Below are 70,597 nucleotides of genomic sequence, written 5' to 3' on the forward strand. Positions count from 1 at the left end.
ACGTAGTTATACCAGCCTCAATGGACTAAGACATGAATGGACATGAGTTTTGGGGGACGCTATCCAAACCACTACAGTCTGCCCTCTGGTCCTCTCGAGCAAAACACATTCATTCCACAGGTGGTGGGTATTATGAGGTCACAGATTGCATGGAGCACTGGGTGTGGTGAAAAAATAATGAATACTGTTTTTCTGAAAATAAATAAATTAATTTAATTAAAAAAAAACAAAACACATTCATTCCGTCCCAACATTCCCAAGTCTTTTTATTTATTTATTTTTAAAGATTTTATTTATTTATTTGTCAGAGAGAGAGAGGAGCGAGAGTGAGCACAAGCAAACAGAGTGGTAGGCAGAGGCAGAGGGAGAAGCAGGCTCCCGGCTGAGCAAGGAGCCCGATGTGGGACTTGATCCCAGGACGCTGGGATCATGACCTGAGCCGGAGACAGCCGCTTAACCAGCTGAGCCACCCAGGCGTCCCCCAACATTCCCAAGTCTTAACCCATTTCAACATGGACTAGATCTCATCAAAATATCATCCACTCAGAAAGTTTCAAATGTGATCATCTAAATCAGATATGGGTGAGATGGTGGGTGTGATACCTCTGGGGCAAATTAGCCCTGCCTCTATGGACCAGTGGAACTGGTTGTCTTCTAAAATACAAGGGTAGGACAGACAGAAGATAGACATTCCCACTTGGAAAGGGAGGAAGTGGAAGGAGGAAAAGGACCAGTGGTTTAAAGCAAGCCTAAAACCCAGCAGGGCAAATTCCATGAGATTTCAAGGCCTGAGAATGATCCCCTGTGCCTCAGGGCACCATCATCCAGGCCCAGAGTGGGCACCCTGCCTTCAGAGTCGTTCTTCCTTCTTCTTGGAGGATACCAGGTATTCACAGCCCAATGCCTCTCCCTATCAGCCTGTTTCCTGACTGTGGATTTCAGATTTCCTTCAATGCATTCCATCCCCTATCCTTTCGGCCCAGGTTGGCAGTGTTTCTGTTGGATGAAATTCTCAGAAACTTTACATGCAACACAATGCGTAGGAGGGGAGGGGCTCCAGGCCTCCATTCCTCATTGCCTTTTACCCTAAGCAGCAAGGAGATGCCAGGCCACATTTTTCACCCTTGAAAAATCTCCTCAGCTAGGGGCACCTGGGCGGCTCAGTTAAGCATCTGACTCGATTTGGGCTCTGGTCATGATCTCAGGGTCCTGGGATCAAGCCCTGAGTTGGGCTCCTGCTCAGCGGGGGCTCTGAGATTCTGGCTCTCCTTTTCCCTCTGGCCCTCCCCCCTGTTCATATACTCACTTTCTCTCTCTCTCTAAGATAAATAAATACATCTTAAAAAAACAAAAACAAAAACAAAAAACCAGAATGTGGTATATCCACAGCATGGAACATCATTCCGTCTTAAAAAAGAATGGAATTCTGACCCATGCCACAACAAGGACGAAACCTGAAAGCATATACTAAGTGAAATAACCCAGACACACAAGGACAAACTTAGAACAGTCAAATTCATAGAGACAGAAAGTAGAATGGTGGTTTCAGGGTATGCAGGGAAGAAGGAATGGAGATTTATTGTTTAATTTATACAGACTTTCAGTTTGGGATGAAAGAGGTGATGGTGGCAATGATAATGTGAACGTACTTAATGTCACTGGATTGTACATTTAAAAACGGTTAAAATGCTAAATTTTATCTTGTGTGTATTTTACTGCAATGAAATGAAAAAAATGTTTGCTTGGAGGAATGACCTTGCTTGTGTTTTAGGACATTCTCATTCCAGATGCCTAGAATATCAATCATCAACTTCTAGTTCCTCCAAGTCCTCACAAAAATAAGAACAACAGAATTCCCTTACTGAATAAATATACGTTGGGCGTTATGCTCAGCATTTTGTGGGCATTATTTTATTTAATCTGCACAGCCACCTTGTAGGAGATATTGGAATCCCAACTTTATTTATTTTTATTATTTATTTTATTTTATTTTAAGATTTTATCTATTTATCTGACAGAGAGAAATCACAAGTACACTGAGAGGCAGGCAGAGAGAGAGAGAGAAGGAAGCAGGCTCCCCGCTGAGCAGAGAGCCTGATGCGGGATCCGATCCCAGGACCCTGAGATCATGACCCCAGCCAAAGGCAGCGGCTTAACCCACTGAGCCACCCAGGCGCCCCGGAATCCCAACTTTACAGATGAGGACATTGAGGCTCAAAGCTGGCAAGTAACTTGTGCAAGGTCCCCAGCTGATACATGGTTTGACCCTAAATTTTCTGCAAAGCCCAAGCTATTTATCACTTTGCTGTGCTTCCTTGAAAGCCTCTCTCAAACCTGAGTCCCATGCTTTTGAAGATCAGGACAGAAGGTGGCCTCTGGTACAGTGTCCCCAAGCTTCTCCTAAAAAGGATACTGGCCAAGACTGTAGTGCCTTCTACTGTGCCTGAAAGAAAGTACTTTACATATAGTAACTCTAATCCTACGACAGGCATCAGAGGTGGGTGCTATTTATTTAACTTCGTTTTACTGAAGAGGAAATGAGGCACAAGAAGGTTAACTAGCCTAAGTCACAAAACTGGGTAACATCCCAACAAAGTAGACTCCAGGGTCCCCATTTAAAAAAAAACTTTTATTTATCTGAGGGTGGGGGGAGGGCAGGAGAGGGAGAGAGAGAATCTCAAGCAGACACCACACCCAGTGAGAAGCCCAACCCAGGGCTCGCGATCCCATGACCCTGAGATCGTGACCTGAGCTGAAATCAAGAATCCCACCCTTAACTGACTGAGCCACTCAGTCACCCCGAATCATTGACCTTTGAACCAGCCCCCACTGGATCTGTTGATGCCCCTGGAGGGCAAGGTGACCAACTCTTGCTCTCCTCTGAATGGGACCTTATTCCCTTGTTCCACCTTTGTCTCATGACTGAAATGTCTGTGGGATGAAGGCCTAAATGAGCAAATAAGGGCTCCAGCTCCTTTCAGCTGAAGCTCTCCGCTTTGTCCAGAGGTCCTTCCTCACACCTCTGCCAGTTTATCTGACTTCATCTGTAACTTACAGATGAAGTAACTCACTTCAGACCGAAGTGTTTGGGTTCTCCAAGGTTGCTTCCATTGATACCCACAGATCTTGTGCTTTCAGTTGTCTGCTTTGGTGAATTATTAGACTTTGTACTGACAGCACTTGTAAGCACAGACTTATGCATAGTGGACAAGATAAATGAATGAGGAGACAATTATCATAAGACCCCAGGGCCTTCCTTATAATCTCCTGGTGGATTATTTTCTATTACCTCAAGTCCTCCTGTGCCAGAAACCTCACTCAGCTTTATCAGCCTGGATCCAGCTCTCATCCTGAATCTTTGGGCGGTAAATGCTGTTATCACTTTTGGCTGGAGGTCTGAGCTGGGTTTGGGCTGCCAGCATCCCTCAGCTTGCTGACCTCGGTCCCCAGTAGAATGGAATGAGTCAGAGCCCAAAAAAGGCCAGGGGAGTCTTCGATGTATTGGAGGGCATCCACCTGCCCATCCACTCAGCCACCTGCCTATGTTTTTATGGAGAATCTAGTGTCAGGCGCTGTGAGGTATCCTTATTGGGAGTTACAGCACGCACAGATCTTGGAGCTGCTGAATATTCATGAGGGCAGAAGAAAGTCCAATGTTAGAGGGGAGAAATAGTAAGTCATGAATATTAATAAAGGCAGGCCACATGCTGCAAGGAAGGCTCTGAATGCTAACGAGTAGATGACGTCGGGCCCGGCGCGTGCCAGCGGGCGGGTGCCCGAGCGCGGGCGCGCCCCCGAGGGCCCGGACACGAGCGCGGGGAGGGGGCGGAGGGGGCGGGGTGGAGGAGGGGAGCGGAGCCGGGCGCCGGCCGAGCTGCGGGGGGAGCGCTCGCTGGTTCGCCGCTGCCGCCGCCGCCGCCGCCGCCGCGCTGTGCTCCCGCCGCTCCCCGCGGCCCGTGGATGGGGGTGTCCCGCTGAGCCCCGCGATATCCGCCTCCCTCCGCCAGGACCCGCACAGGTGCCGTCGCGGGGGGCGACCTTAGCCCGACTGACCCACTGCCGAGGGTGGGGGTTGGACGGACGGGGGTGGTGAAGGAGAGGCCCCGCGACTGGGACTTCTCCGCCAGCAGGTTCGGGGACGCCGCAGCCCCGCGCCCCCATCCTGTCCCATCCTGGAATTGGAACGGAAGAGCCCCGAGGCCGGGGAGCTGTGGGATGATGGGCACTTCAAGCATCATCAGATCAGAGCCTGGGCCCCCCAGCCAAGCCTGGCGTGCGAGTGTGTGTGTGTGTGTGTGTGTGTGTGTGTGTGAGAGAGAGAGAGAGAGAGAGAGAGAGAGATTGAGAGAGAAGGGAGGCGCGGCGCGGGCTGGGGGCTGGGGGAACCGGGAACGCTGCCCGATGGTGTGGGGCAGTGGGACTGTACCTGCTCCCTGGACCGTTATCCGGCCCGGCTACTCTTAAAACGCCCCCGAGTCATCTATGCCCCTAAGAGCCTGACCCCGCACCCGCCCGTGCCCCTCCCTGGGGTGTCGAGCCCGTCCCCAGGACCATGCATTCCTGCAGTGTCAGAACCGCTGGCAGCTGCCGCAGACGCTGCGGGAGCGATTGTTTTACTACGGAACAGGTCGGAGAAAGGACGAGGGTGGTGGTGGTTGGGGGGAGCGCTGCCCTCCGGTGGGCTCAGGGCCTCTGGGGCTCAGGGGCGCGAGGCTTGACAGAGCCTCAGGACGGGCGTGTTATCCCAGCCCTCTCTTCTTTTTTGCCTGTTCCTTCCCTTGTCGCGGCTGGACACCCGCGGAGCTCTCTGCCACTCCCGTGTCCTGCTCTTGTTTGGCCAAAGGGCCGTGGAGTCTGTGTGCGGCCTGCGCGGGCTGAGCCCAGCTTTCTTGGAGCGCCAGCCATTGTGCTGTTTGGAGAAGCCTTTCTTTACCCCAACAGACCCGGGCGGGGTTGGGAGGAGGGGGGATGTGAAATGAGGGTGAATGGAGCAGCAGGAGGAGGAGGGGGGGGAGCGGAACGCAAAGGGGTTGCTGACTTCTATGCAACAAAATACATTCGTTGTGGGAAGCTGTCATTGTCCTGTGTCCTGGCTGGTTTTGCTGAGTAGCAGTGGGACAGCCTTGGTGAATCAGTGCAGGGCAGATTTTAGGGATGAGGTGGGTAAGGGGCTAGAAATAACTGATCTATGGGGTAGGTAACAGGAAGAAGGGGGGAGATGGACTGGGGCCTCTGTGGAGGTGCAGGGGCCCAGCTGGGGAGAGGCAATGGTGAATTCTCTGCTCCTGCTTCTCTCTGTTCAGCTCAGCAAAGCTGGGAGTGAAAATTTGTGACTGCAGCCCCAAGCTGCATCATTATGCTGCAAGGGGAGAGGCTTCTGTGTTTCCTACTGGGTCTCTGTGACAGTTGGAACCGTCTTTTCTTTTCCAAATTACACCATCTATCGGGAGCCAAAATAAATGGAGTAGATTATAGGACATAATCAAAGTCTAGTCCTGCAGGCTGTTATTGGATAGAGTGAAAAAGACAAGGTGACCCTTCCGCGGTTCCCTTTTCCTGCCATTCTTCCTGCCTTTAAAAAAAAAAAAATCATTTGGGAAGTGTAGAGACAGGGGATAAGCTCTGAATTGCATTAACCCTAGCTTTTCAGGGAGGAGGCCTCTGAGATGAGCTGGGAGTGAAGACAGAGGAGAGCTGGTCAGGATGCAAGAGTAGGACATTTCAGTGGGAGTGCAAAGGCACCTCACCAAGGGAGAAGAGCAAGAGAAAGTGAGCTAAAGGAAGGACAGAAGGGGCACAGGTTCCAGAAGGGTGGCCAGTGCCCTCCCAGAGGCCCCTCCTTGAGCCAGGCTCTCATGGCCTCTGCCTTAGTCTGGGGTCTTTCTACCAAAACCAGGCTCGGTTTGGGTGTTGAGTGACTTCCAAATTCTAGTGCAGGCTTTCAGTATTTGTTTCATCCCCACATCCCCGGGTGGTCATTCACGCAGAGCTTCTTGGCTCATGGGCGTGAATCGATGGACAGAAATCAGGCTATGACCATGTTTCAAAACTCTAGGGCTGTGCTATCCCGTTCTTGTTTTATAATCATCTAGGTGAATCCATTTCCTCCAGAGGCTGCCTGGGCTGAGGATAGGTGCTTTCAGCATAATCCTCCTGTTGCCAACACCCCAAACTCAGTCTCTGTCTTAGATTCTGGTTGGATCGTTCTCTTGTTGCTGGTTAATAGTATGGACGGTGCCGTTTCAAACTAGCCCCCCCTCCCCGCCCCGTTGGTATCACTCTTTCCTGCTCCCCCTTCTCTCTTAGAGAAGAGTACAAATTTAAAGGAAATGTACATATCTGGAACATAAGGCCGTTAGCTTTCATGTCTCCCTGAAATGGGGCCCATGTTCCAAGAACCTTTGACCAAAATAAATAAAAAAAGAGGTGATAAAATTTATTCAGCCATGGTTCTCCCATTTGATCAACATTTGGAGCATTGCACATAGACTGTCACGGCAGGGGGAATTTTTATTTTATTTTACTTTTTTAATATTTTACTTGAAACATCCTCCCCTTACCTTTCCATGAAATCGAGTTATCCTTATTTTCCTAAAATCGTTGACATCTTTTGGACACCACATAAGCCATGCATTGTGCTTAGCACTTATGCCATGCATTGTGGCATAATTCAAAGATTATCTTCATTACTCTACAATGTAACATTCAATTTAAAAACTATTTTATTTATTTATTTTTAAAATATTTATTTATTTATTTGAGAGAGAAAGAGAGCATGAGCAGGGGGGAGGAGCAGAGGGAGAGGGAGAGAGAGAATCTTTTTTTTTTTTTTTTAAAGATTTTATTTATTTATTTGACAGACAGAGATCACAAGTAGGCAGAGAGGCAGGCAGAGAGAGAGGAGGAAGCAGGCTCCCCGCTGAGTAGAGAGTGCGATGGGGGCTCGATCCCAGGGTCCTGGGATCATGACCTGAGCTGAAGGCAGATGCTTAATGACTGTGCCAGCCAGGTGCCTCCAAATCCCTCATCTGTAAAGCCTTTCCTTGCTTCCTATTGTACTCTGTGACCTTTTCTCAACTTACTTTGGCACTCAGGGATTCTCAGTCTTTTTTGTGCTATTGGCTCCTTTGGCAATGTAGAGAAACCTATGGGATTCTCATCCAAATATGTTTTTAAATGCATAAAAGATAGTTATATTCAAAGAGCCCTTTTAGGGGTCTGTAGACTCTAGATGAAGAACCCTTGACTGTGAATTAGTTGCATATTGCTTTATAGTTCTGTTATCCAATATGGTAGCCACAAGCCACCTGTGGCTTGTCCAAATGGAAAATGTACAGTGAACACACGCTGGATGTCAAAGACTGAGTACGAAAAAGGAGTGGAAACTGTCTCATTAATATTTTAAAATATAGATTACATTTTGAAATACAACCTTTGGGATATATTGGCTCAAATAAAATACATTATTAAATATTTTGTTAAAATTAAGATTGTTAATTAATAAGTTATTGAAATTAACTTCCAAAGCTATTAGCTTTACACCAACACCTTCATCTCCTAACAGATGAGAAAATCAGGACCCATGAAGCTTGTCACTTAGCCATGCATTGGCAGGTCTCTTTGGCTCTTGAGCATATGTTCTTTCCAAGATACCATACTGCTTTTATGTCTCTTTATTTTTATGTCTTATCATGTTGCCTTTGCAAACCATAAATACTTAGAATGTGTTTTGTTGAGATGTGATGGTAACTGGCTTAATCCCAGTACAATCCCAGTAAGAGCTGGCTCGTTCCTGGCCTGGCATGACCTTTGCCTCACTCATTTAGAGTTTAAGTTTTATAGACAGAGACACACAACGGCACTTACAGGGCAAAACCCATGGTTTTTGTTATCTGTTCGGTTCTCCTCAGGTGGTGTTTCCAATTTCAGCATCTCATTGGACCAGTAATCACACAGACAGGAGAGAAGAGTTTGGTTGCCTTTCCACATTATGGGGAAGGAAGTGGAGTAGGGAGGGAAGGGTATGAGAGACAGTAATGCTGTACTGCTTGAAATTGAAAATGAGAAGCGGTACGTGGGAGACAAATGATCATTTCTCGTTGAGTGCACGTTGATTGATTGCCTAGCTGCACAGCGGTGTGTGCTAGAAGCCATACGGGATGTCCAGAGATGTTTTTGCCCTTGAGGGATTGAAATTAAAATTGGGGAAGGACTTGGATATCCACATGGTTGGATATATCGTGGTCGAAGGCAGTGTATGAGGAGGAACAAGAGCTGTGGAAAAGAAAGCAGGCCTGAGTGTGCAGCCTTTCAGCAGGGTGTGCCCGAGATGGAAATGGAGGTTGGCCTTGGAGCACATGGGCAGTTAGCTGGGTCACTCTCTTTCAGGATAACCAATCATTTGATCTGTTCCTTTAACTCCAGACAGAAGCTCTGTGTCTTAGAAGAGCTCAGGTGCTTGTTTGAAAGTCTCTATTGGTCTATGATTTATTGATGAGGGTAGTAATATCCAGGTCCATGAATTCCTATCCAAAACCCTTAGGGCCAGGCATTTTGAAAGCAGAAATAGAGTGCATATTCTGCATATCATCTCCTGGGGATTGGGGCAGCAATCGCCATAATTAAAAACATTAATACTTCTGCAGCAAAACACATTAAATGGAATAAATTAAAACCATAAGCAACTTTAAATTCATGTAGATCAGCTTTAGTTGCCAAGTGAGGTCAGGTCAGGTTCTGCCACCAAATAAGTTATCAAAGACTTCTGGTTCTCAGAGCACGTGGTGAAGAATGTGGTCCTATGGTAATAATAATAATAATAATAATAATAATATTAAATGGAGAACATATGGAACAACAATGATGTTTATTATCTTCCAGATACAGTTCTAAGCACTTACCTGGGTTTACTCCCTTAATCTATCAGACAATCCCTTGCGGTTGATTATTTCTTGAGAAAAAAACAAAAGGAAGCCCAGAGAATTAAGCAGCTTGTCCAGCTACAACTTGTCAGGGTCAGAACAGGATGCAAACCTAGGCAGTCTGGTCCGGGCCTGCGTCTTAACCACTCTGCTTTGTGTTTTGGAGCAGGGAACTGGAAGCAGGCAGGTCTCCAAAGTTTTCTCCACTTAGGTTACTCACATGGATGGCTCTATTTGAACATCTCCCGTGTATAACAGTGAACAGCCACGATGGATGCCTGGCAAGCGGAATCTTCTTTCTCAGAGGGATCTAGAGCCAGGGATGACTTGGTTATGGCTCCCCAGCAGAGCTGTCACAAAAGCCCAGCCCAGCCCAGCTCATGTTACCTTGTTTATTTCTCCTAGATCAACTGAGAGTTGCTGTTGTCCTCTTGCTGGGCAAGAATGGAGGCCCCGCTGGTGAGTCTGGATGAAGAGTTCGAGGACCTTCGGCCCTGCTGCTCAGACAACCAGGAGGAGAAACCTCAGTGTTTCTACGGCTCATCTCCCCACCATCTAGAGGACCCCTCCCTCTCTGAGCTGGAGAATTTTTCTTCTGAAATAATCAGCTTCAAGTCCATGGAGGACCTTGTGAATGAATTTGATGAGAAGCTCAATGTCTGCTTTCGGAACTACAACGCCAAGACAGAGACCCTGGCTCCCGTGAAGAACCAGTTCCAGATCCAGGAGGAGGAGGAGACCTTGCAGGACGAGGAGTAAGAAGTCTTAATTGCCCTCTGTTGCTTCCGACATGAGCCCCGTAGACTGGGGCTCCTTGACATGGACCTGGTTTCTGTCCATGGGTTCGTGTCACTTATACTTGCCTCTAGTGGGGCAGGGCCCCGGGAATTGCGGACATTACACTATTATGTCCCTGTACGGTGACCTGTAGAGCTTTCTTACAATGGAAAACTTAAAGGAATGAAAGATTTTTAGAAAATAGGTTTTCTTTAATACAAAATGGAATTTTAGGAGCATGATCCATTTTAGAGCCTATCTTCAGTTTTCTTTCTTTTTTTTTTCCCTTTCCAAAAATTTATTTTGCACAAGCCTTCTATGACTCTCTTTTTCCTCATTAAAGCACACATTTTACTTTGCTTGCATGTGGAGCTGTTTCCCTTATTATTTCTAGTAGCTTTAATTACATAAACTAGAATTCTTAACCCTTAGAAGGCTTACTTTCTGGTGAAAACGAAGAAGTAAACAATGGTAAAGTCTTTGCTATAATAGCATTCTTCAGACTGACAAATTTAGGGATCCATTTAGTAATTTCTAGAAGCACATGTTGTAGGATTTTTGCCTTCGGTGCCTGCTGTTCTTGGTCACACCGCTTTGAAGAATGAAGAGGCAGACGGGGCAGAGTTGAGGGCAGCAAAGCAAGGTTTATTGAGTGATGGTACAAAGCTCCCAAAGAAGGAGGGGACCCGAGAGGGTTGCCCTTTTTTTATTTAAAGATTTTATTTATTTATTTGAGAGACAGAGGAACACAAGCAGTGGGGAGGGGCAGAGGGAGAGGGAAAAGCAGACTCCCCGCTGAGCAGGGAACCTGATGTGGGGCTTGATCCCAGGACCCCCGAAATCCTGAACTGAGCCAAAGGCAGACACTTAACCAACTGAGCCACCCAGGTACCTCTTCAGTTTTCTTTATATCAGTAGTAATCCGCCCAGATATTAGAAATAAGGACCAGAAGAAAAATTAATTAACAATGACAGATTCCTGGGGCCCCTGGGTGACTGAGTGGGTTAAGCCTCTGTCTTCAGCTCAGGTCATGATCTCAGGGTCCTGGGATTGAACCCCAAATAGGGCTCTCTGCTCAGCAGGGAGCCACCCCCTACCCCTGCCTCTCTGCCTACTTGTCATCTCTCTCTGTCAAATAAATAAATAAAAATCTTAAAAGCAAAACAAAACAAAACAGTGACAGATTCCAACAAATTGCTTTGAGAAACAGCAGAATTATGAAAATCACCTGTTTATAAACCCTTCTCAGGACTGGAAAATCATCTACAAGTGTTAAAATATGTCCAAACCAGAAACCATACTAACTGAGAGCCCAGGCAATTACTTTGGGCACAATAAAGGTGACAATTAGGTGATGTGGCTTTTGAGTATACAGAGTCCCTGGGTCACTTACTAGCCACTCATGGGGTCTTAACTGTAGTCAAGAAAAGGGCTTTGAGAAAAGTGCTGTATGAGGAGTGACAAGAAAAAGACGAAGGGGATAATTTGGCACATAAATTAAAGAAGGATGTTTTAGGCACTTAGTAAAAATAGGCCTGAATTCCCTATAGAGATAAAATAAGTACCAATTGTTCTTAAGGGATCACACAGGTAGTTGTAATGGGACTTTGGAGCAACCGGGTTTTGGTTTCTCTTTTTATGAACTTGAGCCGGGGGAGGGGAACTGTTGCCCATAAATAAGTGGGATAAAATGGCGTGTCCTAGGCAAGGGAGCCTGACCAGTGTGGGAGATAGTTGCTGACTTGATGACCCTGTGAGTGTACTGGGACTCTGTGTCTGTCTGTCTCACTCACTATTATACCCCCATGTCTAATGCAGGGCTTGGTGTGTTGTAAGTAATCCAGGAATATTTTTTTAATGAAATACTGAATATTAAATGAATTGGGTGAGCAATAATGGCCATCCTCGTAGGTAAAGGTAGTGCATTTCCAGATCCACACCATTTTCTTTTCTCCTTTTTAATTAATGTTGGCCTGAAGTCATGATCAGAGAGAACATTTTACTCTGGTGACCAGTACTGTAACTGTGAGCTCTGTGTTTAAATTCAGTTTTAAGTTTGAAACTGACTCTTCTTAAATGCCGAGCCTGTTATAATTTGTTAACTCATGTAAGTCGAAAAAGAATGGCTCTGGGGCTTTATTATACAGAATATTTTTTTTTTCACTGCCTGGTGCAATGAACTAGAAATACAAAGACTGTGAGTTATAATTTTCTTACTCCTGCTAACTCACTGTGTGACCTTGGGCTAGTCACTTAACTCTAGTCGACTGCGTGGGTCCTCATCTCTGAAACCTCCAGAGCTCAATCTTGATGAAGCGGGGCTAAGAACTCGGAAAGACCCTAATTCCTTAACTCACCCACAATGACATTTTAAGATGCATCCCATTCCTTTTGCTTCCAACAAATCATTTCTTCCCAATCTAACGAACCCTGCCTCCCCCGCTCCCTGCTGCCTCATTAAGGACGAAGGCCCAGTGAACTGGTTCTTGCTCTCTTCTAGCACATTAGCAGAGGCCACTCAATGTTAATTACCATCACATGGGGTTATTGGTCCGCTCTCCCTGATTTTTCTGTCTTGCCTGCCTCATTGACTGCTTCAGCTAAAAGACCGAATGTTGAATAGTTCCTTAGAGATAAGGTACAATTTGGGGATAGCGTAGAGGGAGGAAGCCGGGAAGAGAGAAATTAACACTGTGCTTTCTAAGCAGTCCATGTATCTAAGCCTTTCCAACTTAAAATAAAAATCAGAGTTAAATTGCACATTTTGCCTAGAGATACCTATCCGGACACTATAAAATTATAAACTATAAAATTATGATGGAGAAAGGAAAAAGATAATTTAACATCTAATTTGTTTATGATTCTCCTGAGCATAGCTTGTGAACTTGCCTAGTTTTGGTAGTGGAATGGGTGTTTCATCCACAAACAGACTACAAGTGTTTTAGCTGGGTTAGAGTTAAATAATAGAAACATAAAACAAAAGCTGTGTCGTTCTTAGTCAAGCTAACCTCCTTAAAGATAGCACAAGTCATAAAGCCAATGCAGTAATTCCCTTTAAAGTTTGGATTTCTTTAAAAAAAAAGAAAAAAGTTTGGATTTCTTTCCTTCCCGTGTGGAACCATTTGGCCAATAGGGAGTTGGCTGAGATGTCAAGTTAACTCTGATTCGTCAGGCCGTGGAAGTTTTAGGCACTACACGAGTCAAATTTGAATAGTTATTTCCTGGCTGTAAGTTTAGAAACTTCCAGAATCTATTCTTTGCCGTGTGTGATCATCGTTTCCTTTGTCATGAGAGATTGAACTGGGAGGCTAGAGACCTCAGCCCACTGCCTGCCTCACTGGGGTTGTGATCAGTCCTCTTACTGGCACCCAGGATACTGAGGGTCCAGACATGTGGGAACAATCAGTTTCCTGCTCTTCAGATAGAATTGTTGGGTTAAAGCTGTTAAAAATAAAGTCCACGTGGGGTCATGCCTGTCTGGCTCCGTCCGGAAGAGCATGCGACTCTTGACCTTGGGGTTGTGAGTTCGAACCCCGTGTTGGGTGTAGAGATGCCTTAAATAAGTAAAAACTTAAAACCAAGTAAAGTCCACACAGTAAATAAATAATACCATGTAGTCGACTATACTTGAGGGTGAAGACCAGTAAATACCGAATACGCAGGACAGGTAAAGCTGATGGGTAACTGATTTTTAGGAACTTTATTTGTCTTCTCAGAAGTTCAGTTTCCCCAGAGGGCAGTGGTAGTATTGATTCTATTTAAGTCCTCGAAAGAATTTAAAAGTTGTTCAAAGCCAGTATGTGCATATAATAATTCCTAAGTATTAACTGTGAAACAAGCATTAATATACTCACAGCAACACATACCCAAGCGAGGCTGTTGGCCTGGCTGGACAAGAAACACTGGGGGGAGGGAGGAGCCAGCCTCAAGGGTATTAAGGGAAAGGTTATCAAGTCGGAATTCTAATAAGCCCTTTAAGCCTAGCTGCCTGCTGCATTGTCCAGAATAGGTACAAAGAGGTGTGTGTGGGTGTGTGCGTGCGTGTGCGTGTGTGTGGGGGGGGCAGGACTCATGTAGCCTTGACGGCCATATTGCCAGTAGACCCAGATCTCTGTTATCCGTGTCTTGTCCTGCTCAGTCCCTCACACTCTGCCTGTGTCCATTTCCGAATCCCCAGCCCTGTGTGGTGAAAGATGGTTTAGTCAGTCCACAGGCACCTCGCTAAGCCCGGGCCATAAACCATGCACACGAAGAGCAGCATAACGACGGGAATTAAGGCAACCTGTTTTTTTTTTTTTTAAAGATTTTATTTGTTTATTTGACAGACAGAGATCACAAGTAGGCAGAGAGGCAGGCAGAGAGAGAGAGAGGGAAGCAGGCTCCCTGCTGAGCAGAGAGCCCAATGCGGGACTCGATCCCAGGACCCTGAGATCATGACCTGAGCCGGAGGCAGCGGCTTAACCCACTGAGCCACCCAGGCGCCCAAGGCAACATGTTTAATCTTGGCTGTTTGAGAACAGATCTAGGAGGTAACATTGGGAGTCTCCCTTTCCCAAGATAAGAGTCGGAAGCAGGGTGCTTCTCTGGGAAGTAGAAGTTCACAGTCCTCCTCAGGGTGCCTGTAAAAGGGAATGTGTTCATTCCCAAGGCCCCTGCTTGTGGGGAAATAGGTAGCCTCTCTGGGGGAGAAAGCCCTTCCCCTTCTCTTCCTCAGAGAAAGCTTTGTGTTTCCCTCCCACCACTGGCTCTTTGCTCCCTCTCCTGCTCCCGTGGCTGCTGCCAGTGTTTCTGCCCTTGCCTTCTATGTAACCTTTGCTGAGGAAGGAGAGCTAGACAGGAAGCCGTCATGCCCCTGCTGCCCCTGCCATCGCTCCTTTTGGAGACGGATGAAAGCACCCTGTCCAAGGAAAATGGAGTTCGCGATCTTTCACTCAGAGCCACTTTCTAAACTAGCTCGTGAGTGGGAACTTGGTATATTATTCTGATCCCTGTGCCAGTGCCAGTAAAATTATAAAGAACTGGAATAGTTACGTGGTTAGGCATATAAGCTCTGTAGCTCTATTGCCCGGTTTCAAATCCCACCTCTGTCTTTACTGGCTGTGTGACTCTAGACAAGTTAACGGACTTCTCTTTTTCAGTTTCAGTTTTTATTCCCCCCTCCTTAAGATCTGCCTTATAGAGTTGTGAGGAAGAAATGAATCCATCCACACAAAGGTTTAGGAGAGTACCTGGCTTATAGTCCGTGCCCATTAAGGGTTGGCCGTTATTATTGTGACTTGGGCACTGACTACGCGTAGGGGTGTGGCGTATGTGAGCAATTACAGAGATAAGAGTCACTCTGTCTTAAAGGTTGTTTATGAGCCCCAAAGGGTAAAGAGTGCTTTAGAAAAGAAGAAGAAAATTTGGACAGAACAGGAAAGAATGAGGATGGCTTGAAATCCCAAGGAGATCAGGGTGTGGGGAATCATCCCTAAAAATCTAGAATTGGAAGATGAAATCCACAATATGTCAGTGAAGGCTCACATGAGGAAAGCTGCCACACCCTCCATGATATGACAGAATCCCTGCTTGTTGTTTTAAGAATGCAGGCAGTTTCAAGGTCATTGGCAAGTGTGTGGTTCATTAAAGTTCCCAGCTTCTATCCAGCCTAGAAGAGGCACAAAAGCCTCCTGCCTATTTTGGGCTTTGCTGAATATCATTTTTCCAGGCGCTTGCTGCAGGGAGAACTCGAAGGTCAGTGCCCACATGCTTGTTGTCGATTCTCCGCAGCAGAGAAGGTAACACAGCCATGTTAAGGGGGAGTCCCCCGCTGGCCTTCCCGGTGTGGGGCTTGGAGTTTTGTCCTGGAGACAGCAAATTGTGTTTGCCTCCTGGCTTTAGAATGCTACTGAGACTTGCGTTAGCATTAGGCTGGATTAATGAAGCTCTAATGGTGCCTGATGGAGATTGGATTATCACCCATGTTTAAGAAGCAGACGCTGAAATCCTGCTGAATGGATGTCTAATGAACACTTGATGAGTCCTCTTAAAGTGCTTTCTTGTAATTGTAGGAAAATAACAGAATAAGCGGATCACCCGCGCACGGCTCTGAAACTGTTTTCTTGAGTTCCTTCAATGTGCCTCATGACCAGTTGTATACCTTGTGCACTAGGAAAGTTTCTTTGCTTCTAGCCCATAAATCATGTATCATTCTGGATTTTACGTATGTTAAGAGCACTCACCTGTTCACATTTCAAATGTCTGTGCTCCTGTCCGTCCTGCACTTGCCTTTTCAGCCTGGATTTTGTCATGTTTTGAATTTGATCCATATGTATACTTAGTTGCTTATTTTTAAATGGCTATTTCTTTATTTTAGTCGATCTAAATAAAATGTACCTTCTTAGACCTTGTTTTCGTAGGTATCACTCATGTTTGGCATGTGTAAGCACCTGAGGAAGATTGCATAGAGCCCCCCTTTATCATTAGCTAATGTTAGCCAATGCCACTGGCTGCCGTGGATGACATAATTTTAGGAGCTTGGTTTAATGATTTTTGTTAATCTCTCGGTGTTGACTCATTTGTTTATTATTTTTATTTTTTAAGATTTTATTTATTTATTTGACAGAGAGGGACACAGCAAGAGAGGGAACACAAGCGGGGGGAGTGGGAGAGGGAGAAGCAGGCTTCCTGCTGAGCAGGGAGCCTGCATGGGGGCTTGATGCCAGGACCCTGAGATCAGGACCTGAGCTGAAGGCAGACACTTAACGACTGAGCCACCCACGGGCCCCTCATTTGTTTATTTTCCTGTGTGTGAGAATTTGTGACTTTAGGTAATTTCCCCTAACCCCCTCTCTTTCACTGCGCCCCGCCCAAGAAATCTTTCTGAAATAAGTGAATTAAATGGCATGAGTTGTAGGAAAGGGTTTCTTATAATGTACATATTGGAATTTTTAAAAGTAATGTAATAAAAGGAGCCCCATCTTCTCTCACAAAAACCAATTGTTAGAGGTGTATTGATTGATTCCTTTCCTACATTTGCCTTAGAATGTCCATGACGGAGACTTACATTGCTAGAGCACGGGGTCGTGCCACCCGTGGGCTCGCTAGAGCATTCTGGGTAATAAGTAAGCATGAACAGGGCATTAACCCCTTAGCTACGTTAGATGTCAAGGAGTTCATTCTTGACCATTTAGTTGATTTGCATTCAATAAAGTTGAAATGCATCTGAACTTTATGATGGCCCTGATCTTAATGAGATTCAGCCAGAAAATCTGCCCTGATGTCCATCTGTGTGTCTATCATCTGTGTATCTATCAATCTATCAATCTATCATGATCTTCCTCTTTCTCTCTGTCTTCTTCACCCATAGGAAAGGAAGGGAATCATGGGCATTTCTTAGCTTCATGACATATGAACTATTTGGTGGAGGGGCAGATTTATTTTCAGGGACAATTTATTTTTTGCCAGAGTTGGCTTGATTGTACTCTACCATGTGTATCTCAATGGTGAGAAAGCCCTCTTCTTTTAAGCAAACACCTTTCATGCTGAAGCCCCTGGCCGGCGTCCATTCTCTTGGCTCTTTCTCTCCTGGTAGTGCCTCTAATTCCGTTTTTTTAAGCTGCTTTGCTCTTGCATGCTTGAAGGCAGATGACCTCAGCCTGGCACACACAGAAGCCTCTCTCCTCCCCTGGCCCAGCTCTTCCTTCCTCCAGGCAAGGCCAGGCCACAGATGTGTGCTAATGAGAGCTTCTCTTTGTTTACAGGGTTTGGGATGCTCTGACAGACAATTACATCCCTTCGCTCTCAGAAGACTGGAGGGACCCAAACATGGAGGCTCTGAATGGCAACAGCTCTGACACGGAGGTACCTCTCTGGGGCCCCTTGCTGAATAAAGCTCGAGAAGATGTAGATTAGATTCCAGCTAGGAAAACATTCAGTAATTCAACAGTCTTCCCCATTAGGTCACGAAGCCCAGCAGGAGCTCCCAAACATTGCTGGGAAGGCAGGAGTTGCAGAGGAGGTAGAGAATAAGAGGAGGGGACCTCTGGTGTGTACGAGGTGATTCGAACGGCTGTCGGTGAAAAGTGTCAAAGCAAGTTGCTGTGGTTGATCTGTGTCCTGCACCGTGCAAAATAAGGGGGTCTGAAGTAAGAGGAGGAGAGTGACTATGACATTTCCCTTGTGTGCAAATATGAATGGTTTAAAAAAATATATCAGGTTTTCCTATCTAAAATGAACAGTTCAGTCCCACCAAAACCAAGGTGGCAAATATTGATACACTTGTGGCAAGGTCAAAGCCTGGCTAACGATCAGAGCTGGGCCCTAGACTTTAGGGAGGTGGTCACTCCGTGGGGAGTGGCCAGTGAGACATTTCTAGACTCAACCAAGAAGATGTTTAAGCAGCTGAACCTGAGTCACATTCGTGCTTACTGATGCCAAAGAAGAAAGTAGCCTCAAGGTTTCTGAATAAAGAGAATATACTTATTTTGAGTTGATTTGCACGGGCTATGACAAGTGACATTTCAGAAGATCCAAATGGCCCTTCCTAGCTGAATCTATGTGTAGAAAAAAAAAATCATTTAATGGCTCCATCCTTCCTAAAAGCTGATTTCTGCCTTGCTTCGTTTTCTAGTTTTAGCTGTAAATGAAATTTAATGATTTCTTACCAGGAAGGGCTGTCACAGCCATGTGGGCTCAGCAAATGAGGGAAGGGGAGGTGGATCTCATCTTCCTAGGTCCTCCAGAATTGAGTTCAAGGGAAGGAATGAGAGATGCATTTTCCTTACCGGGCGATATTTCTGCAGATCATTGCCCCAAAGAGCACAGCAAAGAGATCAACAGGGGCTGATTTATTGAAAAGGTGGCTGTCCATCCTTAGCTCTTTTAATAATTAGCAATCCCAAACTCTCAAAACCTCAGGGTTTCATGGATGGGGCAGTTAAGGTGGTGACTTTGACACTAGGATATTCGCAACAATCCTACTCAGTGTGGATAGAGGTCCCAAGTCGCCTTTTGGCTCCCGGCTGCTTGTTTTCTCTTGCGATGCTAATACGCATCCTTGCTCCAGTGCAAAGGACAAGGGGACGACCATGGAATAAATCTCGTTACTGAAATGAAATCAGGTCAATCATGGTGCAAAAGACAGATTTTGCTTTCTTATCTCTTTTGCCACCTTTTCAACCCCTTCTGTGGACTAAGCCAGAGGATGTGTAAGATAGCCTGCCCTTCAGAAGGTTTCTAATTTATCCTCATTTGCAGATTTCCCTCAAGAGGGTTAATATTTCAAGGCAAATTGAACGACCCTGAGAAGGATGATCTTGAGTTCGACTCCTTGTGAAATTTCTTCCATCCAACCCATGGGAAAATGACAGGGTAGCCAAAGTGGATGGATTAAGGCTGTTTTATTTCATCTCCTTTATTATCGGGATTCATTACAGTAGAAGCTCTTTTAACTGACCTCAGTTTAAATGATTTGCTAGATTAACCAGCGCTCTGTAGTCCTGTAAGAGAGCGGCCGACCCAGTGTCCTTGTCTTGCTGAATGCACACAGCTGGTAGGCTGCTTCGAGCAAGCTCTCATAGCTCTTCTTCCACTTAAGTGGTTCATGGCCAGGAATCAGTTGTGTTTGCTCCCAAACCTCTTTATGCTTGTCCTTGGGACTCCAAGTAATGTAATCAAACATTACAGAAACTGTTGGATTATGACAGCAAAGAGAGTCATGTTTTGCTTTTTAAAAATCAAAGTAACACATGTACAGTCTTTTTTTTTAAGAAAAAATATTTTATTTATTTATTTGAGATAGAGTGAGAGCGAAAGCGAGAGAGCATGAGCCCGGATGGGGTGGTGGTGAAGGGCGTGGTGGGTAGAGGCAGAAGGAGAAGCAGACTCTCCGTTGAGCAAGGAACCTGACGTTGGACACGATCCCAGGTCCCTGAGATCATGACCTGTACTGAAGGCAGACGCTTAACTGACTGAGCCACCCGGATACCCCATATATATACATAGTCTTAAAAATCAAATAATACTTTAAAAATATTATAAGACTAGGGGCGCCTGTGTGGCTCAGTGGGTTGGGGCCTCTGTCTTTGGCTCCATGGTCTTGGGGTCCTGGGATAGGGCCCTGCATCAGGCTCTCTGCTCGGCGGGGAGCCTGCTTCCTCCTCTTGCCCTGCCTGCCTCTCTGTCTACTTGTAATCTCTGTCTATCAAATAAATAAATAAAATCTTAAAAAACTATATTATAAGACCTAAAGCCCCCTCTGACCCCCAGCTGTTCCTGACTTGTCTTTCCCTAGGCCATAGGAGCCACCACTTTTATTTCTTTTGGCATAGACCTCAAATTTTCTTTTCTTTTTTTTTTTTTTAAAGATTTTATTTATGGGGCGCCTGGGTGGCTCAGTGGGTTAAGCCGCTGCCTTTGGCTCAGGTCATGATCTCAGGGTCCTGGGATCGAGTCCCGCATGGGGCTCTCTGCTTGGCAGGGAGCCTGCTTCCTCCTCTCTCTCTCTGCCTGCCTCTCCAACTACTTGTGATTTCTCTCTGTCAAATAAATAAATAAAATCTTAAAAAAAAAAAGATTTTATTTATTTCACAGAGAGAGAGAGAGATTACAGGTAGGCAGAGACGCAGGCAGAGAGAGAGAGGGAAGCAGACTCCCTGCTGAGCAGAGAGCCCGATGCTGGGCTCCATCCCAGGACCCTGAGATCATGACCTGAGCAAAGGCAGAGGCTTAACCCACCGAGCCACCCAGATGGCCCAGACCTCAAATTTTCTAAGTAACACATTTATATTGCTGCTTGCTTAATGATTAAAAGCAACAGTTTGAGCTGTTATTTTTTAACTTTATACTATGGAAGATAAGATTTAATGCTTTCATACCTCCTCAAACATTCACACTTAGCGTTCCACCTTCCAACAGAGGGTTGTCACCGATTTATAGTGAAATCAATACTAAATATATAAGCTATCATAACTATGTAAATACTATTTTTTTACTGAATCATGTAGTGTTGTATAAGAATATTTCTTCTCTTATAAAACCTTTTTCTTAGCCTGGAGTAAAGAATTATTTTGTTTTTTTTTATTTGCTTGATTTTCTGTATATTTATCTATCAACAGTCCAACCCAGAACTCTTGAGTGAATTTAAAATCTCACAATATGATTGAAAAAAAAAAAATCAGACATTCAGGGGTGCCTGGGTGGCTAGTTGGTTGGACATCTGCCTTCAGCTCAGGTGGTGATCTGAGAGTCCTGGGGTCAAGGGGCATAGAGGCTCCCTGCTCAGCGGGGAGCCTGCTTCTCCCTCTGCCTCTGCCCCCGCCCTTCCTTGTGCTCTCTGTCAAATAAATAAATAATTAATTAATTAAAAAAAAAAACCCAGGGTGCCTGGGTGGCTCAGTGGGTTGGGCGGCTGCCTTCGGCTCAGGTCATGATCTCAGGGTCCTGGGATGGAGTCCTGCATCGGGCTCTCTGCTCAGCAGGGAGCCTGCTTCCTCCTCTCTCTCTCTCTGCCTGTGTCTCTGCCTACTTGTGATCTCTCTCTGTCAAATAAATAAATAAAATCTTTAATAAATAAATAAATAAATAAATAAACCCAGACATTCTATCAATTCTTTTCTTTTCTTTTTTTTTTTTGGTCTTGAAAATGTCCAAATGAGTATCTCTATCTTTCTACTATCAACTAGTCTGGTTGTATTCTAGATCTGGTACACAGCTGTTCTTGTGGAACTTCCCTTCACTTTCATCTGGGGGAGACTTCTTGCCTCTCTCTCCTGTCCTTTGACTGATGAATTTTCTTTTACTCTTTCTAGGTATATTCCCTTTTTTTTTTTTTTAAAGTTTTTATTTATTTATTTGACAGAGAGAAATCACAAGTAGATGGAGAGGCAGGCAGAGAGAGAGAGAGAGGGAAGCAGGCTCCCTGCTGAGCAGAGAGCCTGATGCGGGACTAGATCCCAGGACCCTAAGATCATGACCTGAGCCGAAGGCAGCGGCTTAACCCACTGAGCCACCCAGGCTCCCCATATTCCCTTGTTTTGGTGGGGAAAAAAATTCACTATATTCTTGAGAAAGGGTACAGAGGAATCTATTTTTTAGAATATACTAGAATATCTTTCTTCTCCTGCCATAGACTAGATTGAGAGTTTGATTTAATAGTTATTTTAGGTTGCAAACATTTTTTTTACCTGGAATTCTGAAGGCATTGTTCTCTTATCTTCCAGCTTTCCCTTGCTGTTGAGAAGAACTCAAATCCATTCTGATTCTCCTTTTATATGTGACTCTTTTATGGTTCTTTCTGAAAGCGTTTAGGATATTCTTTTGCCTTTCTTTTTTTTTTTTTTTTTAAAGATTTTATTTATTTGACAGACAGAGATCACAAATAGGCAGAGAGGCAGGCAGAGAGAGGGAGAGGAGGAAGCAGGCTCCCTGCAGAGCAGAGAGCTCGATGCGGCACTCGATCCCAGGACTCTGGGATCATGACCTGAGCGGAAGGCAGAGTCTTTAACCCACTGAGCCACCCAGGCGCCCCTCTTTTTCCTTTCTCATTTGAAATTTTCCATTTATGTGCCTTACAGTGAGGTCCCCCTCTCCACGATTCAGTCTGCGTTATATATAGTGCGCGTTTCACCCTGGAAACTCATGACTAAATTGTGGTATGTTTTCTTGTGTTATTTCTCTGAAGATGAATTATTTCTGTTTTCTGCCTCTATGGTGATGATTACATACGTAGTTCTCTCCTTTATTATGTAAATGTGATCAATGACATGAATTGATTCTCAAATATTAAGTCAGCCTTGCATTCTTGAGATAAACCCAACTTGGTCATGGTGTATCATTCTTTGCTTTTCTTTCATTGTGTGGTTTTCTTTTTTTCTCATAGTTTTACTGAAGGATGATTGGAATACAATAAATGGCATATATTAAAGTATTCAATTTGATAAGTGTTGACATATGTATACATCTGTGAAATTATCACCACAATCAAGATATCAAGAATATCCATTAACTACTCCCCTTCATCCCCCAATCTCCAGGCAACCCATTTCTATCACTATAAATTAGTTTGTGTTTTCTAGAATTTTGTATAAATGGAGTCATGCAGCACATACTCTTTTTTTTTTTTTGCAGGGGGAGGGGTCTGGCTTTTAAAAACTCAGTATAATCATTTAGATATTCATCTATTTTGTTGTTTAAATCAACAGTTCATCCCTTTTTATTGCCAAGGGCTGTTCCATTATAGAGATATAAAATAATTGGCTTACTCATTCACCTGTTGGTGGACATTTGGGTTGTTTTTTGAATATTGTAAATTCAGCGATTGTGAATATTCTTGCCTAAGTCTGCTTGTAGTCGTATGTCTCTGTTTCTCTGGGATAGAAAACCTGTGAGTGGAATGTTAGGGTTATAGGGTAAATGTATGTTTCACTTAAGAATCTGTCAAACGCTTTTCCAGTTTGAGAGCTCCAGTTAGTCCACATCCTTGCCACCCTTGTTAGAGGCAGCCTTTTACATTTAGACATTGGAGTAGGCATATAGAGTAACTTATTTGGGTTAAATTTGCACTACTGAGCATCCTTTCATGTCCTTATTTGTAATCTGTCTTATTCAGTGAAGCGTGTGTCCAAGTCCTTTGCCCACTTTCTTAATGGGTTATGAGTGATCTTGTTAAGTTGTTATTATTCCTTATATTAAAAGGTAAAATGAGACATACTAATTTTTTTTTTTAATATTTTATTTGTTTATTTGACACAGAGAGAATGAGAACAAGTAGGGGGAGCAGTAGGTAGAGGGAGAAGCAGGCTCTCCGCTGAGCAGGGAGCCTGATGTGGGGCTCCATCTGAGGACCCTGGGAACATGACCTGAGCCGAAGGCAGACGCTTAACAACTGAGCCACCCAGGCACCCCAAGGCATACTAAATTTTTAAGAATTAATGTAAGTAAGATCAAATAGGACAGCACAGGCCCAAAGCGGTTAGGAGTTCTCCACCAACAGGAACTATAGATAAGCTGGAAGCAAAGGAAGGAAAGTATTCAGTTTGCTATAGCTTAAATGGCTCTATTATTTGGGAAAGCCTAGTTGGCTGTTTGAGATTGGTTGCTCTTTGATTTGAATTCTTAACCTTGAGGCATTAAAGGTTTAGGTTTTGATTGGCTTGGAAATCTACTAAGGCATTAAAACCACCTCAGTCTAATGGCCTCCTTGTTTAATTAATTTAACACACGCATTCTAGACGCAGTCCTTTGTCTGATATGTTTTATGCACATATATTTTTTTAATATTTTATTTATTTATTTGACAGAGAGAGATCCCAAGTGAGCAGAGAGGCAGGCAGAGAGTGTGGGGGGTGGGAAGCAGGCTCCCTGCTGAACAAAGAGCCCAATGAAGGGCTCCATCCCAGGACCCTGAGATCATGACCTGAGCTGAAGTCAGCGGCTTAACCCACTGAGCCACCCAGGTTCCCTGTTTTATGCACATCATTTTGTCTATGGACTGCCTTTTAACTTTCTTAAGCTATTTTGAAGGTCAAATGTTTTTTAAATGTGATGAAGCCCTATTGATTTTTTTTGTAGTTTGTGCTTAATGTGCAGTATTTTAGTAGTCATTGGGATTTTTCTGGTAAGTCTTCTAGAAGCTGCATAGTTTCAGCTCGTCTGTGGCTTATGATTCATTTCAAGTTAATTTCTATATGTGGTGTGAGGTAAGGGTTAAAGTTCATGTGTGTATGAGTGTGTGTGTGTGTGTGTGTGTGTGTGTGTATGTGTATGGCTGTCCAGTTGTTCTGGTACTACTAATTGGAAATATTATTCTTTCCCTATTAAATTGTCTTGGCACCTTTATCAATCGACCATGTATGTGTGGATCTATTTCTGAATTCTTCATTCTTTTTCATCAGTGGGTGTCTATCTCTATGCCGATACCATGCTATCTTCATTACTATAGTTTTGTAATAAGTCTCAGCATAAAATAGTACAGCTTCTGACCCTTGAACAACACAGGTTTGAACTGTGTGAGTCCACTTACTTGTGAAATTTTTTTTTGGGAAAAACAATAGTGTATTGTAAATGTATTTTTTTCTTCATTATGATTTTCTTCATAACATTTTCTTCTCTCAAGCTTACTTTATTGTAAAAATGCAGTATAGAATACATATAAAATACCAAATATGCATTAATCAACTGTCTATATTATCAGTAAGGCTTCTGTCAACTTAACTAGTAGCTAAGTTTTGGGGAGTCAGAAGTTACATGTGAATTTTTGACAGTGCAGGGCATCCAGACTCCTAAACCCTGCATTGTTCAAGGGTCAACTGTATGTCTTTCAACTTTGTTCTTTTTTTTTTTTTTTTGAAGTTGTTTTGGCTATTTTTGGTCCTTTGTATTTCCATATAAATTTTGGAATCAGCTAATTAATTTCTCTAAGTTGCTGGAAATTCAACTGTGACTGCTAAATCCATATATTGATTTATATATGTAGATCAATTTATTATCTTAATGTGGTGAATTACACAAACTGATTTTCAAATATTAAGCAAACCTTTCATTTTTTTTAAAAGATTTTATTTATTTATTTGTCAGATCACAAGTAGGAGAGAGGGAGGCAGAGAGAGAGGGGGGAAGCAGGCTCCCCACTGAGCAGAGAGCTCGAAACAGGACTGGATCCCAGGATGCTGGACCTGAGCTGAAGGCAGAGGCTTTAATCCACTGAGCCACCCAGGCGTCCCCCCAACCTTTCATTCTTAAGATAAACCCCAATTAGTCATGATATAGTATCCATTTTATATAATGTGGGATTTGATTTGCTAGCATTTTATTAAAGCTTTTCGCTTCTCCGTTCACTAGGAATTTTTTTCTGTAATTTTCTTGTAATGTCTTGACTTGAATTGGGAATTTTCCTTTCTCTAGTTTCTGAGAATTTGTCTTAGATTGGTATTATTTCTCCCTTACATGTTTGGTAGACTACACCAGCGAAACCATCTGGACCAGAGGTTTTCTTTGTGGAAGGTTTTTGATGACACATTCAATTTCTTTAATGAACATAGGGGTGTTCGGATTTTCTGTTTCTTCCTCCAGCTGATTTTGGTAAATAGTGTTTTTCAGGGAGTTTTTTCATTTAATCTGAGTAATTGACCACAAAGTTGTTTATTATACACTTTTATTATTTTAATGTAAGTAAGATCTATAGATCTTACTGTAGTACAGTGATATTCTCCTTTTTATTTCTGATCTGCTAATTTGTGTTTTCTTTCTCCTTCTTTCCCTCTCCTTCCCCTCTTCTCTCTTTAGTCTAGCTATGGGTTTATCACTTTTTTTGGGGGGGGAGTTATCACTTTTATTAATCTCTCCACAAAATCACTCTTGTTTTCTCTTTTACCTCTGTTGCTTTTTTGTTTTCTAGTTTGTTGATTTCTTTCCTTAACTTTATTATTTCCTTCCTTATACTTACTAGGGTTTTACTAAGCCACTTTAGGTGGGAGCTTAGATCAGATTTTATTTATTTATTTATTAGAAGATTTTATTTACTTTTTTGACAGAGAGAGATCATAAGCTGGCAGAGAGGCAGGCAGAGAGAGGGGAAAGCCAGCTCCTTGCTGAGCAGAGAGCTGGATGATGCAGAGCTTGATCCCAGGACTCTGAGATCATGACCTGAGCTGAAGGCAGAGGCTTTAACCCACTGAGACACCCAGGCTCCCCCAGATTTTAAACTTTAGCAATAATTGTCTTAGTCTACCCAGGCTCCCATAACAAATTGCCACAGACAGGGTGGCTTATAAACAACAGAAATTTCTTTCTCACAGTTAAAGAGGCTGGAATGCAAGATCAGTGTGCCAGCGTGATTACATTCTAGTAAAGGCCTCCTTCTGGCTTGCAGACTGCCAATTTCTGTGTGTGTTCTTAACATGGTACAAGGGATTTCAGGAGCTCTGTGGACTCTTTTATAAGGTACCAATCCCATTCATGAGGGCTCTACACTCATGACCTAAGCAAATCCCCAAGGCCCCACCTCTTAATGCCATCACATCGGGCATTAAGATACCAACAAACGAATTTTGGGAGGATGCAAACATTTAGACCAGCAATAACATAAGAATTTTAAAATAATAAAACTTCCTTTAAGTGTTGCTTTACCTGAATCCCACAGTTTTGAGATGGTGTGTTTTTACTAACCTCATTTTGAAATATTTTCTAATTTTTCTTGTGATTTCTTTCTTCTTTGACCTATAGATTATTTAGATGAATGTTACTTACTTTCAGAGTGTTTAGGGATTTTATAGTTATAATTTTGTATTGGTTTCTGGTTTAATCTTGTCAGAGAACACAATCTGTACAAATTCAGTCTTTTAAAATATATTGGAGTTGCTATATAGCCCAGCATATGTTGTATCTTAGAATGCACTATGTGCCATTGAAAAAAATGTATATTCTGTAATTATTGGTTGTAATGGTTAATAAAGCTCAACTAGATTAAGTTAGTTTATAGTTTTATTGAATTCTTCTAGCTCTTAACTGATTATCTTGTCTGTTTATCCATGAGAATTTATTTTTTTGTTTTATGTTTTATTTGAGATATAATTGGTATACAATGTTAAATTAGTTCTTTTTTCAGGTGCACAACATAATGAGTTGAAAATTCTATACGTTACACAATGCTTAACCATGATAAGTGTAGTTACCATCTGTTGCCATACAATGTTATTACAGTATTATCGACTATATTCTCTTTGCTATACTTTTGATCTCCATTGTTGATTGATTGATTGATTTTAAGTAAGCTCTACATCCAACATGGGGCTTGAACTCATGACCCTGAGATCAAGAGTCACATGTTCTACCAAATGAACTAGCCAGGTGCCCCTTGATTTATTTATCTTATAACTGGAAGTTTGTACCTCTTAACCCTCTTAAGCTATTTTGCCTCTGCCTCTCCCCACCACCCTTTCCTCTGGAAATTACCAGTTTGTTCTCTGTATTTATGAGTATTTCCGTTTTTGCTTGTTTTGTCTTTTAGATTACACTTATAGGTGAAATCATAACATTTGCCTTTCTCTGTCTGGCTTATTTCACTTAGCATGATACCCTCCACGTTGTCCATCCACGTTGTCACAAATGGCAAAAATCTCATTCTTTTTAGTGGTTGAGTAAAATTCCATTATGTATAGATGTATATGTCACGTTTTCTTTATCCATTCATCATCCATCAAAGGACACTTGGGCTGCTTTCATAGCTTGACTATTGTAAATAATGCTGACATCAATGTAGGGGTGTATATATTTTTTGAATTAATGTTTTCATTTTCTTTGGGTAAATACCCGGTAGTGTAATTACTAGATTGTATCATGTTTCTATCAATCCTTTTACTTTTCACCTGTGTCTTCATGTTTAAAGTATGCCTTTTATAGATTGCATACAGTTGAGTCTTTTGTATTTAGTCTGACAATGATGATCTATGCTTTTTGGTCTATTGAATTTAGTTCATTTGCATAGTATGTTCATTAGCATTTAAAATAACTTTAATAATTTATGTTTAGTGGTATGATCTTGCATTTCTATTTGTCCTATCTGGGTTTTTTGTTGTTGTTGTTCCTCTGTTCCACCTTCCTTGCTTTTTGGGGGTTAATCAAAATTTTTTTGGTATTCCATTTTCTTTCTTCCATTGGATTTTATTTTTTAATATTTATTTATTTTTAAAAAGATTTTATGTATTTATTTGACAGAGAGAGAACAAGCACAAGCAGGAGGAGCAGCAGGGCAGAAGGAGAGGGAGAAACAGGCTCCCCAAAGAGCAGGGAGCCAGTTGCAGGGCTCAATCCCAGCACTCTGGGATTGTGACCTGAGCTGAAGGGGACACTTAACTGACTGAACCATCCAGGCACTCCCTCTTCCATTGGATTTTAGCTATACCTCTTTGTGTGCTTTGTTTTTTGTTTTGTTTTTGTTTTTTTACTGACTGCTCTAAAGATTACACCCTGCACTATTAATTTATCATAGTCTATTTAGGATTCATATTATGCTACTTTACATAAAATGTGAAACACTCTCAACAGTTTAAGGATACTCCTGTCATCCTCTGTGCTATTCTTGTCATATATTTTACTTTAATCCACATTACATACCCCACAACACAAGTTACAATTTTTGCTTTAGACAGTTAGTTGTCTTTTAAAGAGATTAGGAGAAGGAAAAACAATTTTTTTCTATTTACCATTTCTGGTGTTATTTATTTCTTCCTGTAAGTCAGATTTTTAATCATTTCTTTTCAGGTAAAAAACTTTCTATTTCTATATAGATTACTATATAATCTTATAATGTTAGTTCACAGGTGACAGATTCTCAGCTTTCATTTATTTCATGTTTTCCCTTCTTTCAGTGAACACAGCCTTGCACTGTCTGTGCCCAGTGCCTCAAAACAATAGGCTCTTAGATTTTGTCCAGATTTATATTTGTGTGTGGCAGGGTAAGTCCAGTACTAGCTACTCTTTTGTGGCTGAAAGAGGCCATCTCATCTGTTTTTGTGTTTTGGAATTCCTTTTATTCAAGTGTACTTAAACTGATCTTTTGCTTTTTCTCCCCTCCCATTCTCTATCTACTTATTTTCTTTTACTCTCTAGATGATTTTCTCGGCCTTAACTTCAACTCTTCTACTGAAAATATAAATTTTGCTACCATAATTTTAATTTCTAATAGCTTTATCTTGTTGTTTTTTAGAATCAATTCTACTAAACAGGCCATGTTTCAAGGAGGCAGTGTTTCTTGGTATCCCTCTTCCTAATGACAGGAAGGAGTTTCTTCTGCCCTCTGTATTACTTTTGATTTACCTTTCCTATGTATTTGCTTTCGTCCCTGTTTTTCATGTTGGGGATTGTCTGAAAATATTTGACAATCTTTAGGCATATTTAAAAGTGAGGCTAAACTCACAGAGTTCTGCCTGTGGGGGAAGGGCTTGTCTCCTACTGGCCCCCACTTTAGTGCTCAGTAGTGACCTGGTCACTGGTCATTTTGTTTGGAGACCCCAGATATTGGCATGTACGTCTTTTTTCTTGCGCAGTGTAACAGAAATGTAGTGACCACTAAGTGGAGTCCTCCAGTGTTTTGCTTGAGGAGGATAAGCCTGGCTGCTAGCATTCTTGGAGCCTAATCAGGGCAAGAGGCTGAGGGTCTCTGGTGAGTAGGTAGACTTCCACTTAATCCCTCTGTTTTGGGCACCATCCCTCACCCCAGCTTTCAGGTGACCTGGTGTCTCTTATGTACATGTTCCCTTAGTTCAACCTTTCCAAAGTGAAATCTCCACTTCTTTTGGTGGTGGTGGTGGAGGGTGGTAGTTGCCTTTTCTTCATGGGAGAGGAGAAGAGACTTGGGGTCTTACTGCTCCTATGAAGAATCCTGGCAGATCCTTCCTCTTGTAGCCCCACCTCCCAGTGCCCCCCCCCCCCCAGTCTCCAATTCCTGAGACTTTGAGCATTTTTGGGTGAAAGCACATACTTTGGGAAGCTTTCTCCCACAGGGCTTAACCCTTTAGCCTACTAGCTCAGCATCTGCCCTCTGGCATCTCATTCACTGTTGTCTTTCCTCAGTTTGTTTTGTCCCTGTAGGATATTCTCTTTTGGTCCTTTTGCTCTCACTTCAGTAGGGTTTCAGAAGGAAGAGGAGATAAATGTATGTGCTCAATCCCCTACGTGTCTTCCTTCTGTTACTAAAAAAAATAGAGGGCACCTGGGTGGCTCAGTCTGTTAAGCATCTGCCTTTGGCTCAGGCCATGATCCCAGGGTCCTGGGCTGGAGCTCCACATCGGGCTCCCTGCTCAGCAGGGGGTCTGCTTCTCCCTCTCCCTGCATACTCTCCCTCTGTCTCTCTCTTTCTTGTTCTTGCTTTCTCTCAGATAAACAAATAAAATCTTAAAAAAAAAAAAATGGGAATGAGGGCCCACTTAAAAGATGGTGTACTGATAAAGTGGATGATAGAAGAAAGACAATGTGGAACTTCTATTCAGAGACCCATCATGGAGAAAAAGGCATTGAGCTTACATTAAGAGCTTGGGGAAGGGCGCCTGGGTGGCTCAGTGGGTTAAGCCGCTGCCTTCGGCTCAGGTCATGATCTCGGGGTCCTGGGATCGAGTCCCACATTGGGCTCTCTGCTCAGCAGGGAGCCTGCTTCCTCCTCTCTCTCTCTGCCTGCCTCTCTGCCTACTTGTAATCTCTCTCTGTCAAATAAATAAATAAAATCTTAAAAAAAAAGAGCTTGGGGAAAAACAAGTATATTCTTATATTTTTAGGTCAAAATAATATGCTCGAGTTATGTAATATTATTATTATTTACAACTCTCCACACTTACTGGATTTTTCAGTTTATCAATATTCTGTTCCTGGCTTATATAAAAGATAGTCTCTTTTATCCCTGTAACTGTGATTAAGAGCAGGTGGTGGTTGTCTTGGACAAGAAGAAGTAAAGTCTGGACAGTGAGTCCAGCCCTTCTGTTTTCCAGGTAACTGAGCAACTAAGTTGTGTGTGGAGTTGGACTGACTATAGGAGGTGATCGTGAGACCATTCTTCTTGCTTTCAATATTTGTTCATTAATTCTTTCCAGAAACGTCTGTTGTCTACATGCTGTTTGCTATGCTCTGTCTGGTGCGTCGCACTGTGGGGATTCAGAGACACTGACTTAACCTCACACAGATGTTTCCCGGTTGTTCACAAGCATGAAGGGATGTAGTTGTCCTTTCCTTGGGCTGGGTGCCTGCTGTGGATTTTTTTTTTTTTTTTTAACTTGTTGAGTGAAGGTGAAAATGGATCTTTATTTTCTTAATTTTGGTCAAGAGGAACCACCTATGTGGAACAACTATGATAAGGGGAGGGAAATACAAGGCAGTGGAGACTCCCTTTCTTGTGAATAGAATCTTCTGGATTGCTCTGATGAGAGCCCACGGCTAACAATCGCTATTGAACACAAGGACTCAGCATCATTTTAGTTTTCACGCAGACTTTGTGCGGCAAGATTTAGTGGCAGTTAGGGCCCAGGGAAGATTCCCTCATTTACTGTCAAGCTTTAAGCTACCACATCACAGCCCTAAGGGCACACCCTTTACAGAAAGCAGAAGGACGAAACAGCTTGCCAGGGAGGAAGATGGCCAGAACTTTTCTGCCTCTAGGTCTTCTCTCCTCCGTTCTGGAAAGAAGTCTCTTGGAAGAATGATATTTCTTGGAAGAGTCATAGTTCACTTCTACAGTGTGGAACCAATGTGAGTTTAGTCTACAGAGAAATTCAGCCCCAGATGACCTGGCCTGTGGGTTGTTTGTGGCTTTAGCCTTCCCATTGTCACCTGAGAGGCTAAAGGAACTCCCTGTGGCGATTTCTAGGTCTCTGTCATATATTAAGAATAAGAGTAGGGGCGCCTGGGTGGCTCAGTGGGTTAAGCATCTGCCTTTGGCTCAGGTCATGATCCCAGGGTCCTGGGATAGAGCCCCGCATCGGGTTCCCTGCCCAGGGGGGGAGCCTGTTTCCCCCTCTCCCTCTACCTGTTGCTCTGCATGCTTGTGCTCTCTGTTGAACAAGTAAAATCTGAACAAAAATTTTTTTAATTAAAAAAAGAACAAGTATACATACACTCTTCCGCCTGCATAAGTGTGTGTGTGTAAATCAAATAATCCTATCTAAATATATAAATGCCATCATCTTTCAAAATTCTTTCTCTTATCCTCTGTTAATCCCCATCCAGCTTTATACTCTCTGCACAAGATACTGTCACGATAAGGAAGGGCAGGTTGGCAGGTCGGGATCCTCTCAGGGGCATTTATAAGAGGAGAGGGCTGGCTGAGAAGTGACAGAGGGGTCAGGGAGGAACAGAGTCCTCGAGATCTGGGAGGAAATGTGGGAGGAGCCCTGGAGAAGTGCCAAGGGATGAGAACCGAGGGAGAGGGAGGAGGAAAGGCCAGATACAGGTTGGGTGTGGTGAAAGCAGAGGCAGGGAATTGCCCACACTGGGGAGAGGGAAGGAGCTGGGGCTTCCTTTAAGTACTTTGTGTTTGCTTCTCTTTCTGTTTTACTTCTTAGTGGCACACTTCGGAGGTCTGAGGAAGCGTGGGGGTAGGTGCAGCTCCCACAATCTTAGAACTCAGGGAAACTTGTCAGTGATTATAGGTCGTTTTGGGGTCTTTTTTTCACCCAAGCCTGACAAGTCAGACCTGTAGGCTTTGTGCCAGAGACGGGGAGAGGAGAGACAGCTGTAAGAGGGATCCACGCACCTCCGTTCAGGTTCGGTAACATTTAAAAATGACAAGACCTTTAGAATAAACTTATTGTCACCCCACCCCCACCCCCGCCAAAAAAATTCTGGTTATAGACTAACACTCGCTTATAAAAAAGAATCCAAACAGAAAATGAGGAACCCTGTTTCTCCATGGCTGAGCGTGACTTCCAGCACAGGCCTTTCTGGCCCTGAGAAAGTTTGCCCTAGCCGTGTAGTCGTGAACAAACTGAGGTTCCAGGGGCTTCGGTTGGCAGAGTGGGGAGTGCGGAAGCCAGGCGACTACCACAGGTGGTACACCTGGCAGAGAGAGGAGCATATGGGTTCGCCAGCAGAAATAGATGCCGCCATCTGGCATACAAGCCCCTTGGATGATCCCATTACCTCCCTGCCCTACCCCTTACCCAGGTGGAGCACAGATGGCATTTAAGATGCACTTGATTAATTTTTTTAATGACAGAGTCCTGGTTTTAAGCAAACCTAGAGAGAAGGTGATGTGTTTTGTTAGGCATGTCTGGCAAGGTGGAGCTCAAAGACTAGGGGAGAAGTTTCTGAGGATGGCTTATCTCTGACATGGTTGCTCGGGAGGGAACTGGGCATCTTCTGTTGGAAGAGCAGAAGCATAATCCCAGGAAAGCGGCCCATCAGCCAGCCAGCTAACCACGAGCAAGTCCAATTGATTCCTGGATGAGAGGTGTCTCTGCAGAAAGATTTCCTGGAAGCACCCCTCGCCAGCCCCTAAATGACTTTCAGATCGGACTTCTGGGCATAGACAAATTGTTGGTTTAGGGGTTGATTTTGTGCAGGATTTGAACATATATGCCGGGCAGTGGCTATTTGGGGTATGGTTAGGAAAGCCAGATATGCTGTGAATATCTTGTTGGATTGCAACTTCCAGACTCTCAGTGGTTGTGAACTTCCAGAATCTTACTTGGCACTGTGGGATCTCGGAGGAACAGGATGCCTGTTTCGATATTGTTGTCGTTTTGTCCGGGCCTCAGTTCATATGGTCGGGTTGTTCCCTGGCACGTCTCATGTAGCTTCAGCACCCCCTTCAGCAACTGTGACCTCACACCTAGATTCCCATCACAGGGTGGCCTTGCGTCCAGTCCAGTCAAAGCTTGACACTTTCGACTGGAACAACCTACCCCTTAGAACGCCTAAACCAGTGCACTCTGGAAACAACCCCCAGATTGAAACTCCTCGTCTAAGTAAGAGAGGCTTCGATGCAGGAATTGGTTGAGGTATCACTACCTTATTCATGCAGGGACGACCCCTCTGTGGGCTAAGGAACAGTGCTCCTTCCTTTGAGTCAGATGCTCTTGCTGGACTCGGGGAGGCATGCTGTGCAGAAGGGGTATGTTTGGAATTGGATGAAACTCTGGGCATCTCTTCAGATTCCCTCCTCACACAGCAGATGGCCAGATGGGCCTCTCAGTCCGTGTCGTCTGTTCTAGAGACCAGACAGTAAAGAGAACCCTAGTTCTGCTGATGATCAATCAGAATTCCACGCCCCACCCCCCTTCAGATCCATGAGAAAGAAGAGGAAGAGTTCAATGAGAAGAGTGAACATGATTCTGGTATCAATGAGGAGCCTCTACTCACAGCAGATCAGGTATGAATGTTTCTCTTGGTTCTTGGGACTTTTTGTTCTTTGGATCAAGAAAAAGTCTGAGTACATACGTGTCGTGTCCATTTAAAGCAAAAGACAAATATATGGTCTCATGGTTGCCTGGGCTGATGACTTGGAGTGTCTTTGGTAAGGGAATTCATTTCTCCCTAGGCCTCGGTTTACCCACCTGCACTAAATAGGAACATAATTCTTGACCTTTGGGTTGGGTGGGACTCATATTTGATTATAGCCAGAGATAGGCCCGGTGTTGACTGGCTTCAGTTCTTGCTAAGCCTCAGAATGCAATCTCATTAAGTGAGTTGGGGAAAATCAGGAGGGGGAGACAAACCATGAGAGACTGTGGACTCTGAGAAACAAACTGAGGGTTTTGGAGGGGAGGAGGGGTGGGGGTTTGGGGGAACCTGGTGGTGGGTATTAAGGAGGGCACATATTACATGGAGCACTGGGTATGGTGCATAAACAATGAATACTGGAACACTGAAAAGAGATAAAATAAAATAAAATGGAAAAAAAAAAGTCAAGACACTTAAATGAGGGTCCCAAAGACTTATTCTTGCAAAAATAGAACTGACAGTTGAGGCTTTTGTACGGTATTTTCTCATATTTCATAGAATACCCAAAATGCTGAGCCTTCCAAAAGGAGTCTTAATGGACAGTTGTGACTTTAATTAAAAAAAAAAAAAAAAAGATAGTGCTTGACATTTGATTGAATTAGTTAAATGTTGGCTTTAGTCATTTATTACTTAGGAGGGAATCATCTTGGGTCTTTGGATTCTTTTTTCAACTTTTTGGTCAATGAATATTTCTGGGCAACTTTTTGAGCAGGAACCGTACAAGTTTTTCACAGAGTAGTTCCGAAAAAGCTCCGCCAGGAGCCTGTGGTGCCAGAAAGCACTTTTCGGCCAAAGGAACTCTTTCAGATCTGAGGCAAAAAGGTGGGATATAAACAGGTAAGGGTCAAGAGATTGAAGGGCACCAGATGAAAAGAGAAGAGGGCCTGACAGCTCTTCTTGTGAACTGTAGGGGAAATACAATTCAGCGATCCAAGGTTAGCGAAAAGTTCTCTGTGAGAGAAGGAGAAAGTCAGCTGTGAAATTTCTGAAGGGGGCTTGTCGTTTGCTTGCATTTTATAAATGGCTTTCAGGAAGCAAAGACTGAGTATTCCCTAAATTTGCTGAATGGAAGTGAGAAGGTGTGGGACTAAAATAGAAATTACTCTTAAGGCGGGCACCCTAAGTCCTCTTGTCCTTGGTCCCGCTGACGTGAAGAAGCCGGCCTCAGAGAGCACCAGGCCCAGGGGCCTGGAGCCTGAACCTGTCACAGAATCAAGGACAGACAAATGCATGAGTGCCCTGTCGTGACCAGACCCATCCATGACGCCTTTCAGACTGTCTTTGCCTCTTCCATTTTCTTTATGTGTCAGCAGTTAATGAACAGAGCGGCTCTCCTGTCTTCCTCTGGCAGTCCTTTGATTTAGCTCTCTCTTTTAGGAACAGATCCCTAGTAAGAGCAGAGATTACAGCTGGGTTCCTTGGTTCCTTTCTGCTCTCCAGACCCCACCTATCCTTTTGTTATTTTAGCTTCTTCTTCTTCTTTTTTTTTTTTTAAAGATTTTATTTATTTATTTGACAGAGAGAAATCACAAGTAGATGGAGAGGCAGGCAGAGAGAGAGAGAGAGAGGGAAGCAGGCTCCCCGCTGCTGAGCAGAGAGCCCGATGCGGGACTCGATCCCAGGACCCTGAGATCATGACCTGAGCCGAAGGCAGCGACTTAACTCACTGAGCCACCCAGGCATCCCTGTTATTTTAGCTTCTTGTTTGGCATTTGTGGCTACGCAGCTTTAGCTCCTACCTAGGAGAATTCTGGAGAAATTTCCTCTACCTAAAAAAAAAAAAGCCTCCCCATTTTGAGTTGGTCTAGGAACAGCGTAAGCACTGTAACAATTAATGGGCTGGGTTTTGTGTTAAAGTTGAGGGGATAAAGTGTTTTCCCACTTAGAAATAAAGTGCTTAGCCCATTGAAGTCAATGTTCTCTTCCAGGCAGCTCTGCTTTGGTTCCCGAAAGAGGAGTTTATTTCCAATAAAGCACTCATCTAAATGGTGTTCTTGGAAGAGATTTCACATTTTAGAGTGCTTTACATTAACAGAAGAGTGTATGTAAGCCTTTGGTTAGATCTATTTTTATTATTATTCAATATTTATTAAATAACAATATTGCTTTAGGAATCTTAGAGGCAGCAAATTAGAAACATCCTTAACTGACCCAAATCTGAGCTGGGATGTCCCCCCGGCAGAGACCAGAGTTAGCACTCTCTTGCGTACCTTCTTCAGGTGATTGAGGAGATCGAGGAAATGATGCAGAACTCCCCAGACCCTGAGGAAGAAGAGGAGGTCCTGGAAGAGGAGGATGAGGGAGAAACCTCCTCCCAGGCAGACTCGGTCCTCCTGCAGGAGATGCAGGCCTTGACCCAGACCTTCAACAACAACTGGTCCTACGAAGGTGAGGGGCCTGACGGGTAGCCTTGCCCAGGATGGACCCTCCTGCCTGTGGGCTGGGCCATGGGCACCTGCTTCACATGTACTTAGTTGGACCTCCGACCCAGGGAGTTGGCAACCCCTTTCCTATTGGGCGTCAGGAGAGAAGTTAGCAAATTTTGGGGGTGGGGGGAAAGGCAATTGAGCACAGTCAAAATGGTAAAACCAAGCAAAGGTGAAGATGAAAGCAGAATGAGCAGAAGAAATCGGAACCCCTTGTCCAAAATGAGGCTCCCATGAAATCAAGGAAAAAGGTAATGATCATGATAGCTGGCATTTCTGGAAAGATCTCTATGTGCCAGACCAGTTCTAAGAGTCTCTGTGCGTCATCTCATTTCATCCCCACCCCAGCTCGATGCGGGTTGGAGTAGTTGAGTGTGCTGAGAGGCGAGATGGCTTGTTGGATGCCACTGCTGGGGAAATAGAACCATCCAGAAAACCTCCCTTCCCGGGGAGGAGGCACACGTGTGGGCCGGCGGGGACTTAGAAACATGGCAGAGGGAAGGTGGGCCGGGCAGGTGACGAGGTCTGAACACGGGCGAAAATGGAGGCTGTCTGAGGAGCCGAGATTCTGTGGCTCTTAAGAGCATAGGCCGGGCGAGGGCAAAAGCCGAAGGAATGTGCTCGCGATGACGGGGCTGATTTGGCTGCGGAGTTCTATTCAGGCTGTTCTCAGCCACACAAAGGCCCCAAACATAGCCACGCTCCACGAAGACTCAGGAAAACAGCTCGAGTGCACAGGGACATGGCAAGGGCAGAAGGAGGGGGACAGCTCCAAAGAGCAGAATAATGGGGGAGGGCAAACCGAGTCAGCAAATCCACAGGCCATGGCAGAAACAGAACAGAGAAGTAAAATGGGTGCTGCGGCAGAAACAAAAGATGTTAGAAAGGGACAAATTTGAGAAGATACTCACTCTCCCGCCCCCCAGATCTTTTTTTTTTTTGTAGGCTCCATGCCCTCCGTGGGGCTTGAACTTGTAACCTTGGGATGGAGAGTTGCAGGCTCTAAAGACTGAGCCCACAGAGGCACTCCCCACCCCCTACCCCCAATCTATTTTAAATGAAGAAATCTAAGGGGACAAGAATTTACGACAAAGTTACCTGTATCCCATTATCTCAGCTTCCTTTCCCTTTTCCCTGATAGCAGGTTTGGTACTGGCCAGCCCGGATGCGCTTTTCAGCCAGTGGTCCCAGTCAGCCGCCTTGTTTCTTGAATTCCTGCATTGCTCTGCAGGACCGTGGGGTGAAGGGGGCCTCAGACCCCTGTGCTGAGATTGCTGGCTGGCTAGAGCTTGATCAGTTCTTGGGACAAACACCATCTCTCTCCTGCTCTGCGGCACATATGCCCAAAACCTCCTCTGAATGTTTTCTCCCCCTGATCCTTGACCCATTTTGCACCAGCATATCAGAGACACAGAGGAAAACTAGGAAGAGGAAGAAGGGATCAAAAAGTCACATGCCTGTGCATGCACATTTTTTTTTTAAAAGATTTTATTTATTTGACAGAGAGATCACAAGCAGACAGAGAGGCAGACAGAGGGGGAGTGGGGAGCAGACTCTCCACTTAGCAGAGAACCCAATATGGGGATCGATCCCAGGACCCCGAGATCATGACCCGTGCTGAAGGCAGAGCCTTAACCCACTGAGCCACCCAGGCGCCCCTGTCTATGCACTATTTTATTTTAAAAATTTTTATTTATTTATTTGAGAGAGATCACAAGTAGGTAGAGAGGCAGGCAGAGAGAGAGGAGGGGAAGCAGGCTCCCTGCCGAGCAGGGAGCCCAATGTGGGGCTCGATCCCAGGATCCTGGGATCATGACCTGAGCCAAAGGCAGAGGCCCTAACCCACTGAGCCACCCAGGCACCCCTCTGTGCATATTTTAAAAAACGGTTTTATTTATTTATTTGTTAGAGAGAGAGCACAAGTAGGGGGAGAGGCAGGCAGAGCAGGCGGAGGGAAAAGCAGGCTCCCTACTGAGCAAGGAGCCCAACAGCATGGGGCTCGAACCCAGGACCCTGGGATCATGACCTGAAGTCAAAGGCAGATGCTTCACCACCTGAGCCGCCCAGGTATCCCTGTCCATGCACATTTTTGTGAATGGAGTCCATGGGTTTCTGTGGGGGCTGTTTCTTCTTCCTCCTCTGTTATCCCGAGAGTAGTGTTCACTTTGGCTGTTGTATATGGGTCCCTTCCTTCCTGGGGATGCCCCTAAATTCCCTGTCCTGTAAGGAGGTGGGAGGGGTTCCCTTGGGAGACACGGCCCCAGGAGCCATCCAGTAGGCTCTGGCTCGGACGCAGTGGTCACCTGCGAGTCGGTCTCCCCCTGCAGGTCTAAGGCACATGTCTGGGTCGGAGCTGACTGAGCTGCTGGACCAGGTGGAGGGCGCCATCCGGGACTTCTCAGAGGAGCTGGTGCAGCAGCTGGCCCGCCGGGACGAGCTGGAGTTCGAGAAGGAAGTGAAGAACTCCTTCATCACGGTGCTTATCGAGGTTCAGAACAAGCAGAAGGAGCAGCGGGAACTGATGAAGAAGAGGCGGAAAGAGAAAGGTCTGAGCCTGCAGAGCAGCCGGATAGAGAAGGGAAACCAGATGCCTCTCAAGGTACGTGAAGCCCCCCACCCCGCCCTGCCCCCCCAACCCTGCGGGAAGAGGAGGTGCACCCGGCCTCCGGTCCTCGCCCTGTCCGGCCCCAGTACCAAGCCTGCGCAGGACCCGTAAACAGATCTGGACTGCGCAGGGGCTGTGAGCAGGACCGTAGGCAAACAGTAGGGGGCTGTAAAGAGAAAGAAGGCTCCCCTTTCTCCTTTCCTCCTCTTGAGGACCTCGGTCTGGCCAGGGGACACTGGACGTGGACACTGGAAAATACTTGTGTGTGGCCTGTGCTCCCTGAGGCAAGACCTTAGAAAGAGGGGGGAAGACAGTTAGTACTGAGGGGCGCTGTGCCTGGGACTCAGGTCAGCATCCCACGACTCGTCCTGACTGCTCTCCTTAGGATGGTGGGAGGGGGCTGCAAATTCGGAAGCCCTGCTGGGAGCCTGACAGGATTCTTCAGACCACTGGCTCGTGATCAGGGAAGCTCCGGAGAATGAATCCTCCAAGGAGATTGTTCCAAATACCTTGGCCGAGGCTCTGTCCCAGACCTCCCAAATTGGGCCTAGGCTTGTGCGTTTTATTAAAGGCTTCCCAGATATGGCCAGTAGCTTTACTTACATCGGCCCTTCCCAGTGGCCAGACACTTTGTTTTCCTCTGTAAGATGCTGTGTCATCATCTGTCCCAGGCGTACGGGCCTGCTTTATTCCCTGTCCCGAGACGAGGCTGAAGGGAGGAAACCAGGGAAGGGCAGGGGGAGCCGTTGCCCCGAGGGACTGACTAAGATAAGAGTCTTTGAGACTCGACTCTTGATTCTTGCAAAGCTCAGCCCTAAGTTTTGGCCCATTTGTTAGCCCAGGTGTTATCTGGGACAGGGGTGGCCGGCGGGTCTGGGTAGCTTAGGGAGGACACCCAAGTCCCCGGGGAGCGATGACTATGGAGCAGGAAGCATTCGTTCTTGAGCCCCGCCCGTCCTCTCCCCAGCGTTTCAGCATGGAAGGCATCTCCAACATTCTGCAGAGCAGCATCCGCCAGACCTTCGGCTCCTCAGGGACGGACAAACAGGTACCTGCAATTCCCACACTCCCAGCTTTCCTCCTGACCCTTGCAACCTGCCGAACAGGGTGTGGTGATTCAATAAAATTATCCCAGCCCTTGGACAAAGGGAGGTCTTACCATCTTTTTTCACTCATTTCCTTCCTCTTTTTTTTTTTTTTTTTGATTTTATTTATTTGTTTGACAGAGAGAGATCACAAGTAGGTACAGAGGCAGGCAGGGAGAGGGGGGAGGCTCCCTGCATAGCAGAGAGCCCGATGCGGGGCTCAATCCCAGGACCCTGAGATCATGACCTGAGCCGAAGGCAGAGGCTTAACCCACTGAGCCACCCAGGTGCCCCCTTCTTCTTCTTTTTTTTTTTTAAATTTAATTTGTTTATTTCGGATAGAGTGAGAATGACCACGAGCACAAGCAGCAGGGGGGTGTGGGCAGAGGGAGAGGGAGAAGCAGGGAGCCCGATGCGGGAGTTGATCCCAGGACACTGGGATGGTGACCTGAGCCAAAGCAGACGCGTGGCCGACTGAGCCACCCAGGCGCTTCAACATCTTCCACTCTTAAGAAGGAACAGTGTCTTTTAAAGGGTGCAGTGGGGTTGGTTTTTTTTTTTTTTTTTTTTTTTAAGCTGTTGCCGAGCCCTCAGGCACAAAGGTGAGTAAGTCCTGGGCCCTGCCCTCATGAAGTACATAATCTGATAGAAGGGACAAGCTTGAGATCATGGAGAGAGCACATGTAATTGTGTACGTGTTAGACATCTTTGTAGCTGAATCCTAAGGGTGAGAATTCTGGCACTGCGGCACGGGAGGACATTCTGGGGACATGGAACCCGCTCCCCTCATTTTGCAGCTGTGAGAACTAAGATCTGGAGAGATTAGGTCTCTCAAGACCGCACCGCTACGGGCAGAACCAAGACCAAAAGAGAAGTCTTCTGGTGTTTGAGCTGCAGCTCTTCTCACTCAGTCCCCCAGGCTACCGGCCCCCCCTCCGCCCGCCGACCTTCAGGATCTCTTGGGCACCCAGTTCTTGGGCCCCACGGGGCCAAGAGGATCTTGTTGTAGAAGCACCTCATATCCAGCAGAGGGAGCAAACCCAACGTCCAAGACCAAGGGCGGGGATGAGGTTCTCTCCCCCGTCATTTTTGATAAAAGAGAGATTGTTCAATTTCATATTGCCCGCCCAAGCACACAAAAGTATAATCTCCCTTTAGAATGTTCTCTGCGCTCAGCCTGAAGGAGAAAAAGCTCCCCAGGATTCCTAAATATCCAAGAGCTTCTGGTTGTCTGGAGAATGTGTTCAATGGAATGGAGGGCTGATATGGGAAAGTCTTACTTTTAGGGACTTTCTTTCTTTCTTTCTTTTTTTTTTAAGATTTTATTTATTTATTTGACAGAGAGAGAGGAAGGGAAGCAGGCTCCCTGCTGAGCAGAGGGCCTGACGCGGGCCTCCATCCTAGGACCCTGAGATCATGACCTGAGCTGAAGGCGGAGGCTTTAACCCACTGAACCACCCAGGCGCCCATTTTAGGGACTTTCGCCAGAGACAGGAAGGGGTCCCGAGGCAGGGGTGTGCGGAGTATATGGGTGTTGCTCCTGTCAACTTCTGTGGAGCATGTCGGGGAGAGACGATCACAGTCCGTGTGCGAATTGTCCACACATCTCACCGTCGGAGGGACCACACTTGTATTTCCCGCCCTGCCTGGCATTTTGTGTGTTTGTCTCGTAGTATCTGAACACGGTCATCCCTTATGAGAAGAAGGCCTTGCCCCCGTCAGTGGAAGATCTCCAGATGCTGACAAACAGTGAGTTCCCCTCATCCTCAGAGAGACGGGTCGCCCACTCCCGTCCCTCCCTCCCCGTGAGAGGCAGCGTTAGATGGGTGGGAATGGGCTCCGTGTCCCTGTGCCACTCCCCCCTCGAGCGGGGGCAAAGCTACAGTGCTCTGCAGTGGCACCCAGAGCCGTCTTGTTGTGTCCTTGTTTCCTTGTAAAGGGCAAAGCCTTGCCAGGAAGGAATGAGCTGGTGGAAGAGGTTGGGGGCGAGTGGGGACTCACCCCACAGTGCTCAAAGCCTTGCCTTCTCTACCTTGTCTGTTCTTGTCTGTTCTCTTGCCAATAGCTTGCTGTTGCTTCATCCCACCTATGGCCCCACAGCAGGAGGCTTGGTCGTTGGGGCTGGGGGCATTTTTTAAGGAGAAGCAAGGTTTCTTGGGTGGCAGGAGTGGGGGACAGGAAAGAATAGTTTTCCTTCCAGGAAACGACTGCCTCCTCTCCTCTGCTTTGGCTCTATCGTCAAATATTAACAAACATCCTGAGCGATGGGAGAAACCCGTGTGTGACAAAGAGCCCTCTGTAGGCAAAATCTCTTCATGTACATCAAACGCAACAACCCCCAAAAGGCTGGGGGCTCTTGGTGTTAGCCATCAGTGTCAGCCTGATTCTTTTAAGAAGAGAAAAATCCGAGGCTGTGACGGGGTGGCAGGCGCAGTGAATCACAGGAACGTCCATCTCCCTGGCAACCGGGAACTGCGCGGAGTGACAGAGTCACTGGGCCTGTCCAGCCCAGGGGCGCCCTGCCTTTGCCGGGGAGGGAAGGGCTTGAATATCAGGCTAATGCGGGGGAGGGCAAGAGGAGCTGCTTCTGTTCTGCAGAGGAAGACAGACACCTGCTGCCCCCCTCTGCCTCCCCCGACCCCGGGCTATAAAGGTGACCGAACATTTTCATTGTTACCAATCTGGGGACCAAAGCAGGCGGTTCTGGTAAACAGAAACCCTGGCTACATCCATGGATACAGCGTCCTTGAGAATCTGGAATTTTCAATTCAAAGTACATTGGCATCTTCTTCACTCCTTTTAAACTCCTCTATTTGCATATATATGCACTAAGACTTTTTTCCAAGGGAGCAGACAGAAACGAACTGACATTTATAGGTGTTTGTGTTTTCACAAGCAGTAAGTATTTGGAAAATAATTTGGACAGATTATGAAGGTTGATATATGTAAAGTACTCAATCATGGTTTTTTTTTTTTTTAAGGAAGAGCTGTAAATTTATTACAGATACCCATTCAGGAATTCAGCGTGAAATCCTTTCATTTTAATTAAGAAACTGTGGGTTTATTTACATGTTTCAGGTCCTTTAGAAAATTTTAATTGGAGTGTTTCCATCATTTAGAATAGTTTGGAAATACAGAACAGTGAACAAAAGAAAATAAATAATTCATTGTCCCCTCCACTGTGGTTACTATTTTGGTGTTTTCAGCCATAATGTTTTATGTCTTCTCCACATACTTGGGATTATACTGGCTATAAAATTTTCTATCATGATTTTAGTCATATCAGTTAACATTTGGTTAACATTCTTTTTATGGCTCTCTCTTCTATCATGTGGGTACACCACATTCCAATATTTTATTCTTTTTAAAAGAAAAAACTGCCATCTTTCCTGAATGTGAATTCTGCGGCAGGTTATAAAAGCTTTCTTTTTTTTGGCCAGTCCTTATATGGATCTGCGAATGTCTCTTCTTTATTCCTGAACCAAAGGCGCAGGCCCCAGACCAGCTCTTGGGACCAGACAACTCCTATACATTTTGGATTTTGGCAATAAACTTAGATACACATTGGCTGAAAGCAAGGGTTGCATTTTTACAGCTGTCGTTGTCTTCTTCTTCTTCTTTTTTAGAATTTTATTTATTTATTTGAGAAAGAGAGAGAGGGAGAGAGCATGCACCAGCATGGGGAGGGGCAGAAAGAGACGCCCCACTGAGCAGGGAGCTGGAGGTGGGGCTCGATCCCAGGACCCTCGGATCATGACCTGAGTCGAAGGCAGATGCTTAACCCACTGAGCCCCCCAGGTCCCCCCCAGAGCTGTCTTCTTGGAGCGGCATTTGGTGCGCCCATATTCAGTTATAAAGTACTTGCAGCCTGTTAGGTTGACACGAATACACATCTAAAACTACAGAAGAAATAAAGGAAACCAAGACCTGGAGGGCCCCAGTTTCAGGCTCTTTCTTGTCTCGGGACCTGGCCACTAACTCACGCCACTAACTCATGCCAGTGTGAAGCGAGGCAGAGGCATCAGGAGAGAGCAGGGCCGTAGAACAGGATGGAGATCCTTCCTCTATATTGCCGAGGCTGCCGCCTCCTGGTGACTGGTTTCGGCCGACCTTGATAGCTTTCCCGGCTTGCAGAAAAGCAAAACGTACTCATTGAAGAAGACCGGACCCTGCAGAAATAGGGTATAGAAAGGAACATCCCCTGTGGTCTTGCACCCAGAGATGACCAGTCTTAACAGATTCACATACATTCTTCCAGACTTTTTCTATGAATATTAGCATTCATTTATTCATTCACAAGCTAATCCACGATGCTCTGCAGCCTTCTTGCTTCACCGGTAAATATATCTTGTACCCATGAATCTGTCTCTCGTTTTTCATAGAGGTCTCTAAGACTACACGGGATAGATACACCGTGGCTTATTTAAAGCCATGTGTGATGCAAAATCCTGCACTCTCTCCTGCCCTCATTTTTTGATATTGTATACAAAGTCCAACAACATTCTTAAAAGATTTTCTACAAAGCTGACTTCCACAATATGAATTACGGACATGAGAAAGCGGCACCTCACTTAATAACAGAAAAAACTATTTTCAAAACTTCTATAAGAAAAGCCTTTACGCTTTCTTAACTTCCCTCTTGTTTGCCTTGTATGTCTGTAAATCATCAGGAGTCTCAATGAGGAATCTCTGAGCTCCTTGGGGGTCCATAAGTCTTTTGCATTTCCACAAATTCTAGCCCTGTGGTGGGCATAAAACAGAAAAAAATACCATTTGTTAAAATAAGTTCATTTGTTATTAATAAATAGGAATAATGACTTATAATCATAATCAGAGAAAATTTTCCAATATCCGCTTACATGCATGGAATGTCTTTAAAGAGTTTTGTTGCCGATTCAATGATGGGATGACTGTTATTCTTAACATTTAGATTGCATCTGAAAGCTGATTCTTTTTTAAAATTGCTTTATTTCTTTTCATACTTACTAAAGAGAGATACTTAGGAAATAACGTGGAGATTATAGATGAGCAAAAAAAAAAAAAAAAAAAAGTAAAAGATAAAAGAAAATAAAGTCACCAACAGGCCACTCTGATTTTCAGATGTATTCTACTCCATCAGCAGGTGGAGTGCTGATGCTTGACAGAAGCTTCTAGATGTTTGCTCCATACTCAGTGATGTCTGGTTTCCTTTCTCACTCTGGGTTGGTTTGATTTCTCACTCCGGGTTGGTGGGTTGTCAGCCTAGAAGCGACCTTTATGCCATGCTGGTATTCTGGCTCATCTCTCTCTCTCTCTCTCTCCTTCCTTAGTTCTCTTTGCCATGAAGGAGGATAATGAGAAGGTGCCCACTTTGCTAACGGACTACATTTTAAAAGGTGAGAGCTGCCCCATGGGGCCCCCGGAGCAGGGCTTCCTGGGGTTCCCCTCCCCAAGACCTCCCGCTGAAGGCAGGGAACCCGCTGTGTTCCTCTGCCTTCCCAGAGCGTCCTGCCAGCCCAGATGGCACTGGGTGCACGGGGCCAGGGTCCTCCAGTGGGCGATTGTGAGGCCTCCCAGGAATGGGGTTTTGTCTTTGCATGTTGCCGGGAGGCCTGAGAAGGGGATTCCTTCTCCCTGGAGGCACCAGAGCGACTCCACATTAGAGCTGCGGAACCAGCACGAGCCTGACTGTGAAAGTTCTGGAGAGTTTAGGCTATTTCGTAGGGAAAAAACAGAGCCCAGGGCAACATTTGCTGGTCTCAGCTGCTTGAAATCATGCCTAGCTACATCCTTTCCCGACTTTTGTTTCATCTTTTATTAAGGGAGCTGTTAACATCCATAAAAGCCGAGTGACGAGAATAATGAACTCTCATGTACTTGTCCTGCTTCAGCGACCGTGGATTCATGGCCTATCTTGTTCACTCACACCCCTACCCAGCTTCTCCCCTCCGTATGACTTTGAAGCAAATCCAAACCATCAGTTTTCTTAATCTCTAAGTATTTCAGTGTACATTTCTAAAACATAAAGACTCTTTTCAAAAACCTAACCACAATATTGTTATCACAACTGGAAAAATAAAAAAAGTCTCAATATCTTTGTCCAATCAGTGCTCACATTTCCCTGTTACATTTTCTCATCTGTTTGAATCAGGATCCAAGGGGAGCCCATACATTGCAACTGGATAATACCTCTCCTGAGTCTCTTTTTATATATATACAGGTTCCCCTTCCTTTCCTCTCGTTCCTTGAAATTTATTTCTTGGAGAAACCAGGCTATTTGCCCCATAGAATTTCCTTGTTTTGGCTTCTGCTTGTCAGTTGTGTCCCCATGGTTTAATTTAACATGTTCTTCCATTTTTCGTATTTCCTGTTAGCTGGCAGAGCCGAAGGCTGGATCAGACTCAGTCTCAAATCTTTTGATAAGCATTACATGATCAGTGGCGCTAAACTTCCATTAAGAGACACATACTCTCCGGTTGTCTTTCTTTCTGTGATGTTAATATCTGTATTAATCTGCTCAGGCTGCTACAACAAAATAGCACCGGGGGTAGGGGGTATTGTTGGGGGGGGGGGAACACTTCAACAACAGAAATGTGTTTTCTCACAGTTTCAGAGGCTAGAAGTCCATGGTAAAGATGCCAGCTGATCCAATTGCTAGCGAGGGCTCTTTTCTTGGCTTGTAGACAGACACCTTCTCGCTGTGTCCTCACGTGGCCTGTCCTGAGTGCACGTGAAGGGAGAGAATGAGGGCTCTCTGGTGTCTCCTCTTATAAGGACGATCAGAGCAGAGCGCCATCCTGTGACTCATTTACGATCACCTCCTTAGAGGTTCCGTCTCCAAATACAGCCGCACGTGGGAATTTGGCTGAGGGCCCCCGACACTCAGACCCTCTGAGTATCCACTGATACTCCACTCAGGCCCCAACAGTATCCACTGATGGTCATCCGTTGTCTGGATTCTTGATTTCATTCAGCTTTGTCCACAAGCACATGCGACGCTGGGTACGCTTCCAGTAGGCTTGCGGATCTTGGATAAGAACCTCTGGGTGGTACTGTTTCCATAAGGATTAGTCTTAACTTTCTGCAGGAGGACTTCAGGCTAAACATTGGGAAGAACTTCTGCCTCTTAAAGGCTTTCAAAGCCAATTTCTCAAAGGAGGTCTGTGGAAATGGGTTGGGTAAGTCTGGGAGCCTGAGGGCTGGACCCCTTTCCCCACTGCGATCCACGGAAATGTCAGTGAATTCATAAAACTAGTTAACATTTACTGAGCACTTTCTGTTTGCTTCTGAACAACCCTGTGGGGTAGGCAGAGGCACTGTCTGTTGTACACATGGAGAACCGAGCGCGGAGATGTGGAGCCATTTCCCCAAGGTCGTAGAATTAGCACAGGCTGGATCCAGCGCTTGAACTCAGGCAGATCAGCACCAGAGACCAGATCCGAGCACCAAGCATCCACCTTCCTGTCGTCTCTTCCTTCTTCCAGAAGGAAGACATGTGATGGCAGTCATTCCCTGGGTCCCAGGGGGGCGGGAGGCTCTCTGTTCAGGACAGGATTGCCTCTGGGCCGGGGCCCCCCTGGGCTGGCATGTCCTGACCCGCGCTGGGCTTTGACCTCTCTCCTTTCTCCTTCTCTTTGCAGTGCTCTGTCCTACCTAACCTTGCCCTCCGGGGCAGCCTTGCCGCGGAGGTCACGGAGCAAGAGTTATTCCAACCCAGGGACTGCATGACACCACGTAACCTCCGACGTGTATTTAAACGTGTATAGCTTAACCTGGATTAAACATGAGCAAGCGCGCGGGGTCCTTTGCTGTTGGCTTCTAGTCCTAGTGATCATTGGATGCATGACCGAGGGGCAGGGCTGGGAGGCGCCTCTCCGCCTGTGGCGGAGGAGGGCAAGTGCCCTCCTGCTCACTGTGTAGTCTGGCTCCAGCCCTCGAAAACAGCTTACACTCTAAGACTAATTTTGAAATAAACCTTCATTTAATTAATATTCTTTATGGGCTCTGGAGTGTGGTGTGTCAACCCTGGAGAGAAAGGCGGCAGCGGGACTGCCTTGATGTGACATTCTGGGGCTCACAGCAGATGACCGGGTGTTGAGGGACCTGAGCATGGGCCCTGACGTGGGGCCCATGGGTACAGTCAGAAGAGGAGGCCATCCACAGGCCCTCAGGATCTTGCTGCTTGACAACTTTAAGGGAGACATGCAATGTGTAAGAGGAACTGCTGGTGGCGGGGCGGGGGGGGGGGGGTCAGACTAGAGGGGCCACGGGGAAATTAGCAGATAAGAGGGTCTCAAGGAACAGCCTGTACCTCCCACTGAGATGGCCATGCCGGCCCTTATCAGGGGGACCTGGAGGCTTGGGGGCTGGAGGGAGTCAGCTGTGCTAAGCCATCCCAGCTTGGGAGTGATTGCGGCTCTGCCTGAACACCTCCAGTGACTTTGGGGAGTGGTGTCCTGTGGCAGAGCGTGCCCTCCCCTGCCCTTCCTATAGCCTCAGAGGTCCTGTGCCCCGACTCCTGGTGCTGTCCTGGCCTTGGTGGCAGGCAATGTCAGCCTTAATGACTGCCGTCTTCATACCAGCATGCTGCCTTGATTTCGCCACAACCTGAACTTGGCTTCCATCTTCTGGCTTGAATGACAATAGCCCCATGAATTCCCACAACCCTGTCTTTTTTCTTTCCTTCTTTCTTTCTTTTTTAAAAAATTTTATTTATTTATTTGACTGAGAGAACACAGCAGGGTGAGGGGCAGAGGCAGAGGGAGAAGCAGATGCCCTGCTGAGTGGGGAGCCTGATGCAGGACTCGATGACAGGACCCTGGTGTCACGACCTGAGCCGAAGGCAGATGCTTAACGACTGAGCTCACCCAGGTGTCCCTCCACAGCTCTGTCTTAAAACAAAAACCTTTATCGAGCCCTTGCCATGTGCCTGCCACTGACATTATCCCATCATAACCGAGTCTCACATCAGAGCAAGCCTCTGCTGCAGGAGGCAATAGTGTCTCCCAGGTTTTACAGATGAAGAGACTGGCAAGCAGAGACCGTCAGAAGGGGTGGAGTCAGATGCCCCTTTCCACTCACTCTTCGTATGGCATTTGCTCTAACCAAACATGCCAAACAGAAAGCCAGACTTCATCATGTGGGCAACCCCACAGAAGGCTGCGGGTCGATGTGGGTGACAATGGAAGGCCTCCCTGGAGCCTTGCCTCTCACTTCTTGGGCCCCTGCTTTTCTGGGAGCAGGACCACCGAGCAGGAGCTGTCCTACCTTGGGGTGGGGGGGCCCTCCACCTCCAGGGAAGCTGCCCCTGTGCCTACAGGTCTAACTCAGGCATCCACCTAGAGCAGTATGTCTACACCTGTGGAGGCCTGGCTGCTGGGGGGTGGGGCGGGTTCGAAACACCCGTAGGTTCCTGTATACACCCTCAGGTGCCAACACACCGGCATGAGCCCCAGTGCTTCGGCAGAAAGGGATGACTGCAGTTCTATACTCACAGGCACTGTGGTCAAGGATGCCAGGGGTCACGGTGGGGCGAGGGGAGGGGGGCACCAGGTTATTTGCCGGCTGTGGGGTTTTTCACCCGCCTCAGCAAAAGGGAAGCAGAGAATCCTCCAGAGCTTTCCTTCCTGCCTTGTATTTGTCAGATCTGGGTCAGCCACTCCTTCCCCCCATGCATCCTGCCAGCAGGTGTCTGAGGCAGCAGAGACAAACTAATCAAAGCTGCTGGCAGTTAAAAATAAATCTCAAGTGTCAGGGATGTGCTCCAGCTAGAGGAGGTGAGCGGGAAAAGGTGGGGACAGTGGTCCCTCTCTTCTCGCCTTTTGTCCCCATCAGCAAGCAGTCTTAGTGGGAATGTTCGGTCCCATTGTCATGGTTTTGCACTCTTCTTCCCTCTATCCTCGCTCCTGCTCTGCATGTGGCGTCCAGACCAGCAGCGCTGACAACACCGTGCTGCCCCTGAGAGACAAGCTCTCCAGGCAATCTGTGTTTGCCTTAAGGTCTGGAGAAGCTTTGCGTGGAGGCTGCGGCTGAGCGCAGGTGCGGTTCCAGGTGCAGGCGGTTCCGCGTTCCCAGCATTCCCCGCGCCCCGGCCTTCTGGTTGTAGAAGCGCAGAGGCGGCGCCCCGAGGTCGACTGGCCCTTCGGTCTGCGGTCGGCCTTGATGGCCAAACGCAAGTCCTTCTCGGCTGGCCGCGCCCAGCGTGAGCACCGGGGAGCCCCGGCCTGCGGCAGCCTCCCCCGCAGGGAGCAGCGGGCCCTCGAGGGACCTGTGATTTCACCGAGGTCCCTTCGTTCCAGCGAAAGGCGCCCCGCGTGGGTTGGGCCAAGGGTCACGTGGCCATGTCCTGGTAAGGACGCTCCAGTCATCGCTTATGTGGGGTCGAAACACACAGTCGCGCGAGGACAAAGTGTTTTCCAAACGTTCCCTACCCTTGTCTCTCTTTCGGGAGGGACCCAGATGTGACAGCTCAGCCAGGAAAGCTAACAGGGGAGGGTGTTGTGGCCCCGATGTTTGGGGGATAAACTGGCTTTGAAAAATGAAATAGAACTTTATCTCTTCCGGATGGTCTGGAGGGTGACTCTGTGTCTGGCTGGTGGCCGGGGAAGACGAGATGTGGATGGTCAGGGAGGAGCCATCGTGCGGGTATCTCAGGAGGAACCATGAATCCGGTTCTGATGGGCACGCAGGCTTTTGAGGCCTGCTCTCAGCACCCGCAGGGCCCTGCCTCCCCCTCACCCACACACCGTGGCATTGGGGGTCTCACCCAAGGCCAAGAGCAGGGAGCACCTGGGGGGTCCAGCCTGCCCTGCTGCAGGAGCACAGAATGGGCAGAGGCAGCCCCCGCTTCCCCGGAGGCTAGGAGAGGTGACTCCCACCATGAGCCAGCCTCCGTGATTAGCATGCGTGGAGGGCAGCGTAATTAAATGCTGCTCTTGGAGAAAAGACTTGCGTTCTTGATGGCGCCTGATTATTTATTTCCAGAGAGGATGAGCGGATAGTCGTCAGGCTTTCTGTCTGAGCCTCCGCTTTGCTTTCCCCCTCCCTTCGCGAGGGAGGGGAAGCAGAGGCCGCTCTGCTGACCGGAGAGGTGCCTTGGCTTCCTATCAATGCCTTCCTTTGAAAAGAACAATGAGCCACCTTAGCCCACAGCCCAGCAGCTCCACACCCCGCCCAAGCCCTCATGCATATTCATCTTGCTTCAAAGAGCACAGCATGGAATATGCAAATTGGCCAGGCAGGAGCCGGTTGGCATTTTGATAATAGCTTTGTCTGAAAAACCCCAGAGACACACACACATCTAGTTCCTCTCTCTCCCCGTCTTTCTGTCTCTTGCCCCTACCCTTGTGTCCCCCTCCTCACTCTGCCTTCCACTCTGCAATCTGTCTGAGAACAGGAAAGTGCATCACACAACTGCAGAAGCCGGTCAGCGGGAGAGAGGGGGTCTGGGTGGAGGTCTGGGTTCTGGTCTGGACTATTTCCACCACATCCTCTCTCCTCCCCTCCTCCTCCAACAGAGTCACTTCGGTGTTCTCCCTGGGGAGGGTTGGTTCCTGACTTCACATAGCGGTCTCTACCACACATCCAAGCCGCCAGTGACAGGGCAGTTGGCCTTGCTGTTGCCTACTTTATCCCAGTTGGTGGATGGTCAACAGCAGCCTCTTCTCTAGGATGAGCTCTGGGGGCCCCTTCTGAAGCACAGCTCCTAGCAGGGTGTGCAGAGCTCCGGTCCCTAACCCCACTCCTTCCCCAGAGGCAGCAGCTTCAAGTGAGGAGCTGCTGGGCTATGGTGTATGCGCTCTGCTTGGGGGGGAAGTGGGCTAAGGTTTGCATCCCACATCTTTGAATGATGTGCATGTGGGGTCCTTAGAGGAGAGGAGCGAAGGCAGGTGCATGGGTGCTGGCACCTCTGAGATTTCAGGGAGAGGGGAGCATCTGCCTTCGACCCTGGAGTCCAGCCCTGCTCACGCTGGGGCTTAGGAGACAAATTACTTCATAGGAGGAGCATGGGTTTTGGCATTGGGTTCAAATCCTAGCTCTACTGCATATTAGCTTCCTAATTTTTAAAAAAGATTTATGTATTTGAAAGAGAGCAGAAGCGAGAGCTGGGGGAAGGACAGATAGGGAGAGAAGCGGATTCCGTGCTGAGCATCTAGCCCAATGTGGGGCTCCATCCCCCCAGCTAGAGATCGTGACTGGAGGCGAAACCCAGAGTCAGACACTCAACTGACTGCACCATCCCGTGTCCCTGTGTTACTAAATCCTTTCCGAGCAAATAATTTCGCTGAGCCCCTGTTTCCTCCTTTTAAAGATGGGAATAGTAATACCGGTATTCTAAATACAGTGTCTTGCATATATGCTAAATACTCAATAAATCATACTTTTTACTAGTAAACTTCGAGGAACAGAGAGAAAGGGCTTGGCGCTGTGGCCTTTCCATTGCTGGGGACCTGATCATGTTTCCTTCCAATCCAGTAGGCACAGAAGACCTGAAAACAAAACAAGACTAGGGAAGGGGTGGGCTGTTCCTCTCAAATCAGCCTTTCCCCCCATCCTCGATCCTCACATAAATCCTGCTTTCTGGCCGCCCAAGGAGCACTGGCACCTGCTGATTCCATAGCCTGTGGCCTCCAGGCTCTCCTGGACAGGCAGACAAAGCAAACAGGCAGGAACTCAATCATTTTCTGATCTCTCAGCAGGTTCATTCAAGGGGAGTGGTGCAGGAGGGAGGCTGAAAAGTCCAATGTATTTCTGCATTTAGCGAAGGGATTCTATTTTCACTGCTAAGGAGACAGGTAGAGCGACAGAAGAGGAAACACACAGACTGCCCCAGACACAGAAGCCTCACATGCCTTGTGATTGAGCCAGACGGGTGGGAATGTGAGGACTAGTTCAAGGGGTTCAGGAAAGGCATTGCAGGTCTCCTAAAATGCTGCTTCCACATGTTCACTAAGCCTCGAAAATGACATTTAAACAGTCTGGAGGGGTTCTGCTTCTTTGGGCTGTCTCCAGAAGGCAGATCTGGGATCCTGGTGAAGGTGGAGGGACTGAGTGGCTCTGGGTAAAATGTAGCCTTTCTGCCTGGGAGGCATGGGACTCCTGAGGGCTGGGGGTGGGCGGTAAAGGCAGGTGACAACATACGGTGTGCTGTACACGGGCTTTCCATACGGGGTGTGGTTGTGCTTCCTGACCCTCTCTAGGAAACGATTTTGTTGCCTCTCGGCTTGGATCACTGCTCTGGACAAACAGCCCTGGGAGGGGCAATGCTCAGAGCATCATGCATTTTCTGCTCAGGACACCTGATCCCTCAGACCCATTTCTGAACTCAGGCCTGGGTGAGGCAGGGGTTCAGAATGGCTGGCTCCTGTTCACAATGCAGCCAGCTCGGTCCCAGCCCGGGAGACTCTGGTTTAGCAGAGAACAGAACCTGCGCCTGCAGCCCCAGATGGCTGCCCAGCAATCCTGGGTGCTCCGGGCCCAGAGCTCCCTGTGGGGCTGTACAGGAGGCAAATATGCCTCCAACACGAGAGGCAAGTTAATCCATCTCCTTCCAAATCGTGACCCCACATGGATACACAGTGAGACCCCATCAGGAGGGCAGCAAGATGGGTGAAGTCCGCTGGCTGCTGGAAGCCTGGATGGTGATGTCAGTCTCAGCTTCTCCAGCAGGGATGGGGGCTGCCCGGAGAGCAGAGCAGTCCCTCCGGGAGAAGCTGGGGACCCACGTCATCATCCTCAGGACTAGTTCCACGGACCATCAACTGAGAGGAGCTTAGCGACCATCTCCTCTAACCCTTCAATGTGCAAGCAAGGAAGTTAACTTAGATGGTGCATGTGTGTCTGAGGGGGAGCTGTTAGCAGAGTCTTGACCAAATCCTGGAGAACCCAGGGCTTTTCCTCACCCTGAAGAGGAGTATGGGAGGCCTGCGGTGGGCGGAGCCAGCCTTAAATGAGTTCCCTGTAATGAAAATTTTGCAATACTATGGGGAAAACCACCACCCTGAAATTCACAAAATAACAGGTGGATGTGAGATATGCACACCTGACGTGAGTTCTCTGAATAATGCTTGGGTGTAATAAGATGAAAAAAAAAATCTGAAAATGAAAAGGTATAATGAGATATACACAACTGAAGGGAATTGTCTTAAATGGCTGATTGTAATGAGATGTACATAAATTGTAAGGCTTGTAATGAAATGAAAAAAAAAATTCTTGCCTGATAATACTGGGTGTAATGTCTACACCTGAAATAAGTCGTCTCACTGTGCTGAGTGTAATGAGATGCACATAATTTTAAAGAGTGTAATGAGATGAAAAATAAATCAAACACTTGTCTTAAAATGAAAGATGTACAAAGATGCACACCTGAAGGGCATTGTCCTAAATGGGTTCGCTTTAATGAGATGCATTTAATTTGCAAGGGGGCTAAATGAGATTGGCCCGGAGAGAGGCTGAGAAAAATAAAACTATAAGATATGTACACTTGAAAGCAGTATAATAAAATTTGCCTCATCTGTGGGATGGAAATAAAGACGGCAGAGTGGAAAGGCACAGAACATGGTGCGATTCATCAGTATTCTCTCTGCCAGTCCTCCACCATCCCTTTCCTGTGATGCTTTGCAAAGTTCAACTGTCCTCTGTCCCTTGTATGGTATCAGGTACCTAGTAGGCACCTGTGAATCCCACTGGCTGAATAATGGGGTTATAGTCTATATAGTGAAAGGAAGTTAAAGGGAGCAGCTATAAACAAGTAACTTCTAAAAGGCAACATAAAACTACTTTTTCTTTCTTTCTTTCTTCCTTTTTTTTTTTTTTTTGGTAAGAGGAGAAGGCAGGCTATGGCGAGAAGGAAGAGGCAGAGGGAGGAAGAGAGAATCTTAAGCAGGTTCCACGCCCAGCATGGAGCCTGTCACAGGGCTGGATCTCACGACCCTGATATCATGACCTGAGCCAAAGTGGAGAGTTTGCTGCTCAGTTAACCAACTGAGCCACCCAGGGGCCCCCAAAACTACTTTCTGAGAGCAATGTTTCCCAAAGTCTTTAGGCATCTTGCCTTGGATTCTGGGAAAAAGTTGGTTAGGGGACTGAATCTGCATGTCTAACACGAAACCCTGGTAGGTTTTATGCCTCAGGGTTAGTGTTTGCCTGCAGAGGCTGGGTAGGCAGGTAACATGTCTGATGCGGGACACAGGCACACTCGGCAATGAGTTGTAGGAGTATCTTCCCTTCCACAGATAGGTTCTCTTGGATTTTCCCCCCCCCCCCGAAGGCAGAACCTCTTGGGCTGTTTTGTCTTCTCTTGCTTGATGGAGCAGGGGGTAGAGAGAAATAGTTTCTTTCTTAAAAGCAAGAATGTAGATATTGGAAATAAAGTTAAAAAAAAGAAGGAAAAAATAAAAGGGAGTGGAGAGCATAACTAACTCACACACCAACCAAGCAGTGACAACCTGATAATACCATGGCAAGAGGGATTCAGTGTCTTTGTTGGGGAGACCTCATGCATAGGCAATGTTGTGATAGCCTGGAGAGCAAGTCCAAAGGGGGAAGCAATGATTTGCTCCTGCCCTGCTGTGGCTGTGCAGTAATATAGGTCCCGAGTTGCAATTCTGTAGCTTTTAAATGTTGGTACAAAAAGTTTAGAAACAATATTGGTCCAAACATGCCTGGGAACTGAATTTGATTGAACACCACACTGGACCCGAGAATCTTGTTTGCAACTCTGAACGATCAAGTTTGAGCTCACTGTCCCAGGATGAGGTCATATTTTAACCACTAGGGGGATGTTACCAGCACACACTCACAGTGTTCTACTAGGATGTGTCAACTCTCTGAAGACAAGAACTTTGTTTTTGCTGATCACAGTTGCAGCCTCTGTATTGGAAGTTGCCCGAGACAGTGTCGGTGCTCAGCAAATACACTTCAGATGAATGAGTGAGTGTGACCAAGCCATTGCCCTCATCTGGCCGTGTTCTAGGCAGCAGAGGGGTCTCTTGGTCAAGGCAGTGTAGCTCTGGCCTTTGGCTCCCAGGAGCAGGAATCTTCCAACCTGAAAGGTCTGCTGTGCTGGGATAGGGGTTGGTGCCAGAAGTCGTCTGGTGCGGTTTCCAGGATCCGGACACCAGCACTCAGCCTCATCCTGCATTGTCCCTTTTCTGTTACTTCCTTGGGGATTGTGGCATTGTGACACATCTTCTCCCTGGGTTGGATAGGGCTTGGTCATGCGGAGAGAGAGAGGTGGCTGCCTCTTTTATAACACCACCGGCCACATCTCAAATGATTTGGGAAACCCCTTTTCCATTGGTTGCATGGTTGAAAAGCTGGCAGAACGACTGAGGAAGGGGTGGAGGAGGCTGGGGCAGGCTACTGTGTAATTTCGTAAAATAGTGTTACATACAATGTGTTCTGTGGAATACCAGTAAAATTGGAATAGATATTACTTGGAAAAAAAATAAATAAATCTGGAGAACAGGATAAACAAACAGGTTTCTTCCTGCAGGACTCCTCAGAGCCTTTATTATGCTAATGTGCCTTATGAAACTCCACCAGCAAAATAGAATATGTAGTTCATCCTAGATTAATTTGGCCATGGTTTGTTTTTTTTTTCTTTTTTTAATGGCGTGTCTTTTTAACAGCGTCTTCTTTGGAAAACACTTCTTTGAAAGCCTGCTGGCTTCCCGGCTCTGGGAAGTGGAGCTCTACTGTATCACAGGTCTTGAGACTTTCTCCCTGCCTAGAGGCAGGGTCTCTGTTTGCAGTCTCTCTGAGTAGGACAGGAGGTTTGGGCTCTGTGACAACGGTGACCTAGGGATCAGGCATCAGGGCTGTGTGGGGGCCCATTTTGCCCATGTGACAACTCCCTTCCCAGCCTTCAACCTGGCTGGAGGATGTCCACATGTTAAGTGCAGACTCCCCAGGCTTCGTGAATGTGAGCAAGGAACACCCCCTCCTGCTCCCAAACCGATGCCCTGGACAATTCTGGGCTGAAATTAACGAGAAAGGTTGTACCTAAATTTCCACTTGCCCCCCCCAAGGAATACAGCGCTGAGCCCTGGGGTTCGGAGGGCAGGCTTGTCTCTGGACACAGCTCTAGATTAAAAGCGGCAGTCAGGACTTCCTCTCCTTCCTGATTCCTGGGCCCTGGATGGACATAGGAGGGCTGGGGGAGGGGCGACGGTGCCACCAGCTTTGAGGATGAAAACCCTTGGAGCCTAGGATGCAGCCTGGAGAAGCAAAGGCCTCTGAGGGAGGTAGAGTATGGTGCCGTAGGGGACCAGATTTTGAGCGCGCCACTGCAATGGGGGAGAATTGCCAGGAGAGGGCAGTGCAGAGTGTCCTCCGGGCTCCTCTCCCTAATCTCTTTGTCTTTGAGCCAGACACGTATGCAGTGTGTGTGCCAAACATGGCTGTCTTCCTGCCCAGACAGGTAAACTGAGGTCACTCAGAGAGCCTTCTACCATGTTGCCTTCCATGGGTAGTCCGTTCAACAAGAGGTAGGCTGAGGCCTCCAAATTTTCTCCGGTCCAAGGTCCCACTAACCACTAACCACGGAAAAAAGAACTGAGCACCAGAATGATGGTAGGTAATAAGATTTACTGAAAACTTCTCGGCCACATTCAGTACTGGTTTGGTGGATACATCAGAAGGAGGTTGCATAACATTACGCAGGTGGAGGGGCTGGGAAGAGGATGTGTGGACATGTGTGCAGGTGTGCCTGTGCTGGGTGGGTTGCCGTTCGAAGTGGTAGGAGAAAGAGTGTATGTGTGTGTGTGTGTGTGTCAGAGAGGGAGAGAGAAAGAGAGAAATAGAACAAGAAAAATGAACCAGAAAAGGAAATGTATTTTATCCCACTGCACATTGCAAAAGTCTCACGCCAAAAAAGCTAGACTTTCCTCTACTTATGGCATCAAAAGGGAGTAAAAAATGATTGGATCACCCAGATTATAAATAAGGTTATTTGTTTCTCAAAAATCCCTATTAAAACATTAAATATCAGCTCTTTTGGGGGAGAAATACATTCATTTCAGGGAGACCTCAGGAGAGCGACCATCCTTTTGCTCCACCCCAACCAGGTGGGGGAGGGGAAGCCCCAGAAGGCCCTGAGGGTCCCCTCAGCTTGAGCCAGGTGGCCACTCGCATCCTGCCACTGAAGGAGATGGCCAATGCACGATTTACAAATGAAACTGCAAGTCCATTAAATTAAATCCAATGGAAAACACACGTGTGAGCAGTCCTGTCATTCACAGCCAAGGGGTGGGGGGGTGCCAATCATGGGGGCCTGGAAGTTGGGGTGGGAGGGTGGGAGTCAGGGCAGGTGGTGGCAAGCCTCCTCCTTGAGGGAGCCCCAGTTCCTCCAGTGCTGTGTGTTGTGGTGGTGGTCGGGGGGGAGATCATTGAGGGGTGTGGGGGTGGGGCACCACTTGGCTCTGGGGCACCATTTCTCTGGCTCCTTGCCCACACTTTGGATACTGATGGGAAGAGGGATATAGCACCTTCTCCAACCCCTGGCTTCCCACTGGACTGGATGCTTCTTTCCAATGTTTCTTCTGCCTTCTCTGAAGGATAAAATGAAAAGAGAATGGGGGCTGCTCTGCCAGCCCAGGAGCAGGGGGACAGCCATGGGGGGCTGAGGGCTGGGACATCTGAGGAGCTCCATTTGAGGGCTGGAACATCTGGGATAAGACACCATTGTCCTGTTGCTACAGGAGCTGAGTTCTGTGACCACCTAGGGATGGCTGTGGTCCCCAAAGTCACCTTGATATGGCTCCTAGCTCAGGTTCTGCCATCTCCTTGGGTCCTGGAACTGACCCAGGGGAAGGGATTCCTCTGAACGCCCTATAATCCGAGCCTTGCCAGCTTACCATTCCTTTCCAGGAGAGAGAGAGAGAGAGAGAGAGAGAGAAGGTGGCTGTGGGGGCTCCTGCCCTCTCTTCCAAGTCCATGGTTTGCCCGTGCCTGAGACAGGTCCTTGGAGGAATGAGCAAGAGCCCTCGGGGGCCTGGGTCCCACTCCAATCTGCAAGATGTGACGCCTCAGGGCCTTTCCCTCTGCTACAGCCACTGGTGATGAGTCTGGGCTCTTGCCCTTGAATGTCTTTCGAGGAGCTGAGAACCTCATGGGGGTGGAACCCAGAGCCCCTTGACTCTCCCTTTCCTCCTCTGTCCCTGGCGAGGCTCACTCTCAACAGCCCCGCTCTGCCTCACAGCGCAGGGCTTGTAAACATCTCAAGTCCTTCAGTTTGGGCAGGGGCATGGGTGCCATCTGTCCTCAGGGATTCGTGAGTCCAGCTCTCACTCCTGCCTTTCCGTGTAGGCTGCGTGGCCGGCCCCGCAAACGGAGTCCTCTGCAGGTCTAGGGAAGTGGGGCGGGGGCGCTCATGGAAGCCTGGGAGTTGGGAAGGAGCGGGGGTCTCCTCAGCATTTCTTCGAGCTACTGATTTGGGGAAGCTAGGGCCCAACTTCCTTGGTGCTGCCTGCCCGTGCCCCCCCCCCCCCCACCCTGGAGCCCTCCTGACGACACTCCTGTCCTGCTTGGTGACCAGTGCCATCTGGGCTGCAACTATTCCAGGGAGTCACTGTGTTCCAAGCCCAGGTCGCTGACATTTGTCGTCTGAAGCTCATCTGCCTCCTCCTCCAGCTCCTCTTCCTCCTCCTCTTCCATCTCCTCCTCGTCCTCCTCTTCTGTCCCATCCAACGAGTCGTCATGTGCGGCCATCATGGCCTGCTGCATGGCCATGGTGGCATTGTCTGAGGACAGGGACTGCAGGTTGTCCAAGCTGATGGAACCTACGCGAGAGAAGAAGGCAAGGGTCAGGCTCGGGAACCTCGGTGTTGGGTAGAGTGGCGGGGACTGGTTCACGGAGTGGTCGACAGTTCCCAGGTGTGAAGTCGCCCAATCCACACGTTTGGCAGCCCCTCCTGGCCCCTTCCCAAGAAGTGGTGCTCCGGCACCCCCGGGAGCGTCTGTGGACGTTACATACTTGGACTTTTCAACAATTCTGTACGGTGGGAGTTACCGTCCCCATTCTAAAGAGGAAGAAACTGAGTCTCAGATGGTTAAGGCATCAGCTCAAGGTGACAGGCATGATGGAGTTGGGATTCTCCCCTTGGTCCGTGTAGCTCAGAATCTGCTACAGCGGACACGGCAACTGCCCAGGACGGAGAACCCGAATGCAGCTGCAGAGATGCACGCAGAGGTATGTACGTGCACACGCACACCTCCACTTCCCACACACAGCTGTCTTCACGTGCCAAGCTATAAAATGTCTGGCTCAGTGAATTATTCATTGTGCACCAGGCGACCGGCAATTAGGAAAGTGTATGTGGAGGGTGTGATGGAGAAGCTGGGAAAACAAAGCTCTTCCTGGCCTCCGTTCACAAGCCAGCTGCCTGCTTCGGTATTTATAGATGGCCCTGGCTCTGGGGGAGCTGGGCAGACGCTCACGGGTGCGCCGGAACTTCAGGCGGGTGTGGGAGGGAGGAGGGGGCTCTGCTGAGCAGTCACTGACTCAGATGACCACGGACTCCCACTCGTCTTTGTGAGGTCGCTTTTTGGTTGTGAAAATATATGCAAAAACATCCCCTTCTTTCAGGCCTGTGCACATCCTTGGAAGGAGAACACGAGTATGACCGAGCTGCCACTGCCACACAGGCAGGTGGCTGCGCAGCCCTGGCGTCTTCGTGGAGCCCATCCAGGAGGTCCGCCCACCGGCGCCAGGCCACAGTTCCCCCGCCCCCGGTTCTTACCGTCCGGGTTCGTCCCTGGGGCGCCGCCCTGCTGTTGCAGCACACCCGCAGCAATGGAGTTGGGCCAGAATCTTTGGGTGGGCCGGTGCTGCGACTTGATCTTCTTGGCTTTAGGGGCAGGGTCTGGGTTGCTGGCATCAAGCATGGGCTGCAGGATGCGCCTCCGGGCGTTGATGAACCTGCCCAGGGGTAAAGGTAGGGACCTAGTTAGTACCCCCTGGGGCTGTGGGGTGTGTGTGCACATGTGCAGGGAGTGAGAGCTGCTTCCAGACTCTCAGCAGCTGATCCACTGTACAGAACAGACTGGGGGCTTGTCTAGGGTGTGAAAGCCCAGCTGGAAGAAGAGCCCTGGGCAGTGCAGGGCTCATGGAATCTCCTGGAGCTTGGTTACCACACAGCAGGGGAGGGATGCATGGGGAGGGTCAGAAATCTCTACTCAGGACTCATCAGGCTTGGAACAGAGGAAGTAGGGGTCCCCTAAGAAGCACTGAACTCTGACTTCACTCCAGGGCCCAGGGCTCAGATCAGGGGCCCCAAATCTTGGGTCTACCCTCACCCAACCAGACCTTGCTCTCTGAGATTTCTGGGACAGCTCAGCCAGACACAAAAGGGGAAAACATGCCTGTGAAGTCAGAAGACGCAATTCTCCCTCCTCCTTCCCACCCAGGCTTTGCAGAACACTGTAGTTCTTCAGTTCACGGAGGTGGTGGGTAGACTAGATGACCACCGGGCGCTCCTCCAGACCTTGGCTGTCTGCAGGTGGGGCCAGGCTTTCCACTCAGCCAGAAGCTTCCAGGGATGTTCCTGACACAATCTCCCAGCAGAGGGCGCTAAGAAGCTGCAGATGAAGCTCTAGGAGGTTGGGTTGATTCTAGCTTTCTGCTTCTGGCCCAAAGGGGAAGACTGCTGTGGTAGAGCAGCTGGGCTAGGCTATCTCTTTCCCCTGCTGGCCCTCGGAGCTGAGAGCCTTTGCGCGGGTGAGAACTCACCAGTTATTTACTTGCAAGAGGGTGAGGTTTGTCTGGGCTGCAATCTGCCTCTTCTCATCCTCCGTGGGGTAGGGATGCTGAAATGAGAGGTGAAGGGCTAATGCAGGGTGGGCACATGGTGGCCTGGTCCCCCCAGAGACCATGTCTACATCACAGGTGCTATCCTGACCCAGGCAGCCCAGAGGTTTAGGGCCTAAATCGGGGAAAGTACAATGTTTGTTTCCCAAAAGTAATGAAACTAAGGCCTGGGGGAGGCCGTCCCATGTCTGTGGCTCCACAGTCAGGAACACTGCCCCCTCTCCTCAAGATGGGGGACAACATGGGTTTCCCAAGAGTCAGTAGAGCTCAATATTGATAGCTTCCAACGCACTTTCACATCCTGACTTTGTCCTCACAGCCAACCCCCAGCAGGCAGGTCAAGCATCGTTAGTATTAGGTTGACAATGGCCCCCAAAGCCTACAGGACTATCAGAAGGTGGTACATGGGGGTATCTGAACCAATTAAATTTAAATTGACTGAAATTTACTGAATATCTACCCTGTGCCCAGATTTATGCTGGCATCCCAGGAGACTGAAGATGAATATAATGGTAACTACTAGTTGTAGAAAGGTTATCATGCACTTAATTTCATTTAACAAAGCAGAGACTGAAGATGAATATAATGGTAACTAATAGTTGTAGAAAGGTTATCATGTACTTAATTTCATTTAACAAAGCACATTGCTCACATTTGATAAGGTAGGCAGGTTAAGTATTGTTATTCCCACTTTACAGCTGAAGAAACCAAGTAACTTCTCTGGTGTTCCCCTAGGGGCTAGCTCCAGCTTGGAACTCAGTTCTTGTCGTTTGTAAGACTGAGTCCTTGTCTTTGTGGGGGTGAGGAAGGGGTGTCCCAGGGCACTTCAGTCCCTGCACTGATGACAGCCTTGTCTCCCACTCTTAGACTGTGCTTCATGAGGGCAGAGACCATGTCTTATTAATTCGTCTTATTAATGTATCCCCAGTGCCTTCCACATGCAAATGACATGCAAATGACTCCTGAGTGAAAGAAAGCAGAAACAAAGCAAAGGTTGGGTAGTTTGGGTAATGGGCTCTAGAGAAGGTTAGAAGGAGAAATGGGTTGGCCAGAGTGTGGGGAAGGTTGCACAGGTCACATTAAGAATGGGAAAGTTTTGGGTGGTGGTGGAATAGGGGTCCGTTTGGGTCCCACTCGGTGGTGAGCTGCACGGTAACTGGGTCTCTGCATCTTTATGTCTTCTCCAGGTCCCTGTACCCACACCTCCCACCCAGCAGGCATGTGGTGAAGAAGTGATGAGGGTCAGATTGGGTGAGAGCCTTGCCCTGAAGCGAGGGGAGGTCTGTGGACTCCTAGGGCAGAGGGCCAAGCCGTCCAGCCTCCTCTAACTCTAGCCAGGGATATTCCTCGGGACTGAGGTGGCATTAGAAAGAGCTGCTTGGGCTTTCCAAAGTCCCAGAGACTGGGACTCAGATTCTGGCTCGGTCACGTCATGCTGTGAGGTCTCAGGCATGTCCCTTAGGCCTACATCATAAAGTCGCCCTAGTGATGAAATGAAATTGTACTCATAACGTGCTCACGAGGAGATGGCTCTTCATGCTATTATTATGGGATGATGTGGGCAAGGTGCTTCAGGCTAAGGAACGAGCATGAGAGCGACAGCCTTGGAAGTGCTCTCATTATCAGCGACAAAGGCAAGCAACCTCTACAGCTGGCTCCAGCACCCCCTGACCGAAGCCGTTAGGATCATGTGTTGTTCTAATTCACACCTCTGACCCTGACCACCACGCCAGGGCAGCTGGGCCTTGTGATTCATACATTAAGATTCTAACAAGCAGGAAAACACATCAATGTCAGGGGAGCCAATTTCTTCCTAACTGGAAAGAACAGAGGGAGGCTGGGAGGCAGGATCGCAGGCCCCAAGGGGCAGAGGAGCAGGGGCTATCCACTTCTGACACCTTCTGGGGAAGGGGTGGGGCCCCAGCCCTGTTTTTTGGCTCCATGGAGTTCCAATTTTCCTAATGTGAGGAGCCAGGCAGCCCCCGTCTATGGCCACTTGGTCCGTGAACACAGCAAAAATATGGCAACCATTTGGCCTTCCCGGGCTGCACTGGGCCCTTTTGTGCCTTCTTGTCCTCGCATCTGTCATTCCCTCCGTTGCAATGCTCTTTCCCCCACTTTTCCACTGTGTGTGTCTCTGAGCTTCTGGGAAGACCTGCCACAGATCAAATCCTCTGTGAGCCATTTCCCAAGTTCTGGGGCAGAGTCCATCACGGCTGTGTTTGAATAACGGCATTCAGCCTGCTATATGATAAGAGGTCTCCCTACAAGACTGGGGAGTTGCTCTCAGGTGGGAACCCGGTCTTAGCAGACATGGGGTTTCCAGTGTCCAGCCCAGGCAGAGTAGATGGTCGGTGTATTGGGTATGGACCACGCGAGGGAAACCGACACAGGCAGGAGATGGCCACCTTATTTCTTGAGCAGAACGCATGGCTCATCAGCTGACGGGGAGGGGAAGCTAGCTGCCTCCTGGCTGCTGGAAGGTGGAAGATCTTCCACCTCCTGGCAGGTGGAAGATTCGTGGCTGTGACAGCTCACAGCTTAGGGAGAAGGCTGCAGACAAAGGGGAAGAAACCCCCTTTAATGGGCAGTGTGTCTGTTCCCTTGGGTGGTAGAAAAGGGTGGGCTGACTGGTCAGGGAGGACTTCCTGAACGAGGTGGTACTTCAGCTGGCCTTTGAAGAATGGCCAAGTGTCCCAGCAAAGGTGGGGATGGGCCTTCCAGGCAGGAGTCTTGTGCCAAGACTTACACTGAAGCCAGCCAGACCACGTCTCTTCCACTCTTAAAGACCTCCAGGGAAGGAGATCCTTCAGCCTCTCCCACAGAGGGATCATGTGTGCTCTAAGGAGGCTCCTGGTACAGCTCTCCCTTCTGAGTGGAGGGTATAAATTCAGAGGTTAATGTGCCCCCACTGGATGGAGAGTGTGGGAGGTGGGGTCGGGGAAGGCAGCTGGCTGTCCTCTTATGGAGAGAGTTATAAGCCTCTTCTCCTCCCACTGTCCAAACGCCACCACCCATCCTGCCTGCAACGGGCACCTTAGGAGGCACGTGGTGGAGGCCGTGGGGGTGAGTGGCAGCTCTGGCCCGGCTCTGGGGACAGGTGTGTTAGCCAGAACATTTCTGGCACCACATCTGAGTGCTCCTAGGAGCAGTCGAGCTTGTACACGCCTCAGACCAGATGATTCCTGAGGACAGAGTCAAAATAGTCCTGGCCCCTGGACAGACCTTGATTTGGTCAGTGCTCCTTTTAGCACAATTGGAAAGGCTCAGGGCCAAGGACGGGAGGAGGAATCAAGTGAGATCACGGTAAGCCATCAAGCCATAGTAGCCACTCTCTGGCCACTATTTGGAAGAGCTGCTCTGGAGTCAGGAGGGAAGCAGGCAGCCACTCTCTGGAAGCAGATAATCCTTCCAGAACAAGAGATATAGAATGAACCAGAAAATGACAGATCCTTCTCAGGGCGGGCTTAGAGCCTTATATAACTACGCAGAGCTGCCTGGTGGTCAAGTACACAGCCTCAGGAGAGGTCAAGTCCTGCACACACACACCCCTACCATTCACCAGCTCTGGGAGCTTGGCGATTTGTTGTCCTACGTCTCCTATCCTTAGTTTCCTCGGCCTTGAAAGGGAAATAGCAGAACAGCACATACCTCTTGGGCTCGGGGGCTGATCTAACGAGATAATGCAGGTAAAGTGTGTGTGCTTCACGAACTCCCTCTGGACAATGTAGCAAAGCCTCCCAGACACCACAGAGCCAACTGTGCAGTCTCTAGAGAAGGGAACTGCAGTGTTTACACAGAGGGGGTGTTTCGTGGTGGCCCAGCGGCCATCAGGAAGTTCCTCCGAAATTTGACCTAAACTCTTTCTGACACCTTGCTTTGTGGCCTCCTAGCTTAGGTCTCCCCTGCCCTAAACTGAAGCTGAAGACATCTTTCAGATGAAGGGGGAGTTCCACCTGGGGAACTGGCTCTGGGAGAAATGTGACCAGGGCTGGTTCCTGGGTCCCCTGCTCCTTCCTTCACCCTGAGCCCACCCGAGACTATCCTTCCTCCTCCTGGTGCAGGCAGGTGACCATGAGGCTGGCCAGTCATGGAGGGATGGGGCACAGGGGAAGCGGAAGCCGGCTTTCCTTCCCTGGGCTCCCATTGCACCGGCGTCAATGACAGCCCTCTTCCCTTCTCACTCCTGACCAACTGCGGACACGCACCCTGCAGCAGCCCCAACTCTGTGGGCCTGGCCTTGCTCTGGGAAGGTCAGACACCAACCCGATGGAGGCAGCTGGCATGGTGAGGATCCTGAAACAACCACATTTTATCACATCTGAGATGCCATCGATGGCAGGTGCACCCTGATTTCACAGGTGGTAAATGGGGAAAAAACGAGCCTTTTAGAGCAGAGGGAAACCCAGTAAACACCACAAGAACTCTTCTTTCTTATTATCATGCACCTCGTGCAGACCTTCCATTCTTTTATTGCTCCTTTTTACTCCTCTCCCCTTTACAATTGTACCTGCACAGAAAGATCCAAAGAAAATATATAGTTTTATCTATTAATCACAAGTGGGACCACCATTCAGGTCAAAAAATAAGATACTACCAACACCCAAAGCCCCCTTCATGCCCCTTCTCAATCATTACCCTCAAAGATATCCTCCCCGAAAATAACCTGTTTTTTATGGTAATTTCTTTCTTTCTTTTCTCTGTAGTTTTCCTATCTATGTTACATCCTTAAACAATATAGTTTACTTTTCCCTGGTATTTGGACCCTATATAAATGGAATCCATTAGCACACAGGATTTCACTCTGAAGTATAGGTGTGAGACTAATCTACATTTATTTGGTGTTTCTGGACCTATTCATTTTTCATTGCTCATAGTTTTCCATTGTAAAAAATTAACCGCCTTCCTATTTTTCACCGTCCTACAATCTCGGAACTATTCTCCCTCCCTCTGTTTTCTATTTCAATCCATCCTTCATGCTGTAGCAAGCAAGACTGGTCCTTCCTAACCTGCCCCCAGTGCCTCGTGCCCACTGGGACACCTTTCTTATGAGTTGGAGCACTTATCCCATAGGGTTCCATATGCTACATGGATGATTTGTTTAGCTGTCACCCCAACCAGACATGCTGCATGTTTCTGAGGAAAAGGACCCCCGCCTTTCTTTCCACCCCCACCTCATCAGTGCCAAAGAAAATGCCTGGTAAGTGTTCAGTATGTATTCAAGGAATGGATGATCATAGGAACTTAAGTGGGTAACTGGTGGTTGTCACCATTCGCTGTGGGCCTTTGTGAGTGAAGATGAGTGGGACAGGGTGGGGAGCATCAGTGAATCAACTCCCTGGGATCAGGCTGCCCTACTTGCCCTACTTGCTAAAAGGGACTTTCCTGCAAGTGTCTATTCCATGAATGTTTGTTGGGAGAAGACTGGGGTACTTAGGGTCTATGGAGGCACACTGGGCAGCTTTCTAGAGGAGTCTTCAGTGCAGCACAGTAAGAAGGGGGGAAGAACATGAACTCCAGGGCCAGGCTGTCAGGCTTTGAATACTGGTCTCTCACCCTCTCAAGACCTTGAGCTTGTTACTAGGGTTCATCTTCTGTAAAATGGGGAAAATAATTCCACCTACCCTGAGATGGTAATACGATTTCAATGAGTTAATATCTGAAAGGTTCTTAGAACAGTGCCTGGCACTCAGTGTTTGTTCAATAAATCGATACATAACAAATAAAATAAATCTGCTGCATGACACACGTGGCTCCCTCTCTATGAAAGCCACATGGAGAGATGTGCGGATGGAAATCATTCTTTCAAATGGTTTTATTTCCTGGATTCTGGGACTACTCCAGCTCTGTGCGCATACAATGGGGTGTTTTCCCCTAGTCTGGGTCTTAGGCTTCTTGGGGGGATGCTAGAAATTGTAAATCTCTGCTAGCCATTTTTCAGGTAGAATATTTGAGAGTTGCAGACCCCCATGGAGTGTCCTGGGGCTCAGGGCAAGCTAATGGCCTCCCACACCCCCTGTCTTCTCAGACCAGCTCCATCCAGCCTTGCAACTGACCAGCCAATTGTCAACAAGGCCCTATCTTTGATGGAGACCACCAACCTCCCTCCTTCCCTGGGACTCCCTGGTGCTCAAGCAGTCAGTGTGGCCCACACCCTGGGACTACACTTCCAGCACTCTCCATCTGTCCTGGGGAGTTGAGGGCAGCTTCCGGGGTCTGTTCTCTCTTTGTCCCTGCAGTGAAGGGTGGGCGGGAGAAAACAGTTTCACATCACAGGCAGGAATCCAAGATCTCCCGTTTCCCTGGCACAGAAGGGAGAATGCAGCCAAGCCATGGTTAGCCTGACTTCCAGGACCTGGTGTACCTTCCACCGAAGCTCTACAGGTACAGATGCCTGAGCAGCAGGGGAGAGACAACAGTCGTGGCATGACACAGAGCTACACAGTTTCCCAGGCTCCAGAGGGGAGAAGAAGGGTAGAGGAGTATTTCACGCTCATGACCTTAGGAGGAGGGGTCTGTCTCTTTGGTCGGCAACCATCACCGGCCAGACAAGGCCATTGATAGTCAATCAGGAAAGAATTCTCACCCATCCAACTCGTCCTTCTCTTCCTACTCCATCCTAAATCCTAGACTCCCTGCCAGACCTGGCCCAGATCCCAGCTCCTCCATTAAACCCTAAGTTTGTGCATCAGCATCCTGTGCAAGGCTTCTTTAAGGCAAGACCTCACTCATGCCCAGAGCCCTGGAAGTCCCCAAGGCCAGCTCCTGCACTGGGCTGGTGTCCTTGATACCAGCGCTTTCACTGATACCCCCAAACCAGTTACAGGTGTGCAGAGACAGTGCCAGGGTGGCTCAGTGGGAGTCTGCCAGCTGGTCCCCAGCTTCAAGTGGTATGGTTGGTTTCTATCACTTTCTGGGTGTGCCGTCCTGAAGACGGGGGGAAGCGTGGCTCTGCGGGACCAGTGTTACCGCATGGCAGCCCTTTTGCTGATCGTTGGAAAAGTCTTTCTATTGGACTCAAATCTTCTCCTTACTCAACCAGCCAGAGAGCCTAGACTGCCCTTCACACAGAAGTCGACAGCACTGTCTCTTACTTCATAACAAGAGTTCCAACCACTTACTGGATGCCTACAGTTTCTGGCTAACTTTGATTTTTTTTTTTTTAAGATTTTATTTGTTTATCTGACACAGAGAGAGAGAGATCACAAGCAGGCAGAGAGGCAGGCAGAGAGAGAGGAGGAAGCAGGCTCCTTGCTGACACGGGCCTCGATCCCAGGACCCCGAGACCATGACCCAAGCTGAAGGCAGAGGCTTAACCCACTGAGCCACCCAGGTGCCCTTGGCTAACTTTGAATACTCAACAATATTCACAGAGTACTCTGTCAAAATACCTCACTGAATTTTCCAGGCACCTATGAAACAAGCATCATTATTCACGTTTTACACATGAGAAACCAAGCCCAGAAGGGTTAAGAAACTGGCTCCACTCACTCCAGTGAGTGGCAGAGCCAAGACTCACACCCCCTGTATCTTCAACCACGTCCGTTCCACCTCTGGGCTAGACCATCTGTCAGGCACTGCGCTTTTTAACGTATTATTGACCATCTTTGCCATAGGTGGATATGATTATCTTTATTTTATGAAGAGGAAATTAACATCAGAGATGCCAGTTGACTGGCTCAAGGTCATACAGCAAGTAAAAAAAATGGAGCTGGGATCAGTCTCAGGTCTGTCTGCCTCCAAAACCCTGTTCCTTATACTATACCATACTGGCCCTAGAGAAACAAATCTTTTCTACGGACCGAACATCCCCAGTCCCCTTAACCATTCATCATATGACCTGTTTCCCATTAAAAGTCATTTGAACAGACATTTCCCTACTCTGACTGCTCTTCTCTGGACATGACTTCTCAAAGCACCTTTTGAAATGCGATGTTCAGTCCCAGACACGCTAGTCTGGATGTGTCTGACAAGCACAGGTAGGCAAACTTCTCTCACCTGTACTACTTCCTCCATTCTTGGACCCCTTGAG

General features: G+C 47.3%; 2 protein-coding genes across 7 annotated transcripts in view; one reads left to right on the forward strand and one right to left on the reverse strand.

The window, feature by feature from the left end:
- Positions 1-3,856: 3,856 nt before the first annotated feature.
- On the forward strand, positions 3,857-48,751 carry FEZ1 (fasciculation and elongation protein zeta 1). Of its 3 annotated transcripts, none has more exons than XM_059414353.1 (10): positions 3,857-4,018; positions 9,327-9,676; positions 17,442-17,541; positions 34,445-34,531; positions 36,882-37,050; positions 39,416-39,687; positions 40,661-40,741; positions 42,452-42,527; positions 46,088-46,153; positions 48,398-48,751. In XM_059414353.1, the coding sequence occupies exons 2-10, from the start codon at positions 9,366-9,368 to the stop codon at positions 48,412-48,414; spliced, it is 1,179 nt and encodes a 392-aa protein (XP_059270336.1). In that variant the 5' UTR covers positions 3,857-4,018; positions 9,327-9,365; the 3' UTR covers positions 48,415-48,751. The 3 variants fall into 3 exon arrangements, with proteins under 3 accessions (XP_059270336.1, XP_059270353.1, XP_059270344.1); XM_059414361.1 differs by lacking the exon at positions 3,857-4,018 and adding an exon at positions 4,349-4,627; XM_059414370.1 differs by lacking the exon at positions 34,445-34,531.
- Positions 48,752-58,326: 9,575 nt separating this feature from the next.
- Positions 58,327-70,597, reverse strand: part of PKNOX2 (PBX/knotted 1 homeobox 2) — a 251,533-nt gene continuing 239,262 nt past the window's right edge. For all 4 annotated transcript variants that reach the window (XM_059414406.1, XM_059414398.1, XM_059414381.1 and 1 more), the window contains 3 exons: positions 62,488-62,564; positions 61,499-61,677; positions 58,327-60,538 (listed from right to left, as the gene is read on the reverse strand). In XM_059414406.1, coding sequence (XP_059270389.1) covers positions 60,312-60,538; positions 61,499-61,677; positions 62,488-62,564 — 483 coding nt within the window. In that variant the 3' untranslated portion in view covers positions 58,327-60,311. The remainder of the gene's footprint in view (positions 60,539-61,498; positions 61,678-62,487; positions 62,565-70,597) is intronic.

The sequence above is a fragment of the Mustela nigripes genome, chromosome 1 (genome assembly GCF_022355385.1).
Source record: "Mustela nigripes isolate SB6536 chromosome 1, MUSNIG.SB6536, whole genome shotgun sequence".
In the NCBI taxonomy this organism is placed as follows: Eukaryota; Metazoa; Chordata; class Mammalia; order Carnivora; family Mustelidae; genus Mustela; species Mustela nigripes.

Coding starts and splice junctions, on each gene's coding strand:
- FEZ1 (XM_059414353.1), top strand. CDS start 9,366: ATGGAGGCCCCGCTGGTGAGTCTGGATGAAGAGTTCGAGGACCTTCGG. Junction 9,677..17,441: donor GAGACCTTGCAGGACGAGGA/GTAAGAAGTCTT, acceptor CTTTGTTTACAG/GGTTTGGGATGCTCTGACAG. Junction 34,532..36,881: donor CTCTACTCACAGCAGATCAG/GTATGAATGTTT, acceptor TACCTTCTTCAG/GTGATTGAGGAGATCGAGGA.